Genomic DNA, 72,089 nt, shown 5'->3' with positions numbered 1-72,089 from the left:
GACCTACGTACCTCAGGTTCCACAGGTGTAGATTCTACGACTCTTCGTAAATCTAATTGATCATCTTCCTGAGAGGATGAAACATTTCCTGTGTTTCTCGAACTTCTTCGAGTTGTACTTTACTCCCACTGTTCTTCTTAGAAAGAAACTCTCTCTCAAGAAAAACGCCACTACGAGCAACAAACACTTTGTTCTCAGTGGAGTTGTAAAAGTAATAACCTTTGGTTTCTTTGGGATAACCAACGAATAAGCATTTATAAGATTTTGGTCCAAGCTTATCTGTAAACATACGTTTGACATAAGCATCAGAACCCCAAATTTTCAGAAAAGACAAATTTGGAACCTTTCCAGTCCACATCTCATATGGAGTCTTTTCAAGTGATTTTGATGGACATCTATTCAGCGTAAACGCAGACGTTTCTAGAGCGTATCCCCAAAAGGATGGTGGAAGATCTGCATGACTCATCATAGATCGAACCATATCTAATAAAGTTCGATTTCTCCTTTCAGACACACCATTCCATTGTGGTGTTCCTGGAGGAGTGAGTTGTGAAACAATTCCACATTCTCTCAGATGATCATTAAACGCTTGACTCAAATATTCTCCACCTCGATCAGATCGAAGAGCTTTTATTTTCTTGTCAAGCTGATTTTGTACTTCATTCTGAAATTCTTTGAACTTTTCAAAAGATTCAGACTTATGTTTCATTAGATAAACATAACCATATCTACTGAAGTCGTCAGTAAATGTAATGAAGTACTGATAGTTTCCTCTAGCATGTATACTCATTGGTCCACATACATCAGTATGTATAAGTTCCAACAAGTCTTTGGCTCTTTCACCGTGTCCAGTAAAAGGAGCCTTAGCCATTTTACCCAATAAACAAGATTCACATTTTTCATATGATTCATAATCAAATGAGCTCAAAAGTCCATCACTATGAAGCTTTTGAATGCATTTCTCATTTATGTGGCCCAAACGACAATGCCAAAGAAAAGTCTGATTCGTGTCGTTGGACTTGAATCTTTTGGTACTGATATTATAGACAGGCACGCTTTGGTCTAGAATATAAAGTCCATTCTCTAATGTACCGCTACCATAAAAGATATCATTACGATCAAAGGAACAACACTTGTTTTTGATCGAAAACTGAAATCCTTCCAAATCCAAACAAGGAATGGAAATAATATTCCTACTTATAGCAGGTACATAGTAGCAATTCTTAAGTTCTAAAACCAAGCCTGAAGGTAAAGACAAATGAAATGTTCCCACGGCTAATGCAACAACTCTTGCTCCATTTCCCACACGTAGGTCCACTTGACCGTTCTCCAAAATTCTACTGTTTCTTAGGCCATTCATATTCGTACAAATATGAGCACCGCAGCCGGTATCCAATACCCAAGAAGTAGAACCAGAAGTAGTAACATTTACTTCTATAACATAAATACCCTTAGACGATGTTTCAAAAGTCTTTTTCCTTTTCAGATCTTCCAAGTAGGGTGTAAACTCTTGTTTGAGAACAATTCTCGGGTTTCGATACCATTGGAGCAAATTTGATCCATTCAATTTGTCCTTCTTAAGGGCATATTGGAATGAAAATGGGTTGTGAGGAGTTAACATTGCTGGAATAGAGGAATAACGAATATTAATATGATGTTCAGGAATTAGAGAAATCGTAACAATTAAGAAAACTCATATTATATTCAAAACATTTTCCTCAAACTGAATATAATATCCAAGATCCATATTTCACTAAAATCCGAGTGAACTTTGGCTCATCGCCCGAATGTATAGCTATTTAGGTAAACAACACTTTACTAATTATATCCAATATAATTCTTGGTTGTCAGATGACATCTTATATATTATCCAACCTATGTCTCTAAGCCCAAAACCGTTTTGATAGCCTAGTCAAGTAAACCAATCTTAATTCATATGGTAACCGTTACCATCCACCTCACTCATGTAACTGTAGACACCTTGCTTTGGCAAGCCCATCTTACAACGAAACGAGCCTTGATGGTTGATAAGATTGGGTAGACATCAAAAATACTTGAAATTTATTGAGGAATAAATTTTAATCCAATTTACTTTTATATTTAAAATTTATATCTGATATAAAATATAAATATAACTAATACATATCTTATATGTACTTTAATTGGATTACAAATTATTAAAAATAATTTTAATCTAATTAAAATAAATTAATTATTTATATATTTGATTTTAGAATTTAATCTAATTAAAATCTTATCAAACGACCAAACCAATTGAACCAAACTAATCATATTAAACCAATGGAACCAAACACTTTGATTCAATTGATTTCATTAGTCACGAATACGCTATTTCTAAATATTTAAAACATGCAGTCAAACATTACGATAATGCGCGATGCCTTGTTATTAAATATATCATACGATAAGCAAGTAAACTATATTGTAAACTATATATTAGTTGCATAATAATCGGACGATTATAGTTATCTCATACATGTGTAATATTGACTTTCCCAAAGTTAAATATTCCTTCACACGTAAATCAATAAGTCAGATTTCATGTATTCATCTTCTAAAACATATGAACGAAACGTAACTTCAAATCATAATCCAATTTTCATACAGATTTTAGCAATCACATATATCTAACATATACTTATTTATTCAATTTCAGTATTAAACAAGTAGGCTCTAATACCACTGTTGGAAATTCATATCTATTTATAACAGTTTATAAATCAAGCTATGAATTCAGTTGCCTAGAATTTCATGTAAATACTGAAATAAATCTAGATCTTACGGTTTTGAATATACCTGGTTACTCGCAGCGGAAAGATGAATAAACCAAGTCGAGATTTCAAGCACTCCAAACGTCATGCCTCTACCGGTATCCACACGCACACAAACTGGATCGATACGGGATGCTAGTGCCGTCGAGATCAAATCTCAAAGAACTTGACAAACTCTTTTGTCTCTTTTGCTATTAGGGTTTCACGTGAGATGTGTTGATTCTCAAAACATCACGGCACATGTTTATATAATGAACAAGTGATTAACCTAATTCATTAAAGGGTCAGGCCCATGCATGCACGTGATGGTCAAATGATAATTAATTATCATTATCATGTATATACATCTTTATGTATATCTTATAATATATATCATATATATATTATTCCTAAAACCCAATATATGACATTGATCCAGTTTACTTAGGTGTGTGACCCTATAGGATCATATAATATTAGTAATAGATTCTCAATCTATAGATTATAAGCGGTTTCTAGCAAAACATTATAACCACCTAATTTTATACGATTGTCGAACCTCGACTTACGACTTTAACAAGAGTAAGTACAAATGATTTTAGGACATTCCCAGCAAATTAATGGATCGGTCTGTAATATCATAAAAGTAGCAATGGCTTGTGCATATGAAAGTTTTGTATATTTTCCGACGATGGTCAAGTGGTGACTGAGCTTAAGGAGAGTGTACACGGAGCAAAGAGCTGGTAGTGGTGTTCATGCGACATTAGTCATGTAGAGTGAACGACCATGCATGGTGAAGTGATATGATGTGTGCAGATCCGTTCCTGAGTAGAGGCTAATGAAGCATCTGCTTCAGAGCCAAACTAAATTAATTTACTTTAGGGACCAACAAAAATGGATGACGATAGTCTTTAGTTCTACTGGTTACAACCGGTTTAAGGTAATATAAAGAGGTTGGGTTCGAATCCAAGCTGTTGCATTTTCAATAGTTTTTACACTTCTTGAAATAATGGCCAAATATTTTTTTTTTGCTTCTGTGTGTGTATCAGTGTATTTAATTAAGAAGAACTTAAATTTTGATATTTTATCAATTTTGAAAGAGATTGAACTATACAAGTACGAAATCGCTCCCAATGAAGAAAAAATATTGCTTAAAAACATTTGGGCCCAAAAAATAATTTGGAGCTTTTTAGCACTTTATTTTGTCAAGGAAATTGTACTCAAATTAAAACTAGAGAAAAAGACAAAAATAGCACTAAATCAAGTTTTTGTTCCCAAACTAGCACTCAAGATTAAAAGTCACAAAAATAGCACTTAATGTTTTATCAAAAGTCACAAACTTAAGGTTTAGAGTTAAAGGGTGGGGTTTAGGATTTAGGGTTTAGGGTTTAGGTTTTAGAGTTTAGGGTTTAGAGTTTAGGGTTTAGGGTTTAGGGTTTAGAGTTTAGGGTTTAGGGTTTAGGGTTTAGAGTTTAGGGTTTAGTGTTTAGGGTTTAGAGTTTAGGGTTTAGGGTTTAGAGTTGAGAAATGAGGTTTTGGGGATAAGATTTCAAATTTTGAAAAATAAAAAAATTAAAATTTTCAAAGGATAAACTTATAAAGGTGCTATTTTGGTCATTTTAGTTTTTGAGTGCTATTTTTGTTATATAAACTTAGAAATGTGCTATTTTGGAGATTTGCCCTTAAAACTATCCATAAATAGAGTTTACATTCAAATTTATCCAAGGCGCTTTGGCAAGAGCATCTGCTTGAACATTTGTAGTGTGAAAGATAAACTAAAAAAAATAAGGAGAAGAGGAGAGTAGTGAGGTTTCCATGTCATGTATGACATGCAATCTCATTCAACTTAAAACCTAAACGCAGAATAGAAACGAAGACACTTGAGTATGAGAAATTACATGAAACTCAACGAAGTCTAGAGGGAGGGCAGACATGAGCACTTGATGCCTGGCAAGCGCCTCCACTATTAGTATTGATCCTACAAAACTTTTGATGAAAGAACCTTTAGCATCTTTTGATCCATCTGCATTTTATGCATGCACATCACAAAACAAGTAACTGGAATACTTGAACGAAGTGGGGCATTGATCCGGTGAGCAGTAACAAGGGGTGCTTTTGAAGCAGAGACTGCCTCCTCCCAAGTTTACATCAATGATATACTATGGATTTCTCCGGTTTTTAGCCATATAAGTCCTATTTAGAGTATTTTTATTATGTTTCGAGACTATTTTAGAGTCTTTTAAAGACTAGGTATGTTTTGGAGCATTGTAGAGATGAAGCCATTTAGAACTTAAAGATGAAGAAACCCGTAGCTGTTCAAGAAAATAGAAGTCAGAGCCGAGGAACATGATGAATATTTATGCTTACATAATCATGTGAGGAAGTCTCAGTACTCCGCCCTCAACTCTTCGTAAAGGTAATAAAAGATAAGATTGTTGCAGGTAACATGAGTGTCTATGTAATTTGGATATGATTCCAAGATTGAAAGGTTCACATTCTCTTTCCAACCAAGGGCCTACCCTCCACTGAGACCAGCAGGCAGTACAGTGAAGTGATAAGAATAATCAAGAGACTAGTTTTAGAATTATAACATCAACATTATTCTTTGCGTCCACCGGGTACAAAATGCCCGGAAAGGATCTTTTCATCTTTTAGAGCCTATAAACTGTCAAATCACTTAACTACTTACTAGATTTTGATCCGCGCGCTCGCGCAGGTGTTTAATTTAATTTTTATAAATATATTTATACGATGTTAGTATCCATTCGTGTTTGGTTCGGGTCTATTTGGATTTTGAGTTTTTGAGTTTGAAGAATTTAACCTATTCATGTATTTATAAATTTTGGTCCAAGTTCGGTTCAGATCCTTTCGGGTTCGGTTCGGATTTATATAACCCGTTTAAATTATATTTAAACATTTAAGTTTAAATATACTTTAATTTTCTCAAAATATAAAAATAAAAATAATATATAACATATGAATTTGAATAACATATCAAAATACTTAAATTCAACATAAAAATTGGTTTGACTTGAATATTTAGATGGAGAATCAATATATATTTTAAGTATTTTTGGTGATTTGAGTATTTTTTTGCTATTTTAAATATTTATTTTTGACAATCTGTACATATTTTCAAGTATTTTGGACAATTTCAAAATATTTTATATATTTTTGGATATTAAATTTAAAATAATTAAAATATTTAAGTATATATAAATATGATTCAGATATATTCGGATACATGTAATATTACGGTTTGGACCAGGTTCAGTTCTATTTCTTTAGATACAAAAATTTGAATTCATGTGAATATTTAACCAGTTTTGGTTTGGACTTGATACTATTTTTTGGACCGAATTTAGTTTGGTTCTTTTGATTCGGGAATCCGAGTTTTATCTGAACCCTTTTGCATAATAATATTTTTGGATATCCAACTAAAAAAAAAGATTTAAAACAATATCATATGTAATTCACCTTTTTTATGATAGCATTTTTGGTTGTCTCTACAAATATTTGATTAATTTATAAGTCTGGTTTTTATTTTTCAATTACTATTTAAATATATCATATAGATTATGATGTTTATATAATGTAAATAGATAACAACATATACCTTATTCAATTTATTTTTATATGTAGTTTAATTTGTTATCAGTTGGTAGTATATACCGATAAAATTTCATAAAAAATTTCACACTAAATTTATTATGAAATAACAAAATCGAAAAACACCTTTAGAATATTATTATACGTTCAAGTATTTATACTCATACAAATTATTTTTATGAGTTTAAAAATTACAAAATGTTATTCTTAGTAATTTTATGTAATTTATTTGCTATTAGTAATTTTTATTATGTTAATTTGTAAAATCCTTAAATCTACCTATAAACTTAGAAAATTGAGCTTCTTAATGGATATTGAAAAATACAAAAAAACATATTCTAGACAAAAGGGTTGTTATACATTTTAACCCAACATACAATAGGCCATGTATTTATTTACCTGTGACTTTTATTTGATATGTGACTTAAAAAAAAAAAAATCAGTTTAGTCAAGCGAAAACAAAAACGACAACTTTACCTTCTCCCCTTCTCTTAACGACTGCATCTAGATGAAGAAATAAGAACAATCGATCGGAGGCTGATACAAATGGAACACATATCAGACGGAACTACAATGATCCCGATCCAACGGAAAAAGGGTATCAAAGTACGAACGGTTTGATAGGAGCATCTAAAGGTATGTCTTCGTTCTTATTTCTGAACTCTTTAAGTTTTGTTCAATCGATATATCTTCACATGCATGTCAAAATCCACTTCATAATACAACTATACTTAAATCATATGAACCGTACAGAAAACAAAAATGAAGCTGAAGCGGCGGTGGGAGATAATATTGGTAAGGTATTCCCTAAATTCTACTACGTCTGTTTCATATTAAGTGTGGTTGTAGGGAATTTTTTTCGTTACAAAATAAGTGTTGTTTTCGACTTTCGATGCAAAATTTATTAGTTTTATTTAGTAATTTATTTTTCTATTGGTTGAAATATGGTTAGATGTATTGGTAATTGTGTTTTTATATAGGAAATATACAAAATTAATTGTTTTCTTAATCTGTAAGCATAAACCCAAAATGACACTTAATATGAAACAAAAGGAGTATTCTTTATGGCCAGTTATAATGTTCTCAAGTGATTTTCACCAATTCATATATTTATTTAATCATGAGTCATTCTTTTTCTTGATTTGTAGTGTTGCTGGGAATCCATTGATCCGTAGAAGCAGCCCGCCTGAGATTTGTTCTGGATATCACCTGTCCAAGTCCTCTTTACGTTTCTTTGAGCTTCTCATCGGGTAAAACTCTCTTTCTTGCTTTGAATTTGTTATTGTCTGTCACAATAGAAAAATAATTACAATTGTAAAATGATGAAAGATATTAGGCACAGTCAATACAAAACCTTACAATACACATATAACTCTTGTACTAATACAGTATTGAGTTGTCTTATAAATGAGGAACTTGATTGTTCTTATGGAATTAATTTTAATGTTCTGTAGGAATAACAGGATACATCGTTGTTAGTGTCAACAGACAGCAAATTAAATTGAAAACATGTACTTACTTGATGTCTTCAAGAGTAAACTCAGGTTTCATCCTTGGTTTGCATGAACAATGAACTGTTTTTATCCCTCCCAAATTAATAACCTCGCCCATTAAGTCTGTAAAAAAAACAGAGTGGTCGAAAATGTTTTTTTTTTTTCAAATCAATATCGCAGGTAATAATTTGAAAACGTACCAGTGAGGAAACATGGTTTAAGTGATCCATGTAAAACACTTTGAAAATCTACCAAACTTAGAAACAGGTTATCATTCCTAAGTGTAGATTTTGTGATTGTTGTGTTTTTGCAAGAAGCCCATTTTGTAAGAATGGTCAGTTGATCTATACATTCTTGTTGCAGGGCTGAGGGTGAAAATCTGATTTTCAAAGAGGTTTCACCTACTCATAACTAAATCAGTTTTTCTTGGAATAGTAGTGATGTTTCCTACGATAGGTATGGTCTTATTTATAGGAGTAGATTCACCGATTTTGTATATAAAATGGACAATATATTCAAAAGAATAGAATCATTTAGTTTAGGAAGTCCCTATAGTTTTGGTGCTATAATATATGTTAAAAATCTCAGGGAATGGAAATCACAACTATATATGGTTTTAAGTTACTATAAATTATGGAAAACTCAAAAACCCAATTGATTTCCTTTTTTGTTATGTTGACTGCTTTGAAATATGAAAAAAAATTGGAATGTTATTGAGTTTAGGAATAATCGAATTTATTAGTTTTAAAGATTAGCTATACTTGATTTGCAAGTTTTGAAACAGGATCTCTCGATTGTGTTGTTGCTTGATATCGTTTTATTTATGATAATTGCGTGGAAGTAGGAAACATATTTGGCATATTATTGAGTTTAGGAAAATAATAAATTATTAGTTTTGATTTTGTGCACCAATAATATATAATGATACCAACTACAATATCTTATTATGATACTCAGTAACCTAACTAAGTATTTAAATAACATTTTATACGTGTTTGATAAATCATAATATATATGCTGTTACAAACCATAAGATTGATCATAACAAAAAACTGAGTAAACACAACAATACATGAAATTAATATTTTAGATGAGAAAATGTTCATTGATAGCACAACAATGTATATTTCGTAAGCATGATAGAGATTGGATCGAATTATATGGTTAAATATTTATACAATTGGTTTTGATTATGCAGACTAAACCAAGGCATGCTGGCGAGAATGACGTTATATAGATGGGATTATAAGAGTTAATTTTGGTCCATCCGGATGAGGTACAATTTAATTAAGGTTAAGTGCCGAGAATTTATTTAGGTGGTTTAGGAATCTTATGAAACGACAGTTTATTAAGCCAGTGGCGTAAGTATGTAATTTTTGAGGAAAACTCAGGGTTATTTTATTTTTGTACTCATGTTTTAATAGATTAGATGGCTACGGAATCGGGTTTCAAGGGACCTAAAAAATCACTCCACCCTTGAAGGAAGTAGAAACATCCATTAACGCTGGATTAGCCATCATTGTAGCGTTTTCTTTCCTCAGTCTTGCACCTTGAAATGGAATGTAATTGCCTCTAGTGATGCTGGTTCCTTTTATAGTTGGTTGGCAAGATAAAAGCCTTTAGAAATTTTTGTTTAAAACATTTTAGGTGAAAACTTTAACATTTGTCTTTTGTAAATTTAGTTTTATGAATATACGCAACTAAAATATTTAAGTAAATCTATTTCTAAGTTTTTGTTAGTCAATATTCTTTATTTTTAAATTATTTTTTAAGAATTGAAAATTTAGGTCTTGATATCATTGATTCTCGGGATGATCACACTATGTGTCCTCCTACTTATAACTTATAAGCGAGCTTGGGCTTTGATGTAAACTCTAGCCAGATACTGCAAAAAAAAAGGGTAAATCTTTCTCCAGAGAGAAATGCGAAAATCCTCGGTGACCACGCACCGTGTTTATCCGGATTGGCAGCGGATTCGAACTCGGATCTCTTATAGATCCATTGAACGCCTTGTGCCACCCGACCACAGGCGCATGATTAGCCAGATACTACTATTCAATAAAAACAAACAATTAACAACATATAATTTTGGTTAAGTACGTTCATTTCCTCACGTCCATAGAGCATATCACAAATTCAAGCTCTTTTTTCCTTTTACCAAATATAAAGTGTACATTCATAAAATATAAAAAATGGCCTTTTTCAAAATATCAAAAACTTAGAACACTAAACACACAATAAAAAGTTAATAAGAAAAAAAGACCCTGTGCATATGCAAATCTCCAGTAGAGAAAATCCAATTTTCTTTGTAAATTTTTGTAGTTGTTTTTCTTAGAACTAATTTAAAAAGTTATCCTAATAATTTAAATTATAAAATTCTATAAGATCATTGTAAGTTGACCAATAAGTAATTTATTTTCTGTGAATTTAGGGGATGGTATTCAATCCAGGAATTTTTGCAGTATTTTCAAAGATTTGATGAGATTTTAATGCATTTATCTAATTCTTATGCTTACTTCTATTATTGATTTTAAAAGAATATACATAAATTTGATAGAATACTAATTCCTCTAAATTCTATGAATTTTCGAATCCTCGTATATTTAAAAAGGTAACAAAAAATATTTTATTCTTAAAACTGAAAGAAAAATAGTAATTAGTACTATAGTTTATGGATTGTAGCAATTTTATTAAAATCATAATACTAATAAATAAAATATATAGATCATCTAAACCCATAGCATCTCTCCACGTATCTTCTAACTTCTGCCATAGTTTTTTTCCAAGTATTTGCATTTTCTTTATCTTGCTCTTGTGTTCGTAATGCGAAAGTACACAACCGAAAGTTTCAGAAGGCATTTTGATTTGGTTAACAGACACTGGGTTTCTTCAGCAACAAGGCAACATTGACTTTATATTTGTTAATTGTTGTTCTTTATATTTACCGGTAACTCATTAATTATCATCCACAAAGGTCTCTTCATTCTTCACGTACTTCTGGAAAAATGAGAAGTAGAGAAATGCTATTGTTTGTGTTTTCCTACGATTCATTACAAATCTCTGCATAAGAGCAAAGAATTGACCATTTACATTTATACATGACATTTTCTATTAAATTCTTATTAAATACCATTACTACAGAATCTATTTGAATAACAACAGAATTTAAAGTAATTAAAAGAATGATTCCAAATGCTTAATCCAATAACAAAATAATTTAAAAGAATTGATGAAATCCACGATTGAATAACAGTGGAATTTAATGGAAACTATAATTCCTTCTAATTCTATCAAATTTCTGAATCCAATACCCCCACCTAAGTTTCTTTTATAAAACATCAGAACATATTTGACATTTTTTCATATGAGGTTAACCTGCACTTTTGTAAAGATATTTTCTATTTAAATAAATGAATCAATGTTTTATTATTTATGATTACCTCTTCCATATTTTTATAGTGTGGTATAAAAAATAATTATATACCCATTAGTTGTTTTGCTAGCAAAATCATTTTCAACCCATTGTTATTTTTACCTCTAAATATTATATTGAGTAAAAAGTGCTACAACCTATCTATATTTATTTCTCTAAAGTAGGGATTACTATTTTTTATCTATATATAGAGGTAAAATAGCATTTTTTTTATTATAGAGCCATACTTTTCATTTTCAAAATAGTCTTTTAACTTTAAAACTTATATAGTTATAACCAAAACAACTTTTTAAAAGAAAAATACAGTTTTTATAAAAATAAATCAGACTTTTTATTTACATAATAAATTTTAAGAAAAAATTAATTTAAAAAAGTCATAATTGTATGAAATAGATTTTTTTGAGAATATTCTTTTTAAAAAACAAAATAGAAGAATATATTAGAGAGAAATCTATTTTAGAATTACTCATGAATTCAGTGAACACAGAAGTGACACTTATCCAAATATTGTATTGCTAGTGATGCATTGTTTTCTTATTTCATTTTTGTCGTGCTTTGGAGAGACTACACCAAAATAGTGTTTGAAAAAAAATATTAGAGCAGCTTTCTCGACATGGAACCAGAGTTTTGTAAACAAAAATCTATATAATAATAGTACAGTTTCCTCACTCCCGAGGGTGTCCATAACAGCGACTCCTTTATGTTTGTGGGTCCCACGTTCATGTCCGGTTTGGTTATCAGGTTTGGTTTGGTTATTAAATACATATGTTTATGATTTAATTTCATAAACAGAGTGATAGTTTTACGGATCGTTATGGTAGCTGGAAAGTTTCTGATTAATCTTCTTAAGAGCATCTCCAAAAGAAACTCTATAACTTTAAATATATAGGTTTTTGCTCTCCAAAAAGAAACTTCAAGTTTAGAGTTTTAAGGAGTGAAACTTCATATTTGGAAATTCACTACTCAAAACTCTAAATTTGAAGTTTCATCTTTTTATTTGCATTTTGGTCCTTATAATCAATTACACATCACATTTATGATTTTCAAGTATTTTCAAATTATCGTTTTATTCTGTAAAACTTTTGTATATCATAAATATTTAAAATTTATTTTAATAAATTCAAATTTGACACATAAAATTAAATAAAAAATTTTAAATAAGATTTATAATATTTAAAACTAGAGTCAGACAACAAGAATATTGCAAAAGAAACTTAATAAAAAAACTTTTAAAAAGATTCATGAAGACAAAATTATTACACAAATTTAAATATTACAACAACACTAATAGTCTAGTAAATTTTCTTCGGAACCTCTAAAATATTGTCTAAACAAATTGTGTGTAACTGAAGATGGACCATTACGGAATAATTTTATGGAATAATGTGTTATTTTGCTTGTAGTTTAATATTTAATTATGTATTTCTATTTATAATTTTATATTTTAGTATAATATTTTATTAATTAATATAATATTTATATATATATGTGCTAGTTATTTATAAAATTTTTATTGATTTATATTAATTATGGCAAATATAAGGACAATAGTATAAATTACAAATAATTTTGAAGTTAAATTTGAAGTTTCACTTTTGGAGAAGAACACCTTGAAACTTCAAACATAGAGTTTTGCAAACTCTAAAATAGAGAGTTCTTTTGGAGATGCTCTAAGGAACCCCTTCTTCTCATTTACATAAAGTTACTCCGATATTTTCGATTTCGTGAGATATGGTTGAGACGAGACGTAGCTCTTCCACTTCCAAGCGTTTCTGTTCTTCTTCTTCATCCCCTGAACAGTCTTCATCATCTCCACGCCCTACCAAGCGATCTAAGGTTAACATCGATGCCGCTATTGAATCTGTACATTAGTTCTTGTCAGAATCTGAGTTTCTTTTTTTCGACTCTGATTTTGATTTTTTATAGCTTAGGTGACGGCGGCGGAACTGGCGGGGTCTTCGTCGGTGAGTGAGGTTCCGGTTGAGAATCAAGGACCGGTTGAGAATCAAGGACCGGTTGAGAATCCTGGATCGGAATCTGGAGAGCTGGAGGTTGGATCCTCTGATCCCCAAGCTATGGATGCGGAGAAGCCTGTTTTAACTGATGTGCCTGTGATGGAGATCTCTCTTGAAGCTGACACAAAACCTGAAGCCGATGTCTTGACGACACCTAGAATAGCAGGTTTGGTGGTCTATCTCACGATTTTGTCTGATTAATTATCATTTCTAATGTTTGTGTGGATTTAAGTGAAGTGGTGACGGATGGTGAGAAGTCGAAGGCAGGGAAGAAGCGAGCTAAGGCTCCACGGGTGAAGCTACTTTCTCAGTATTCTCAGGTGGGTCAAGTTTCATCAGTGATTGTTTTTTTTTTTATTGGTTTGATCTAATAGTCTGTGAATTGCGCTTTTAGGGTTTAGCAATGTGCAGTTCGTGTAATCAATACTATTAAATTAGAAACATGCTTAGTTAATAATAGTTGAGTCCAACTTAAAATATAACTGCATCTAATTGATTATCTAAATATATCATATAACCCACCTTGATAAAATAATTTTGTAACTTTTACTTTTATTCCAAAATTTTCGGATCTAATTCTGTCATATACGTATGTTACTAATAAAATAATTTTGTAACTACTTCTAAGATGTATGCATATTTTGTAAAGTCACCCTTTAAATTCCAAAATATCAGTGATCCACTAATTTCAATATTACAAACTGTCGACTACCTTATGAAGTCCAATAAATAAAAAATTATGTCATTTGGAAACAGTAATATTGATACTATACTTTAATATATATTATTTTCACCACACAAATTAATGGGAATGAACTAAGGTTTAATTAATGTTTTAAACACGGTCTAGATGTTGAATCTAATTATTTTTTCGGTCATTGAGTTATTAGATTGACTGTGGATAACTATGTCATTTCTTAATTTATTTTAACATATAATTATGAATATATCAATATTAAAAATAAAAGAAAACCCCATGTTTAAAAACATAGTAAAATTTTAAAATTCAAATTATTTATTTTTCATTTCACATAAAAATATAATTTAAACAATTTTTATAACAAGTTAGAGTTACGACATATAATAAACTGTACAATAATATCAAAATTAATAATTATTTAAATATTTAATCCAAACGTTGAAATTAAATTTTAAATTTTTTAAAAAAATAATTTAAACAAAATTGGATTATATACCAATCACCCATAAGTTCAACATGCAGCCTGTTTTAGCGGTTTTTGCGGGTTATCAAGTTTTTAATTGATGGATATTTTTTCAAACACAAACCGGATTACATATTGAATCACTGGGTTTATAGGTTCACTGATTTAAATACAAAAATATTTTAAATAAACCCACCTTAAATGTGAATCTGGGCCGCCACTGGTCCCAATGCTTTTTTAGGTAATTTCAGAACCCACACCGTATCATTAGGGGCCATGTATTCAATGTTAGAGATCGAGGATGTGATTTATCTATCAAAACCAATCTGTGCCCAGCACCCTGTGTGAAATCAAGCAGTCTGATGTAAGGACATCTTATTTGCCCCTTTTTTTATCTCAGTTTCTTTAAGGACAAAAGCCTTTTTCTCACGTAATTATTGTGCAGCACGGAGGTCCATCGGTTGCAACTCTGGAGATATAGGTATGTCTCACCACCTTCTCTTCTCTGTTAAATAAAACTATATATGATAAGATTGTCCGAAACATTTAGCCACCCAAACTTATTATAGGTTTAGAAGAAGACGATGAGATTCATGTAGAAATCCTTACCTCCGTCACAACCAACCACCAAGGTCAGCAATTCATAACAATAAAACTAGCACCTTCCTCAATTGAAAAATTCCTAGCCAGACAAATCACATTTTGAAACAGGAAGGGCGCGTTGATCACAAATTCTCAGACGGACAGCTCAAAGCTCAAAGAGAAGAAAGCTTTTATATTTACTTCATTAACGAACACGGAACATGGCCCAATTTATTAGTACATTTTCAGTCTATCTAATTTTATAACATCAGTTTTTTTCTTTAAAATATAAATTTAGTAAAAAACTAAAAATATAGTTCACCATATACAAAAGGTTAAAAATATATAAAGAAAATTCATAAATGCAAACAAAAAATCATGATTTTAGTTTTTCATACCACATAAAAACCAACAAAAATAGAAAATAATAAACTGAATTTTATAAAATAAAAATGTGGCTTATCAAATTAAAAACTAATGGAAATGATAAATAATCAGATCAAATTAAAAACTCAGTTGACGACCAAGCGCAGGGGTTCTGCCTCTAGTTAGATCAATATTACATTTATCTAATTACATTTTAATTTCTTTTTACCAATTGAATATATTTGAGGTTCTAGATATTATGATGAAATGTTCTTAAATTAGAACTCTTCGACACTCTCTCTCATGTCTTTCACTATCTTTTTTAAATACTAGAAACTCATTGAGAAAAGCAATGGATGTGCTCTTAATTGCATAAATTACTCCCACCAATCTGCTCCGTAGAAAATTAAATTAGACACTTTCCCAAAAAATTTGTAGCCTGCCTAAATTTTCTCATTGCCGCTTCCATCAAATAGTCTAAAAAACGATTGGTCAGAGTCTAGTCCATAACTGTATAAATCGAAACATTATCCTCATCAATCTCACAACAATAACAATTCAAATTCACACACGATTAACAGCAACAAAATGTCTACAAAATCTATCCTTCTACCTTTTCTTCTCCTAATCATGTTTGTCACTTCATCTCAAGCAAGTCGTCAACTCTGGGATAGTGAATTCCACGATTTTTTCTCCAAATCCGGGTTCCATGGGATTAATAAGGTTCACGGGATTCAAGGGTTTCATCATGGGACTCATGGGATTCCTAAGTTTCCCGGAACTGGAAATTTTATGAGTGGGGTACATACATGCAGCATGCAAGGACCTTGTAAAGGTAAGAAGTTGAAGTGTCCTGAGACGTGCTACAAATCAACCAACGTTAACAAGGAAGGTTATAAAAGCACTAGCAAGAGCGGAGGATGTTCATTTGACTGTACGACCAAGTGTAGCGCCACTTGTTCATCATAACTGAAACATATACATGTTCTAGCTTATGTTATGTTATCTTATAGTCTATATATATAAATCTGTGTTCATTTGACTGTACGACCAAGTGTATATGAATCTGTTTAAAACGGCATTTGTATTGGAGAGTTTGTTTCTCCTTTGTATGTATTACTTTTGATTAGTATCTTTCTATCATTCTCTATGTACATAATATGGTTATGAGTTATGAATAAAACAAAATTTTGCGTTTCTTAAGTTGTGTGTAGAGATCCTCTAAGTCTTAGAGCATCTCCAACCCAACCTCGTATCATCAAATTTTGAGGTTGTGAATTATTTGAGGTTTCACTATTCACAACCTCAAAACTATCTTTTATTTTCTTTTTGGTCTTTAAAGTTATTTCTTTCATAAATATTAGTAACTTTTGTTAATATCAAGGATGATAATGCAAATAAATAAATTTTTAAAGATTTTTTTTGAGGATTCATGGTTGGAGTAACCAACACTCAAATCCTGATTTTGAAGTTTTACTCCCCTTAAAATAAGGTCTTGGGTTGGAGATGCTGTTACTATGACCAAATTCAACGGGAAATAGGTGAACTGATTTGGCACTTTAATTCATAGGAGTTCACTTCCTAAGTTTATATATTGAAAGATGAACAAAACATCAGCATCAGCATCATGGCTCTAATACTTTAAATTACAACATATTTTAATTTGTGTCGTCTATCAATATCATTTATCTGATTTTAAGCAGAGTATAACGTCAAATAAAAAGCAAAAAGTCTCATAAACGTTAAGAATCAAAATAACTAAAATGAAGAAGACACCTTCATATTTTTTGGTTCCATGCATGATGCATGTACTTATATTTATAATTTTTTTTACCAGTTATACATGTTCATTTTGGAGATGGAAAAAATTACATCTCAAAAAATATAAACCAATTATATTATTTATTTCACATTTCAGATTATTGTTTATCTTGATAAGTTTTATTTATTTATTTTATTTACCAGAAATCGTTGAATTTGAATCCAAATTTAGATGAAAATACAAATTCAATGGTGGGTTACTTGAAAAACGTTTACCAGGGAAATCTAAATTGGTTACAAGAAAAATAATAATAAAATTGACCCAAGGCGATTAACTCTTCAAGAAAAAAGTTTAAGACAATGAGTTTATATACCCTAATTCTCTGTCAACTTCTTGTATATGTGAATGTTCTCCTTAAACAACTTCCTCTTTTTTTTAATAAGATGAAGTCGACAAAGTATTTTCTTTTTCCTTTGCTGGCTTAGTTTTCTCCAACCCCTTTTTCTTATGGATAGGTCGACTTTGCTTACTTAACAGACTTTGACGAGAGACATAATCCATCTATAATAGAAATGAGAGAATCCTCATGATGCATATAAGTTATGTTTTAGTTTATGCTATAAATAATATTTATCTTTGATTATCAATTCTTTCTATGTTTCCTTATGATTTTTAATTTGTTTGATTTTTGTTGATCTTTGTAGTTTTTTCCGTATGTCATCTCCTATGGTTGATGTTTTTGAATCAAATTTGAGTTTGTTTTTTTTGTCAGCAACATAAACAGAATCAAATTTGAGTTCTATTTTTTGGTTTTTACTGATTTTCAAATGAGAATTAAATAGTTTTGAATTAAATGATTAATACTTGGACATATATTAATTTTATATTTATTCAAAAATTATGATTTGTCAGTGTGAACTCTTCCTCATTCACTGCCATTTTTGAATTATTTGGGTTGTTATATTTTTTTTGCTACTAGAATATATCATCTGAATATGAAAACATCCCTTTCTCACCAGCTCTTAAAAAGTGTTGGGAAAATTACCCAATATCGATGAGATGAAGATGGTATTAGACAACTAGAAAATTTAAGAAGAAGACTCTTAATATTTAGGAAAGGGTTTACTACAAAGATTTTGTTTTTGGAAACTCTCTCTTACAAATATTTTCTCTCTTTGTTTTTCTTGATTCTTGGATGATTACAAATGGTGCTAAGCACCCCTATTTATACAAGTGAAGGAGCACACTCCAACAAGTTCTAGATTTCTCTAAATTATTATTTATTTCAAAATATCTAACTCCATAACTTTCTCTCTTCTTCTACACAATTCTTCTTCTATACTTCTCCACTTTTCTCTAGATGTTTCTTCTTCTTGGACTAAGGCTTGATTATGATTTGATTAGTTTTGGGCTTAAGGAGGGAAATCCAACAAATCTCCCCCTTCCCGATTTAGCCCGAAACAGTCGCCATGCCTGTGCCTTTGCAGCAATCTTCAAACTTCTTGATCGGTAATACTTTGGTCATAAAGTCTGACCAATTTTCGTCGGTGTGTACCTTTGTGAGATGTATGAGCTTCTCTTCCAGAACTTCTCGGATCCAGTGATGTCGGATATCAATGTGCTTTGAGCGAGAGTGAAACGTTGGATTCTTTGCTAAGTGAATAGCACTTTGGTTGTCACATAGCATGTTGTACTTGTCTTGCTTTACTCTCAACTCAAGCAAGAAGTTCTTCATCCATAGCATCTCCTTGCATGCTTCCGTTGCTGCGATGTACTCCGCTTCCGTTGTGGATAAGGCAACACACTTTTGTAATTTCGATTGCCAGGAAACAGCTCCCCCTGCAAAGGTAGTCACAAATCCTGATGTTGATTTCCTTGAATCTTTATCACCAGCCCAATCTGCATCGGTGTAACCGTTCAGCTCCAATTTTCCATTGCCAAAACATAGACACTTCTTCGTTGTGCCTCGTAGATAGCGTAGGATCCACTTAACTGCTTTCCAATGCTCCTTTCCTGGATTCGCTAGAAAGCGACTCACAACTCCTACTGCATAGGCAATGTCCGGTCTGGTGCACACCATAGCATACATGAGACTGCCTACTGCTGATGCATATGGGGTAGTCTTCATTTCTTCTTTCTCTTTCTCACTTGTTGGACTTTGCTCCGAACATAACTTGAAATGTCCACCAAGTGGAGTGTTCACTGGCTTTGCCTTATTCATGTTGAATCTCTCCAACACCCTTTCAACATATCGTTCTTGGGATAACCACAAAAGCTTCTTTGGTCTATCCCGAGTGATTTTCATTCCAAGAATCTGTCTCGCTTGCCCCAAATCTTTCATTGCAAAGGACTCTCCTAGGTCATTCTTCAATGCGGCTATTTTGTTGCGATCTTGGCCCACAATCAACATATCGTCAACATAGAGTAATAATATGAGAAAGTCGCCGCTTTCGTACCTCTTTATAAAAACGCAATGATCGTTCTTGGTTTTCTTGAAGTTGTGATCCACCATGAAGGAGTCAAACTTCTTATACCATTGTCTTGGGGCTTGCTTGAGACCGTAAAGACTCTTCTTTAATCGGCACACCAAGTCTTCTTTTCCTGGAACCTTGAATCCTTCAGGTTGCTCCATATAGATCTCCTCCTCGAGTTCACCATGTAGAAAGGCCGTCTTGACATCGAGTTGTTCAATCTCCAAGTCTAGAACTGCTGCTAGACCAAGAACCACTCGGATAGAGGACATCTTCACCACTGGAGAGAATATTTCTTCAAAATCTATGCCTTTCTTTTGGTTGAATCCTTTCACAACCAATCGAGCTTTGTATCTTGGATTTGAGCTTCTATCTTCATACTTCAACCTATACACCCACTTGTTCTTCAAGGCTCTCTTTCCTTTTGGTAGCTTCATCAGCTCATAAGTGTGATTATCATGCAAGGATTGCATTTCATCTTGCATAGCTTCAACCCACTTATCTTTATGGGTGTCTCCTATGGCCTCCTCATAGCTTTGAGGCTCCCCCTCATCTGTAAGATTAACGTACTCATCTCGATAATATCTTACAGATGGTCTTGTCTCTCTTCCAGACCTTCTTGGCTCATGTTCTTCCTCTGGCTCCACTTGAACTTCTTCTTCACCTTCATCACCATTCGGATCCATGATTGGATCCCCTTCGCCATCATCTCCAATCACTTGTTCATGATCTTGAGGCTTATGAGAATCTTCATTCCTTACAACCCTTAGCTTTGGTTTCTTTGATTTGTTGATGTCTTCGATTGTTTGATCTTCGAAGAAAACAACATCTCTGCTCCGGATAACTTTTCTGTTAACCGGATCCCAAAGCCGATAGCCGAATTCGTCTTTTGGTGATCCAAGATAAATGCACTCTTTAGTCTTAGAGTCTAGCTTGGCTCGTTCATCCTTAGGTATATGGACAAACGTTCTGCAACCGAACACCTTCAAATGGTTGTAAGAGACCTTCTTACCCGACCAAACTTCCTCCGGGACATCGCCTTCCAAAGGAACTGATGGTGTAAGATTTATGACGTCCACTGCAGTCTTTATGGCTTCTCCCCAAAATGGTTTGGGTAGTTTAGCGTGAGAGAGCATGCACCGAACTCTTTCTGTGATCGTTCGATTCATTCTTTCAGCTAGCCCGTTCAGTTGTGGCGTCTTTGGTGGTGTCTTCTCCATCCTGATTCCATGAGCTTTGCAAAACGCTTCAAAGGGACCTCGGTACTCTCCACCATTGTCAGATCGAACACACTTGAGTTTTTGACCCGTACTTCGCTCTGCTTGGGCTACAAACTCCTTGAAAGCATCAAGAACTTGATCTTTTGACTTCAAAAGGTATACCCATACCTTCCTTGAATGGTCATCAATAAAGGTGACGAAATATGATGCCCCTCCATTGGATTTCTCGGACATGGAGCATACGTCAGTATGCACAAGATCAAGAATATGCTTTCTTCTCATAGGCGTAGATGATCTTCGGAAAGCGACCCTATGTTGTTTTCCGGCTAAGCAATCATGACATGGTGAGAGAGAAATACCTTTCATATCAGGAAGAAGTTTCTTGCTAGAAAGTATACTTAAACCTTTCTCACTCATATGCCCGAGTCTTCGGTGCCATATATCGATGTCATCACTTGCAACGTTTACTTCTTCCTTGCAAAGCTTGGCTTGAGTCACGTATAATGAGCCTTCTTTTCTTCCTCGAGCCATGATCAAACTTCCTTTGGTTAACTTCCATTTGCCACCACCAAAATGACTGTCCAAGCCGACATCATCGAGCTTTCCGGTTGATATGAGATTGAGTCGCATGTCGGGAACATGTCTCACATCCTTGAGAACTATCTTACATCCAGTGTTTGATGTAAGAATAACATCCCCCTTTCCAATGATCTTGCTTCTTCCTTGATTTCCCATTTGAACATTACCAAAGTCACCACTTTGATAGGTTGTGAAGAAGCTTCCATGAGGGGTGACGTGAAAAGAAGCACCAGAATCAACGATCCATGAGCTATCATCAGAGCTAAGATTACATTCTCCAACGAGATATAATTCTTCGCTCTGGTCTTCCACAATGGTGGTAGTCTTTTCTTCATGCTTCTTTGTAGGATTGAACCGGTCTGGTTTGATATTACCGGCTTGTTTGTCTTTCTTGAAAAACCGACATTCCGACTTCATGTGACCCTGTTTGCCACAGTAATAGCAAGTAACTCTCGGACGTGACTTGGATCTTCCTCGAGATTGGTCTCGTCCTCTGCTTCGGTTTTGACCACGAGTCTCTTCTCTACCTCGTCTATCAACAATGTTAGCTTCTGAATATGAACTCGAACCTCGTTCCTTCCTGCGAACTTCTTCGTTTAGAAGGCTATCAGTGACGGTGTCCATGGTAAGCTTTCCCTCCGGTGCTGAATTGCTTAGAGTGACAACTAGTGTGTCCCAACTCTCCGGCAGTGAACTGAGGAGTAAAAGGGCTTGCATTTCGTCTTCAACCTTCATATCAACTTTGTTAAGCTGATTTACAATCCCCTTGAAATTGTTCAAGTGCTCCATCATGCTCTGGCCATCCTTGTACTCCAACTTTACCAACCGTCGAACAAGAAGAGCTTTGTTTCGAGGTGTTTTCTTTTGAATCATGGATTCAAGTTTTGTCCATAATTCAAAAGCATTTGTGTAGGTAGAGACATGTTCAAAAAGAGATCGGTCGACATACTTACGGATTACGGCAACCGCCTTTCTATTAAGAATCTCCCATGCTTTATCATCCTTTCCTTCCGGCTTATCCTTCATGATGATGGGCTCATGCAAATCCTTACAATAAAGGTGATCTTCCATCATCGGTTTCCAATAAGAGAAGTTGTCCGTCGTGAGCTTGAACATGTCACCTTCAAAGGTAACGGTGGCCTCCATCTTGAATCTCACGGGTCTTGATGTTATGTTTGAACCTGGCTCTGATACCAGCTGTTGGGAAAATTACCCAATATCGATGAGATGAAGATGGTATTAGACAACTAGAAAATTTAAGAAGAAGACTCTTAATATTTAGGAAAGGGTTTACTACAAAGATTTTGTTTTTGGAAACTCTCTCTTACAAATATTTTCTCTCTTTGTTTTTCTTGATTCTTGGATGATTACAAATGGTGCTAAGCACCCCTATTTATACAAGTGAAGGAGCACACTCCAACAAGTTCTAGATTTCTCTAAATTATTATTTATTTCAAAATATCTAACTCCATAACTTTCTCTCTTCTTCTACACAATTCTTCTTCTATACTTCTCCACTTTTCTCTAGATGTTTCTTCTTCTTGGACTAAGGCTTGATTATGATTTGATTAGTTTTGGGCTTAAGGAGGGAAATCCAACAAATCTCCCCCTTCCCGATTTAGCCCGAAACAGTCGCCATGCCTGTGCCTTTGCAGCAATCTTCAAACTTCTTGATCGGTAATACTTTGGTCATAAAGTCTGACCAATTTTCGTCGGTGTGTACCTTTGTGAGATGTATGGGCTTCTCTTCCAGAACTTCTCGGATCCAGTGATGTCGGATATCAATGTGCTTTGAGCGAGAGTGAAACGTTGGATTCTTTGCTAAGTGAATAGCACTTTGGTTGTCACATAGCATGTTGTACTTGTCTTGCTTTACTCTCAACTCAAGCAAGAAGTTCTTCATCCATAGCATCTCCTTGCATGCTTCCGTTGCTGCGATGTACTCCGCTTCCGTTGTGGATAAGGCAACACACTTTTGTAATTTCGATTGCCAGGAAACAGCTCCCCCTGCAAAGGTTGTCACAAATCCTGATGTTGATTTCCTTGAATCTTTATCACCAGCCCAATCTGCATCGGTGTAACCGTTCAGCTCAAAAATTATGATTTGTCAGTGTGAACTCTTCCTCATTCACTGCCATTTTTGAATTATTTGGGTTGTTATATTTTTTTTGCTACTAGAATATATCATCTGAATATGAAAACATCCCTTTCTCACCAGCTCTTAAAAAGAATCATCTGAATTAATTATTTAATTTTTATACTGAAAGCTACTGCATTTTTAATTTACCTCATCATCAGTTAGTGATTTATTAAGTATGTACATTATTATACATTTAAAATATTTGATATATGTATTAAATTTTGCGTAACATATATAGGAGTACTATGCTAATGATATGGACAACAATAGTTACAAAAACACATTATTAGTAGCATTAGCATAATCCATTATCAACAATAACCACATTGACTAAATCGAAAGACTCTCCCTAATTTTTGTTGTATTTTTCCCTTGTTTTACTCATTACCTCAATATTGTTCATAGACTCAGTTTCACATGTAAAGTTCAACTTCGGGTTTCACTTATATAAACTATATATAGATAGACTGGTCGTATTTTTCTCTTCAACAAATAATTCTCCTTTTCAGTTCTGTGATTTGATATTTCAAAAATATGGTTGAAGAAGTATTATCTAAGGTATTTTGGGTTGTTGCTGCTACCGTGTTTGCAGCTGCAACGGTGGGTTACACGCAACAAGTGCCATGTTACTTCATCTTTGGAGATTCAGTTTTTGATAGTGGCAACAACAATAACTTGCAAACTAAGGCAAAAGTTAACTTTTTACCTTATGGTATTGACTTTGCCAAAGGCCCGACTGGCCGGTTCACCAATGGCCGCACTATCACAGATTTTATCGGTTAGTCTATATATGATCTTAGATTGCGTAACTCAGCATTTGTATTCTTCAACATATTTTTTGATAGTTTAGAAAAAGAAATCATGAACAAATGAATAAATAACGTTTTTGGTTAGTTAATAATTACTTTTTAAACTAACATTTATTTGGCAAACCATTTACACTAATATCACTAGAAATGGCTTCCTTTTGTCTTTTTGTTGTTGTTGTCGTCATCATCATCTAGTAACTATAATTGTATCCTCTTTTTCTTTATACATGCTTATATCTATGCCTAGTTACCTTCTTTGTGATATATATATATATATATATATATATATACATATTTGTTTGTATATGTAAACATGATCTTCTTTTTTTATTAAAAGGTGAACTCTCGGGTTTCAAGGATTTCATTCCGCCATTCGCCGGAGCATCACTAGAACGAGCTCACATCGGGATGAACTATGCTTCTGGTGCAGGCGGACTCCGTGAAGAAACTAGTGAACATTTGGTACGAAGTAAGAACTTGATAATGATAAATTTATATATAAATGAAAATGACAATCCCATATATAAATGAAAAATAAAAATTATGGTAACCAGATCTCACATTAATATTCATTATTATACTTTTCAATCAAAATTATATGATCTGTTGATACTTTAGTTAATTACTATATGACATCAACAACAATAACAACAACAACAAAAAACAAGAACCCTTTTCTAAATGAAAAACCAGCATAACTTTAAATAAAAATGATGTCATGGATATATAATATTAATCTCTTACGGTGTTAGGGTGGTCGAATAAGTCTAAGAAACCAAATACTAAACCACAAGAAGGTGATAAAGAAAGTGAATGTGCCATTACATAGACTGGAACAATGCCTCTATGCAATCAGCATCGGAAGCAACGATTACGTCAACAACTACTTCATGTCAAAACCATACAACACGAGTCGCCGGTTTAAGCCCAATCAATATGCACATTCTCTCATCTTACTCTATCATACTCATTTGAAGGTGGAGTGGAACACTTTATAAATAAATTTGCATTTATCCTAGCTATATGGTAAGTATCCGTTACATTTCAGCTATGTAAATTTGTGAATATATGTAATTTTTGTAGAGTTTGCACCACTTAGGAGCGCGGAAAGTGGCACTTTTTTCAATCAGTAAGATTGGTTGCACACCAAAGATGATTAGGTCCCATGGTGGCGGAAAAGGTTGTGCGAGAGAGGTGAACACTGCAGTGGCAATCTTCAATAAGAACCTAGAGGACCTTGTAAAAGATTTCAATAAGAACTTCCATGGTGCTAAGTTCACCTATGTTGATATTTTCTCTGGTGGAGATCCCTTAGCTTTCAAAGTTTTAGGTAAACTATATTGAACTCCAGCCTTATTACATTTTCTATCCGATATATATATATATATGAATAACATTGCCTAAGATTTAGAGAATATAGGATTCTTATCAAACTGGAGGTTTTATAAACAATACAAGTGCATTCTTAGTGTCACACGCTGATTAAATCTCTGGTTTAGTTAGTGTTGTGTAAATCATAGCCAAAAAAAAAAGTTTTCAATCATAAAGGAAATTTTTTAGATACCAAAAAAACAACAAATTATTATTTTTTATGTAAAATTAAAAGTTGGATTTACTTTGATCTCGTAATATTGTAGGATTTAGGATTAGACACAAGGCTTGTTGTACATTATCTCTAGGGGAAGAACTTTGCGCACCAAACAAACCAATTTGTGGAAACCGGAGTGAATATGTCTTTTGGGATGATATTCATAGCTCCGAAGCCACTAATATGATGATGGCTAGAAGCTCATTTGATGGACCTCTAGGTAGTCCGTACAGCATTGCCAGCCTTTTGAAGCAATAAGAATCGTAGCACTACTTTTGTAGTTGGCTAAATGATGTGTTACTATATAAATGTAACGAATTTTAGATTATATTGTAATTTTCTCTTTGAAATGGTTTTAACAATTTACAGAAATCTTCAGCATCTGCTGCATTCTTCATCTGAATAACAAAATATAGAATGAAAAAAGAACTCAACAAAACATCTAAGAAAACCCTTTTTAACATCCTTAAATAAGTTCAGACAAGTGGATGTTCTGTCATCTTTGTATATATAGAGTTATACACTTTTCTTAATTTTCACGACAAATAAAAACAAAATGAAGAGATATCAAATATATATATCTGAAAGCGGAGAGATGAAGACCTCGATCGGGGAAATCCCTTGCTATTTTTAAGTTCAAAGTTTGATCAACGGATCAAAGTACGAGCAGACCAAGAAGCAAGAACTTACGAGTTGTTTAGTAATAACCTGAAAGCTCTAAACTGGTCATAATTGCGATGTAGAGTAGAACAACTTCTACCAGAACAATACCAGAGATAGAGGAAATGACATTAATAGTAATTAGTAAGATTGGAAAACCTGTGAAATATAATCTTCTTAACTATTAAAACTGAAGTACATTTTGTACTCAACCATGACTTTTCTTAAATAATTACTTTGCATGCCACTGACTTATGATTTCAGTTTTCCCCATTGACCTACACCTATTTTAATTTACATTGACCTAGACCTATTTTAATTTTTAAATATCTCTCTCCCTTGAGCCGATAACCACATGTTTTTTTTTCAAATTCTCAAAGACTATAAATCCCTAATTCCCCGATTAATTTGTACGACCTGATTTCTTCATCTACTTCAATCTTTCTTTTGATATTTCATCTAGTAAAATTCCGATTCTTCTTTTGCTAATTGTTCATCTGATTCATATCCGTTGATTCGTCTGATTGAATTCAATTCGTTTTCACTTTTCGATTGAGAATCTATGTCTAATTTGGGTTTAGATTACTAGACTATGTAGATCTAGCTTGTTGAGATGAGTTTCCGTCAGATCTTTGATTTGCATATATAAGGCTTGAATTTTATATATTTATATATATATATATATATGTGCCATGAATTTAGTGCTTGATTTGTTAATTTTGATTGTATTTTCCAGATTTAATAGCTGAAGATGGCGGACTCTTTGAATATGTCTCTTGATGATATGGTTAAGAGGAGAAAGGCCGCTAAAAGTCTGGTGGTAAAGGAATTTCCCGCAGTGGAGCAAAAGGTGTAACACTACTAGAAAACACGCTACATTCTGACGGACATTCCGACAGACAATATTTTCGTCGGTTTTCTTTGACGAAATTCCGACGAAACATATAATTTCATGAACGTAAGGTCGTCGGAAATATCCGACAAAATTCCGATAGAATATTATAATTTTGGGGTTTCGATAGGGATTTGAAGTTCGTCGGAATCCCATCGAAATATTCCGACGGAATTCCGACGGGGTTTTGACTTTCGTCGGAATGTCGTCGGAATATCCCAACGGATTTCCGACGAAACAGATTTTAGATTTGCAAAGTTATTATAAATGTATAATTGGATACTTAAAATATCCAAATAACACATATATAAATTTATAATATGAAATTAGTTCACACCGTTAAATTTTTTCATATAAAAAAATTATTTACGTAAACATATCAACGTATTCGTAACATCTTCCAATAACACTTATATACTTATACAAACATATTACAGTAATATGAGACTAGATTTTGATTTTGTATAATATCGAGTGAAACAAGTAATTATTTTAGTTAAACCTCTTATAAATCATTTACATACTATCAAATATTTATATGTGATCATTAGATTGTTGTTTTGAAACCCCAAATTCTTATTTCTCCGAATTCCATCGGAAATCCATCGAAAATTCCGACGAAATTCTGACGGAAAATACCGACGAAATTCCGACGGACTTTAACCCCGGCAAATAAAAAGACATGCAGAAACTCATAGTTTCTCGAGGCTTCCTTTGTCGATATTTTCGAAACATTCTGACGGAATTCCGACGAAATTAATGTGACAGACAGGATTCGTCGGAATTTTTCACTTTACACGGAATTTTTCACTTTACCCGGGAAAAAAATTCGCGAAATTTATTTGGTTAACCGGTTAAAATAGAACCGACTGAATTCCGATGGAAACTGTCTGTCGGTTTATTTTTAATACATAAGCCGACCCTTCTGCTTCTTCCTCATTTTTTTTCTCTTCTTCTCTGCAATCTCCGCCGTCGTACTCCTCTCTCTCTCACAAATCTGCGATTCCGACCCCAAATCCTCCAAATCTCTTCCTCAATCATGTAAGTCATCTAAACCCCTCTTTAGATTACATTTTTTTTAGGTTTCGAATGTTAGATTTGTGGACTTTAGGTTTTGAATCTGAAGATTTAGGATAGAATTGATAGTTTAGGAGTTATATGCTATTAGATTTTGTTTTAGGTTGTTGTTTTGTATGTAGATTGAAACTTTTAGACGTTAGATGTTAGATTTGTAGATTTTAGAAATTATATGTTAAATATTTTTATAAAAACTTTTTGGTGTATTATAATTATTGAAAAGTTTTATTTAAAAAAAAAAATATATATATATATATATAATGTTTTCAAGTTTTTATTATCTTTTATTGTTTCAAAACGTTTTTATAATTTTATATAAAGTTTTAAGCTTATTATAAAACATTTTAAGTTTATATAATTACTTTTTTAAGTTTGTTATAATTTTTAAAACGTTTTCTGGTTTCTAAAATATATTAAAACCTTTTTCACCTTTTTAAAAACCTTTTCAATCTATAAAATGTTTTTGTGTTTTTTTTAGATTTAATTAAAACATTTTTCAGTTATTAGAAAAAGGTTTCAATTACAAAAAGTTTTAAAAAATTTAAAAACGTTTTCTCTTTGTTTTAAAATATTTTCAATTTATAAACCGTTTTATGTTTTTAAAAATTTATAAAAACATTTATTATAAAGGATTTTAAAAACAATTATACTACAAAAACATTTTTGTAATTTTAATTATATATATATAAAGAATTAAAAATATTTATTATAAATGATTTAAAAGAAAAATTATATTACAAAAACGTGTTTCTAATTTTAAAATTTTATATATATTTAATGAATTAAAAATATTTATGATAAAATATTAAAATAAAATCTGTTTTATTTAAAAAAAAAATAGTTTATAAAGTCTGTCGGAATTTCATCGGAAATAAATCCGTCGAAATTTCGTCGGTAATAAATTCTTCGAAATTTTGTCGGAAAACTGTTTGTCGTAATTTCGTCCGAAATCTGTCCGTTGGAATTTTTTGATAGTTTAGAAAAAGAAATCATGAACAAATGAATAATTAACGTTTTTGGTTAGTTAATAATTACTTTTTAAACTAACATTTATTTGGCAAACCATTTACACTAATGTAGAAATGGCTTCCTTTTGTCTTTTTGTTGTTGTTGTTTTTTTATGGAATTTTAAATTTATTGATCATCTTTGGGAAAATTTATATGTACAAAGAATGAGTTCGTATGAATCTACTACTAAGCTTTTTATGGAAAAAGATTAAGAATGAGCCTGAAACCATCTCTTCATTAGTCCATGCAGTCTTGGCTTCAAGTAGTACCTCGTGGAGGAGATTCTGTTCTTCATTGATTTCTTGATAAATCGAGCAAGCTGATCCCCAGACTTCACAGTCCCATTATGTCGTCGATCATTCATTCCCTCCATATGAAGTAGATCGTGGTCTGCCACACCAGCCTCAAAAGTATGTAGGTAAGGTGCTCATAAGTGCCCCCAAGCATTCTCTGTAACGTGATTTCCCAGTCAGGATCCCGGTCTGGACCAAACAGATTGCCAACTACATTTAACCACAGTGTGAAAGTGTATGGGCAAGCAAAGAACAGGTGGTCCCTTGTCTCATCTGGCTCCCCACAATAGACACAACACTGCATCTGGCCCCACTGTCGAGTGCGGTGGCCTGTCGCGAGCCTACCCCTTATGGCCAACCAAGGAATGAAGCCATACCGAGGCACGCCTTGTGGAAACCAAACAAGCTTGCTCCATCGGACCTCTTCCTTACGCCCACGGAGTAGATGCCAAGTATCAGATGAGATAAACTTTTCCTTATACTCATCTTCCCCACACTTCCAAAGCACGCCATCAGGCTCCAATACAGTTAATGTTAAAGGGAAAGAGGACACGACCTGGATCACTTCTCTGATACGCTGATCTCTGCAGTTTCGGAATCTCCACACACCATCACGCAGAACTTCACTGATCTTTGCCTCTCTTGCGATTCCAAGCTTCTGCGTACCAATCTCTCCAGTGAGCTCAATGATACGACCCTGCGGATGCCACACATCTGTCCAGAACTATAATTGTTGTTGTTGTTGTTGTTGTTGTCATCATATAGTAACTATAATTGTATCCTCTTTTTCTTTATACATGCTTATACCTATGCCTAGTTACCTTCTTTGTGATACATTTATATATACATATATACATATTTGTTTGTATATGTAAACATGATCTTCTTTTTTTATTAAAAGGTGAACTCTCAGGTTTTAAGGTAGAGTGGAACACTTTATACATAAATTTGCATTTATCCTAGCTATATGGTAAGTATCCGTTACATTTCACCTATGTAAATTTTTGAATATATATAATTTTTGTAGAGTTTGCACCGCTTAGGAGCGCGGAAAGTGGCACATTTTTCAATCAGTATGATTGGTTACACACCAAAGATGATTAGGTCCCATGGTGGCGGAAAAGTTTGTGCGAAAGAGGTGAACACTGCAGGGCAATCTTCAATAAGAACCTAGAGGACCTTGTAAAAGATTTCAATAAGAACGTCCATGGTGCTAAGTTCACCTATGTTGATATTTTCTCTGGTGGAGATCCCTTAGCTTTCAAAGTTTTAGGTAAACTATATTGAACTCCAGCCTTATTACATTTTCTATCCGATATATATATATATGAATAACATTGCCTAAGATTTAGAGAATATAGGATTCTTATCAAACTGGAGGTTTTATAAACAATACAAGTGCATTCTTAGTGTCACACGCTGATTAAATCTCCGGTTTAGTTAGTGTTGTGTAAATCATAGCCAAAAAAAAAAGTTTTCAATCATAAAGGAAATTTTTTAGATACCAAAAAAACAACAAATTATTATTTTTTATGTAAAATTAAAAGTTGGATTTACTTTGATCTCGTAATATTGTAGGATTTAGGATTAGACACAAGGCTTGTTGTACATTATCTTTAGGGGAAGAACTTTGCGCACCAAACAAACCAATTTGTGGAAACCGGAGTGAATATGTCTTTTGGGATGATATTCATAGCTCCGAAGCCACTAATATGATGATGGCTAGAAGCTCATTTGATGGACCTCTAGGTAGTCCGTACATCATTGCCAGCCTTTTGAAGCAATAAGAATCGTAGCACTACTTTTGTAGTTGGCTAAATGATGTGTTACTATATAATTGTAACGAATTTTAGATTATATTGTAATTTTCACTTTGAAATGGTTGTAACAATTTACAGAAATCTTCAGCATCTGCTGCATTCTTCATCTGCTGCATTCTTCATCTGAATATCAAAATATAGAATGAAAAAAGAACTCAACAAAACATCTAAGAAAACCCTTTTTAACATCCTTAAATAACTTCAGACAAGTGGATGTTCTGACATCTTTGTATATATAGAGTTATACACTTTTCTTTATTTTCACGACAAATAAAAACGAAATAAAGAGATATCGAATATATATATCTGAAAGCGGAGAGATGAAGATCTCGATCGGGGAAAGCCCTTGCTATTTTTATGTTCAAAGTTTGATCAAAGGATCAAAGTACGAGCAGACCAAGAAGCAAGAACTTACGAGTTGTTTAGTAATAACCTGAAAGTGCTAAACTGGTCATATTGCGATGTAGAGTAGAACTAGGGGTGTTCAATCCAGATATTGGTTCGGTTTAGGTTTGGTTTTTTCGGTATTTCGGTTAGTAAAATATAACTACCATTCTAAATCCATATTTACTTCGGTTCGGTTCGGTTTATATACCGTCGGTTTTCGGTTTATTCTGTTTTATACCAAAAAAAAATATTTAGTTTGAGATCATATAAAATGAATTTTAGAGTCATATTGTCAACACAGACATTTATTAAAAATATATTACATGTTCAAATAAATGAACAAAAACGTAAAAATGCTTCTACCATCAAATAAAATCATCAAATCTATAATTAAAATCAGAGCCTGAAATTTTGAAAATAAAAATATGAAACAAAACAGAAAGATGAAAGAAAAGTTTTTCCACTCTTCCATATTTAGTGTTCATTAAAGTCATGCTTTTTCGATTAAACACGAAACTCTGTTTGTTTATAGATAAGAAAAAAGTTGTGAAAATTTTCCATTAATTATTTTCCATCAAATTTATCATCTTCATATTAATTTAGTGAATACTAAAATAAAGCAAAAAGATAAAAAAAAAGACTTAGAAAATAAGATGTCTGAATTGCGATGTATTCAAGTGTTTTACAAATTATATAAGGTTCTTTATTACTATAACATTATGGTAATAGTTATTAACACAAATTTAACTTATATAACAAATAGATTTTCATGTATTGTTATAAAATAGATACATATTTACATGTTTCTACTTTTAATCGGTTTTGTTCGGTTTATTCGGTTTAATCGGTTATATACCAAACCATATCCAAATTCTACGGTTTTTATAAAATTATATCCATTCGGTTTATATGGTATATACCAAAACCAAACCATATTGTCTATTTCGGTTCGGTTCGGTACGGTTCGGTTTTACCATATTGAACAGCCCTAAGTAGAACAACTTCTACCAGAACAATACCAGAGATAGAGGAACATTTATAGTAATTAGTAAGATTGGAAAACATGTAAAATATAATCTTCTAAACTATTAAAACTGAAGTACATTTTGTACTCAACCCTGACTTTTCTTAAATAATTATTTTGCATGCCACTGACTTATGATTTCAGTTTTCCCCATTGACCTACACCTATTTTAATTTCCATTGACCTATACCTATTTTAATTTTTAAATACCTCTCTCCCTTGAGACGACAACCACATGTTTTTTCCTAAATTCTCAAAGACTATAAATCCCTAATTCCCAGATTGATTTGTACGAGCTGATTTATTCATCTACTTCGATCTGTCTTTTGATATTTCATCTGGTAAAATTCCGATTCTTCTTTTGCTGATTTTTCATCTGGTTCATATCCGTTGATTCGTCTGATTGAATTCAATTCTTTTTCAATTTTCGATTGAGAATCTATGTCTGTTTTGGGTTTAGATTACTAGACTATGTAGATCTAGCTCGTTGAGATGAGTTTCCGTCAATTTCCGTCAGATCTTTGATTTGTATATATGAGGCTTGAATTACATATATATATATATATATATATATATGTGTGTGTGTGCGCCATGAATTTAGTGCTTGATTTGTTAATTTTGATTGTATTTTCCAGATTTAATAGCTGAAGATGGCGGACTCTTTGAATATGTCTCTTGATGATATGGTTAAGAGGAGAAAGGCCGCTAATAGTCTGGTGGTAAAGGAATTTCCCGCGGTGGAACAAAAGTTGTAACACTACAAGAAAACACGCTACATTCTGACGGACATTTCGACAGACAATATTTTCGTCGGTTTTCTTTGACGAAATTCCGACGAAACATATAATTTCATGAAGATAAGGTCGTCGGAAATATCAGACAAAATTTCGACAGAATATTATAATTTTGGGGTTTCGATAGGGATTTGAAGTTCGTCGGAAACCCATCGAAATATTCCGACGGAATTCCGACGGGGTTTTGACTTTCGTCGGAATGTCGTCGGAATATTCCAACGGATTTCCGACGAAACAGATTTTAGATTTGCAAAGTTATTATAAATGTATAATTGGATACTTAAAATATCCAAATAACACATATATAAATTTATAATATGAAATTAGTTCACACGGTTAATCATTTACATGCTATCAAAGATTTGCATGTGATCATTAGATTGTTTTTTTGAAACCTCAAATTCTTATTTCTCTGAATTCCGTCGGAAATCCGTCGAAAATTCCGACGAAATTCCGACGGAAAATACCGACGAAATTCCGACGGAAAATATCGACGAAATTCCGACGGACTCTAACCCCGACCAATCAAAAGACTTGCAGAAACTCATAGTTTCTCGAGGCTTCGTTTGTCGATATTCTTGAAACATTCTGACGGAATTCAGACGAGATTAATGTGACGGACAAGTTTCGTCGGAATTACGTCGGAATTTTTCACTTTACCCAGGAAGAAAATTTGCGAAATTTATTTGGTTAACCGCTTATAATAGAACCGACCGAATTCCAATGGAAACTGTCCGCCGGTTTATTTTTAATACATAAGGAGACCCTTCTTCTTCTTCCACATTTTTTTTCTCTTCTTCTCTGCAATCTCCGCGGTGTTACTCCTCTCTCTCTCACAAATCTGCGATTCCGACCCCAAATCCTCCAAATCTCTTCTCCAATCATGTAAGTCATCTAAACCCCTCTTTAGATTACATTTTTTTAGGTTTCGAATGTTAGATTTGTGGACTTTAGGTTTTGAATCTGAAGATTTAGGATAGAACTGATAGTTTTAGGAGTTATATGTTGTTTGATTTTGTTTTAGGTTGTTGTTTTGTATGTAGATTGAAACTTTTAGATGTTAGATGTTTGATTTGTAGATTTTAGAAATTATATGTTAAATATTTTTATAAAACCTTTTCGGTGTATTTATAATTATTGAAAAGTTTTATTTAAAAAAATTATATATATATAATGTTTTCCAGTTTTTATTATCTTTTATTGTTTCAAAACGTTTTAATAATTTTATAGAACGTTTAAAGCTTTTTATAAAACATTTTAAGTTTATATAATTATTTTTTTAAGTTTGTTATAATTTTTAAGATGTTTTCTAGTTTCTAAAACTTATTAAAACCTTTTTCACCTTTTGAAAAACCTTTTCAATCTACAAAAGGGTTTTCGTGTTTTTTTAGATTTAATTAAAACGTTTTTCAGTTATTAGAAAAAGGTTTCAATTACAAAAAGTTTTATAAAATTTAAAAAAATCTCTTTGTTTTAAAATATTTTCAATTTATAAACCGTTTTATGTTTTTAAAAATTTATTAAAACATTTATTATAAAGGATTTTAAAAACAATTTTACTACAAAAACATTTTTGTTATTTTAAAAGATTTAAAAGAATAATTATATTACAAAATCGTGTTTCTAATTTTAAAATTTTATATATATTTAATGAATTAAAAATATTTATCATAAAATATTTAAATGAATATCTGTTTTATTTTTGTTTTTTTTTAAATTATAAAGTCCGTCGGAATTTCGTCGGAAATAAATCCGTCGAAATTTCTTCGGTAATAAATTCATCGGAATTTCGTCGCAAAACTGTTTGTCGTAATTTCGTCTGAAATCTGTCCGTCGGATTTTTTTTATAGTTTAGTAGAAGAAATCATGAACAAATGAATAAATAACGTTTTTGGTTAGTTAATAATTAGTTTTTAAACTAACATTTATTTGGCAAACCATTTACACTAATATCACTAGAAATGACTTCCTTTTGTCTTTTTGTTGTTGTTGTTGTCGTCATCATCTAGTAACTATAATTGTATCCACTTTTTCTTTATACATGCTTATACCTATGCCTAGTTCCCTTCTTTGTGATATATATATGTATATATATATAGATATATACATATTTGTTTATATATGTAAACATGATTTTCTTTTTTTATTAAAATGTGAACTCTCAGGTTTTAAGGATTTCATTCCGCCGTTCACCGGAGCATCACTAGAACGGCTCACATCGGGATGAACTATGCTTCTCGTGCAGGCAGACTCCGTGAAGAAACTAGTGAACATTTGGTACGAAGTAAGAACTTGATAATGATAAATTTATATATAAATGAAAATGACAATCCCATATATAAATGAAAACTAAAAATTATGGTAACCAGATCTCACATTAATATTCATTATTATACTTTTCAATCAAAATTATATGATCTGTTGATACTTTAGTTAATTACTATATGACATCAACAACAATAACAACAACAACAAAAAACAAGAACCCTATTCTAAATGAAAAACCAGCATAACTTTGAATAAAAATGATGTCATGGATATATAATATTAATCTCTCACGGTGTTAGGGTGGTCGAATAAGTCTAAGAAACCAAATACTAAACCACAAGAAGGTGATAAAGAAAGTGAATGTGCCATTACATAGACTGGAACAATGCCTCTATGCAATCAGCATCGGAAGCAACGATTACGTCAACAACTACTTCATGTCAAAACCATACAACACGAGTCGCCGTTTTAAGCCTAATCAATATGCACATTCTCTCATCTTACTCTATCATACTCATTTGAAGGTATAGTGGAACACTATAAATAAATTTGCATTTATCCTAGCTATATGGTAAGTATCCGTTACATTTCAGCTATGTAAATTTGTGAATATATATAATTTTTGTAGAGTTTGCACCACTTAGGAGCGCGGAAAGTGGCACTTTTTTCAATCAGTAAGATTGGTTGCACACCAAAGATGATTTGGTCCCATGGTGGCGGAAAAGGTTGTGCGAGAGAGGTGAACACTGCAGTGGCAATCTTCAACAAGAACCTAGAGGACCTTGTCAAAGATTTCAATAAGAACGTCCATGGTGCTAAGTTCACCTATGGTGATATTTTCTCTGGTGGAGATCCCTTAGCTTTCAAAGTTTTAGGTAAACTATATTGAACTCCAGCCTTATTACATTTTCTATCCGGTATATATATATATGAATAACATTGCCTAAGATTTAGAGAATATAGGATTCTTATCAAACTGGAGGTTTTATAAACAATACAAGTGCATTCTTAGTGTCACACGCTGATTAAATCTCCGGTTTAGTTAGTGTTGTGTAAATCATAGCCAAAAAAAAAAGTTTTCAATCATAAAGGAAATTTTTTAGATACCAAAAAACAACAAATTATTATTTTTTATGTAAAATTAAAAGTTGGATTTACTTTGATCTCGTAATGTTGTAGGATTTAAGATTAGACACAAGACTTGTTGTACATTATCTCCAGGGGAAGAACTTTGCGCACCAAACAAACCAGTTTGTGGAAACCTGAGTGAATATGTCTTTTGGGATGATATTCATAGCTCCGAAGCCACTAATATGATGATGGCTAGAAGCTCGTTTGATGGACCTCTAGGTAGTCCCTACAGCATTGCCAGCCTTTTGAAGCAATAAGAATCGTAGCACTACTTTTGTAGTTGGCTAAATGATGTGTTACTATAAAAATGTAACGAATTTTAGATTATATTGTAATTTTCACTTTGAAATGGTTGTAACAATTTACAGAAATCTTCAGCATCTGCTGCATTCTTCATCTGAATATCAAAATATAGAATGAAAAAAGAACTCAACAAAACATCTAAGAAAACCCTTTTTAACATCCTTAAATAACTTCAGACAAGTGGATGTTCTGACATCTTTGTATATATAGAGTTATACACTTTTCTTAATTTTCACGACAAATAAAAACGAAATGAAGAGATATCGAATATATATATCTGAAAGCGGAGAGATGAAGACTTCGATCGGGGAAAGCCCTTGCCATTTTTAAGTTCAAAGTTTGATCAAAGGATCAAAGTATGAGCAGACCAAGAAGCAAGAACTTACGAGTTGTTTAGTAATAACCTGAAAAGTTACAAAAAAAAAAAAAAAAAAAAAAAAAAAAAAAAAAAACCTGAAAGCGCTAAACTGGTCATATTGCGATGTAGAGTAGAACAACTTCTACCAGAACAATACCAGAGATAGAGGAAATGACATTAATAGTAATTAGTAAGATTGGAAAACCTGTGAAATATAATCTTCTAAACTATTAAAACTAAAGTACATTTTGTACTCAACCCTAACTTATTTTAAATAATTACTTTGCATGCCACTGACTTATGATTTCAGTTTTCCTCATTGACCTACACCTATTTTAATTTCCATTGACCCTGACCTATTTTAATTTTTAAATACCTCTCTCCCTTGAGACGATAACCACATGGTTTTTCCCAAATTCTCAAAGACTATAAATCCCTAATTCCCCGATAGATTTGTACGAGCTGATTTCTTCATCTACTTCGATCTGTCTTTTGATATTTCATCTGGTAAAATTCCGATTCTTCTTTTGCTAATTGTTCATCTGGTTCATATCCGTTGATTCGTCTGATTGAATTCAATTCGTTTTCAATTTTCGATTGAGAATCTATGTCTGTTTTGGGTTTAGATTTTGACGGATTATATATATATATATATATATATATATATATATATATATGTGTGCCATGAATTTAGTGCTTGATTTGTTAATTTGATTGTATTTTCCAGATTTAATAGCTGAAGATGGTGGACTCTTTGAATATGTCTCTTGATGATAAGGTTAAGAGGAGAAAGGCCGCTAAAAGTCTGGTGGTAAAGGAATTTCCCGCGGTGGAGCAAAAGGTGTAACACTACAAGAAAACACGCTACATTCTGATGGACATGATTTCGACAGACAATATTTTCGTCGGTTTTCTTTGACAAAATTCCGACGAAACATATAATTTCATGAAGATAAGGTCGTCGGAAACATCCGACAAAATTTCGACAGAATATTATAATTTTGGGGTTTCGATAGGGATTTGAAGTTCGTCGGAAACCCATCGAAATATTCCGACGGAATTCCGACGGGGTTTTGACTTTCGTCGGAATGTCGTCGGAATATTCCAACGGATTTCCGACGAAACAGATTTTAGATTTGCAAAGCTATTATAAATGTATATTTGGATACTTAAAATATCCAAATAACACATATATAAATTTATAATATGAAATTAGTTCACACTGTTAAAGTTTTTCATATAAAAAAATTATTTACGTATACATATCAACGTATTCGTAACATCCTCCAATAACACTTATATACTTATACAAACATATTACGGTAATATGAGACTAGATTTTGATTTTGTATAATATCGAGTGAAACAAGTAATTATTTTAGTTAAACCTCTTATAAACCATTTACATATTATCAAAGATTTGTAAGTGATCATTAGATTGTTGTTTTGAAACCCCAAATTCTTATTTCTCCAAATTCCGTCGGAAATCCGTCGATCAAAAGACATGCAGAAACTCATAGTTTCTCGAGGCTTCCTTTGTTGATATTCTCGAAACATTCTGACGGAATTCCGACGTAATTAATGTGACGGACAGGTTTCGTCGGAATTTTTCACTTTACCCGGGAAGAAAATTCGTGAAATTTATTTGGTTAACCGCTTAAAATAGAACCGACCGAATTCCAATGGAAACTGTCTGTCGGTTTATTTTTAATACATAAGCCGACCCTTCTTCTTCCTCATTTTTTTTCTCTTCTTCTCTGCAATCTCCGCGGTCTTACTCCTCTCTCTCTCTCTCTCTCAAAAATCTGCGATTCCGACCTCAAATCCTCCAAATCTCTTCCCCAATCATGTAAGTCATCTAAACCCCTCTTTAGATTACTTTTTTTTAGGTTGGAATGTTAGATTTGTGGACTTTAGGTTTTGAATCTGAAGATTTAGGATAGAATTGATAGTTTTAGGAGTTATATGTTGTTAGATTGTGTTTTAGGTTGTTGTTTTGTATGTAGATTGAAACTTTTAGATGTTAGATGTTAGATTTGCAGATTTTAGAAATTATATGTTAAATATTTTTATAAAAACTTTTTGGTGTATTTATAATTATTGAAAATTTTTATTTACGAAAAAAATATATATATATATATATATATAATGTTTTCAATTTTTTATTATCTTTTATTGTTTCAAAACGTTTTCATAATTTTATATAGCATTTTAATCTTTTTATAAATCATTTTAAGTTTATATAATTATTTTTTAAGTTTGTTATAATTTTTAAAACGTTTTCTGGTTTCTAAAATTTATTAAAACATTTTTCACCTTTTTAAAAACCTTTTCAATCTATAAAATGTTTTTTTTTTGTTTTTTTTAGATTTAATTAAAACGTTTTTCAGTTATTAGAAAAAGGTTTCAATTACAAAAAGTTTTAAAAATTTAAAAAAAAACATTTTCTCTTTGTTTTAAAATATTTTCAATTTATAAACCGTTTTATGTTTTTAAAAATTTATAAAAAACATTTATTATAAAGGATTTTAAAAAAAATTATACTACAAAAACATTTTCTAATTTTAATTATATATATCTATAAAGAATTAAAAATATTTATTATAAATGATTTAAAAGAATAATTATATTACAAAAACGTGTTTCTAATTTTAAAATTTTATATATATTTAATGAATTAAAAATATTTATTATAAAATATTTAAATAAAATATGTATTATTTAAAAATAATAATAATTTATAAAGTCGTTGGAATTTCGTCGGATATAAATCCGTCGAAATTTCGTCGGTAATAAATTCGTCGGAAAACTGTTTGTCGTAATTTCGTCGGAAATCTGTCTGTCGGAATTTCGTCGAAATTCTGTCCGTCGGAATTTCGTCAGAATTATGTCCGTCGGAATTTTGTCAGAAATATGTTCGTCGGATTTCGTCGGAAATTCGTCAGATATTTCGACGAAATTCCGACGAAATTTTTATTTCCGACGAAATAAAACCGACGACTGTTTTCGTCGGAACTTTGTCGGAAATAGCTTATGCCGACGGATTTCCGACGAAATCGTCCGTAGCTGGAAGAGGAGCTGCGATGGCGATGGAAACGGCTCCGAATCCATCTCAGTGACTGTGAGTAACTACTGCTTCCACCTGATATAGGATGTAGTCTGCTTGTGGTAATGACTTCTGCAATTGCTCTTAACCGCATTATTTGGTCTTATGCGCCTTTAACTTGTGTGCTAACCATTTAAGATCGTAGTAAAAGCTTTATTGTAGGAAGATTAGCCTTGCTGATACCAATATACAACCCATGAACCACTTGAATAGACAGACACCTTACTAATAATCACTTTTTTGCTGATTAATGTGGCTTCAAGATTCTATACACCCTTTTGGCTGACTTTATCTCTTCCACTTAACAGCTTAACCGCATGAAGAAGAACTTGCCATGGCAGAATGGTTTGTTTGAAGAGAGCGACAGAGTAACTGGGATAGATTTCTTGATTGATCTTGGGAAATCACTATAAGAAATTATATTTTGTTAAGAAAAGAGGCATTAATACATCATGTTGCCAGACAATGTAACAATAAACACAGCTCACTGTAGAAAGTTATCACAAGTAATCAACTAACATAGCCAAATGGCCAATGCATCCACTTTGCAATCTAATCTTTTTAATTCTGCTAAGATGTGATATGTTTGTACAAAGATTGAGTATAAAACACCAGGAAGAGTATCTGTTATTTTGTTTAAACTATATTCGAGTTGAAGCCTATATATATACTCAATGAATAATAGTTGCTAGCAAAGCCTAAAAAGAACGTTTACAGTTAAAGAAACTTTAAATCTCACTAAATCTTTAAATTTCTTTCAATATTCCTACTTGGCTTTTGCAAAAAAAAAAAAAAAGGGTCAATAAAATATTGAATTAACACTTGCGTCTAAGAGAACTCAAATTATTCAACACAACTGACTGTTGTGAAACTAGAGAATATAATCTATGTTTTTTGTATTATTCATAAACATAAGGAGCCCTTTATATATAGTGAATTACGCCGTCATAGAATAATGGAAAGAATAAAGAAATGAAATACAAATATGGAAACAGTACAAATCATAATCTAATAAGGAAAAGGCAAGATGCCGATTCTCTCTCTCTCTCTCTCCTCACGGTCGACTCTCTCTCTCTCTAGCATTGGGCCGGTTATGAATCGGGCCGGTTATGGACATCCACAATATGATTTATAACATTCCCCCTTGGATGCCATAACCATAGAGAGATTGTAATACGCTTTAGATGTTGCCTCATTAAAACCTTACCAGGAAAACCCAGTGGGTCAAAACCATGGTGAAGGAAAAAGAGTACAACACGTATTACTCCCCCTGTTCTGAACAACTCGCGGCTGGCCTCATGAACAGCCAAGATCTCCTAATGGTTTGAAGATGTGGCCGCGATCGTCTGCTTCATGGAACGCCATGATATGGCTGTTCCACCATGCGTGAAAACATAGTCTGTCTGTGATCGAGCATTGTGTGGATCCGAAAGATAACCTGCATCAGCAAAATCAACTAAACCTTCTTTGTTTTGGTTAGTATAAAATAAACCCAAGTCTTTCGTTCCTTGCAGGTAACGAAGAACATGTTTAATCCCGTTCCAATGCCTTTGGGTTGGACAAGAGCTTAATCTAGACAATAGATTCACGGCAAAACATATATATGGTCGTGTGACTAGCCAGATACATCAAAGCTCCTATGGCACTGAGATATGGCATTTCGGGACCAAGGACATCTTTATCGTCCATCTTAGGACGGAACGGATCAGTGTCCATGCCGAGGGACCTCACGACCATGGGGCTAGATAATGGGTGAGACTCGGCCATATTAAATCTCTTGAGTACCTTTTCTGTATATGCCATTTGATGCACAAGGATTCCATCTTTAATGTACTCAAGTTGTAATCCCAAACAGAATTTTGTTTTTCCTAGATCTTTCATCTCGAATTCTTTCTTAAGATATTCAACTGTTTGGGAGATTTCTCCAGAGGTTCCTAGGATATTTAAATCATCAACATACACTGCTATAATCACAAAGCCCTGGCCGAATTTCTTTATAAAGATACAAGGGCTGATCGGATCATTCTTGTATCCTTCTCTCTCTAGGTACTCACTTAACCTATTGTACCACATTCGGCCTGATTGTTTCAATCCATAAAGTGACTTATTCAACTTTATACAGTGTTGTTCTCGAGTACTCGATTTATTTTTCAACTCTATACCCTCTGGTACTTTCATATAAATCTCATTATCCAGTGGCCCATATAAGTATGCAGTTACAACATCCATTAACCGCAAGTCTAATTTCTCTCTTATAGCTAGACTTATCAGGAATCTAAAAGTAGTAGCATCCACCACAGGGGAGTATGTCTCCTCATAATCGATTCCTGGTCTCTGTGAGAATCCTTGCGCAACAAGCCGTGCTTTATATCTCACGACCTTGCCGTATTCATTTTTTTTCCTCACAAAGACCCACTTATAGCCGACTGGTTTAACATCATATGGTGTACGGACTATTGGTCCAAAGACATCTCTCTTCTTTAAAGAGTTTAACTCCACGTTTATAGCTTCTTTCCATTTGATCCAATCTGATCGTTGAGTGCACTCATAAATAGACGTGGGTTCATGATCCTCATTCAAATCCATAAGTTCAAGTGCTACCTTGTATGCAAATATATCATCAATGTCGACATTCTTTCTGTTCCATTGTATCCCAGACAAGACATAGTTTATTGAGATCTCATTATTATCAGGACCTTCAGTACCTTGAATCATGGTGTCCCAAGAATCAGTATTAGATACATCAGGGCCGGCCGCATTTAAGCATTCATGATCGGCCGCGATCGCTATTAGGGTTTTGGGATTGGCCGCGGTTAAGTCCCGGGATTTAGGAACGGCCGCGGTCGTGTCTAGGGTTTCAACAACCTCGGTTTCATTCTCTGCACCTTTCTTAGTTTTCCGAGGGTTCTTATCTTTGGAACCTATTAGTCTACCACATTTCAAACGTTGTCTAGACTCTGTAGCAACTTTATTGTGTCCCTCTTGAACATTAATTCTGATTGGTGCATTAGCACCTGGTATATATGACTTAGTAACTCTTTTCGGGTCAGCAAAGGAATCTGGCAATTGATTAGCTAGCTTTTGTAAATGTATTATCTTTTGAACTTCTAAATCACATTCCTGAGTTCGAGGATCTTGCCAAGATAAGGATGTTTGATTCCATGTAATTTCTTTTACCAGCTTATTGTTCTCTCCCCCTAATGTTGGATGTTCGGATTCATCAAAGTGACAATCCGCGTAACTGGCCTTAAATAAATCACCCGTAGTTGGCTCAAGGTACTTAATAATTGTGGGAGAATCATATCCAACATATATCTCCATCCTCCTTTGAGGTTCCATCTTTGTTCTCTGTGGTGGTGCAATTGGTACATAGACGGCACAGCCAAATGTCTTAAAATGGGATATGTCTGGCTCATGACCCGTAAGCAATTGTAATGGGGAATATCTATGTTCACTAGACGGCCTAATGCGTATGAGTTCAGCCGCATGCATGACTGCATGTCCCCAAGCTGAGACCGGAAGTTTTGACCTCATAAGCAATGGTCTAGCTATTAGATGTATTCGTTTAATGAATGATTCGGCTAAGCCGTTCTGCGTATGTACATGTGCCACGGAGTGTTCAACAGTTACCCCCATGGACATACAGTAATCATTAAACGTTTGGGACGTGAACTCACCAGCATTATCAAGACGTATAGTTATGATGCTTTAGAGACTTTTATATCAAAAACTTTCATTCATTAAGTTATAATAAGAAAACAAGTTCAAAGCAATATCAAAACATAGAAAACATAAAGCAAAGAACACAAAAACATAGATGGCCGAAATCAACTTTGCTCTTTTTAAACAATCAGAAGTTTCATAATCCATGATATCATCTTTTTCATGATTGAAATCTTCTTCACCATCTTGATATGTCATATGCGCTTAAGGATTCTTCCCTTTCAAACTCTCTTGGTAGAGGTCAACGAGATGTTTGGGAGTCCTACATGTCTTAGCCCAATGATTATACATACCACATCTATGGCACATGGATTTGGTCGAGTTATGTGGCTTGAAAGATGTACCACGGCCTCGGCCATGTCCACGGCCTCCATAGGAGCCACGGCCATATGAGTTGCCTCGGCCTCGACCAAACGAGTTTTGGCCTCGACCATCACGTCCATGCCATTTTCCACGACCACGGCCGTGTTGGCTATCACTCTGGACATGGTTCGACTCTTTCTTAGCCTCTACGGTCGCATGTGCCTCAGGTAATGGGTTTGATCCAGGAGGTCTCAATTCACTGTTCCTCATCAACAGCTCATTGTTTTTCTCCGCAAGCAATAAACAAGAGATCAGATTAGCATAAGTAGAGAAGCCCTTCTCACGGTACTGTTGTTGTAACAACACATTGCTTGTGTGGAAGGTGGAAAAGGTTTTCTCAAGCATATCCTTATCCGTTATATCCTCACCACACAGTTTCAATTTCGATACTATTTTAAACAAGGCTGAGTTATACTCGTCCACGGACTTAAAGTCCTGGATTCTAAGATTCTTCTAATCATATGTAGCCTTTGGTAATAACACCGTTCTCTGGTGATCATATCTCATTTTCAACTCTGTCCAAAGGTATAGAGGATTCTCAATAGTCAAATACTGATCTTTGAGACTCTCAATAAGATGATGGTGTATAATTAATATCGCACTGTATCTATCTTTCTCACTTGCATTATTGTCCTCGGTGATACACTCACCGAGTCCCTTGGATTTCAAGATGATCTAAGTATCAAGTGCCCATTGCAAGTAATTATCTCCAGAGAGATTTAGGGCAGCAAAATCCAAGTTGTTGATTTTCGACATCTGAAATCATATATTTCATCTTTAAGATTATAGTGTTCAATCGAATGCAATCAATATTTTCAAGCAATTAGGTTTCTAAGTTCAAACAAGCCTTGCGGCCATGACAAGCCTCACGTCTAAGAACAAGCCTCACGGCCAAGCAAGAGATGATCATGCAATATTTATTCGTTTACAATCCTAGCATACGATTTCTATATGCAATCAGTTCATACGTGATATGCATGCATGATACAAAACAAGCCACACGGCTATAAGGTATGTCCAAGCAATTCAAATTCTATATGTACATATGGTTATAATGCAAGCCTATCATACGGTTTCTATATGTTCATACGAATTCTAAGTTATATAATTGCAATCAAATAATTAAGCAATGCATCAAGAAGTTAATTTTCTATCAACCTAACGGATCATGTTCAATTTATCAATGCAATTAGGGTTTTCATATAAGCAAGGCCGGTTAGGGTTTAATCAAGACTATCATGCGATTCCAAATTCATTCAATCGGTTTTAATTCAAAACAACCAAATTCGAGGATGAGTTTATCAATCCTAGCAAAACGATTTATATGTGATCAATCTAACAATACGATCTCATTCAATATCAAAACAAGCATTCGGTTTAATTAATCAAACAAGCTATCATACAATTTTAGTTTCAAAACAATCAATCGATTTTAATTTAGAACATATATAATACGATTATGGTTTATATAAAATCGATCATGTCTTTAGCTTTTAGGGTTTGGATCGATTTCTTGCATAACATGTAATATACATGTATGCGGCTAAGGTATCAGGAATTGGGGTATCGAACTTATGATTATGAGTTTCGATTTACTCATTGGGGTTTTGATCTATTACCCTATGGTTTCGATTAGTGTTTAAGATTTTATGGTTTCAATTCATATCAAGCAATCAACATTCGATTATGGGTTCTTTTTAAGGTTTCGAATTACCTTAACCTCAAGTAGGGTTGAATGGACCTCCAATGAGAAGAAGAACCGCGAGCTGAACGTTGAGATTGATACGCGAACGAGCTGAGGTCGTCTAGAGCTGGAACGGATCGCGAGCTGTCCTAGCTGGTATCGGGAATGCCAGCTGAAACTGAGATCGTCTGATCACGAACAGAAACAAGCTGTTGTCGCGAGCGGTATCGAGTCGTCTATCGCGAGCTGGCTGAAATCGTGTCTCGGGATCGAGCTGAGACGGTCTGAGGTCGCGAGCTGGGATCGTGTCACGAACGGGAACAAGATGAGAATTAGGTTTAGGGTTCGTGATCGGGAGTTCTCAACGGTTAGGGTTTATCGTCGAGGGGATTATGGATTCGTCGGCTAGGGTTTGTGTAGCTTAGGGTTTAGAGCGTGATCGTGCTGATAACGTGTTGTGAAACTAGAGAATAGAATCTATGTTTTTTGTATTATTCATAAACATAAGGAGCCCTTTATATATAGGGAATTACACCGTCATAGAATAATGGAAATACTAAAGAAAGGAAATACAAATATGGAAAGAGTACAAATCATAATCTAATAAGGAAAAGGCAAGATGCCGATTCTCTCTCTCTTTCTTTTCTCACGGTCGACTCTCTCTCTCTCTAGCATTGGGCCGGTTATGAACCGGGCCGATTATGAACCGGGCCGATTATGAACCGGGCCGATTATGGACATCCACGATATGATTTATAACAATAACAAAAGTAAGGTATGGATGGTTCTAGTTATCTCGTTATTGGGTATTCCATGGGCCATGAAAGCCCAAAGTAGATGATACGATAATAAACCCTAGTTTTAAAGCTGGACCCGAACCCGTACCCGACTGGATCTTCTCGTCTCTCGCCCAGTCTTCTTCTTTTTCTTCTCTTCTATTACACGACCAATCCCTTAAAACCGCGACAATGGAAGGCGATCAAGACACATCGGGTTTCACTTTAGTCACGAGGAAGCCTTGCTTCGGTCTCCCAACAGCTTGCCCTAACTGCCTCCCCGCTTACATATACCTGAAACTAGCCCAGCTTCCTTTTCAACTCGCCTTCAATTCCACCTTCCCTGATTCAGGTTTGATCTCAATGTGTTTCTTGTTGCTTCATTGATTCTTAGAATAAGGATTCGTTGTGTAATAAAGAGTCTTAATTAGTGGAACTCTTTACAATAATGATTTGTTACTCAATTTTAATTAGGGTTCTTAGGCTATTGTAATGTAATTGCTTGTAATAAGAGTCTTAATTAGGGTTTGAGGTTTGAAAGATTCGTTTTTGAGAGAACTCAATGTGTTTCTTGATGCTTGATTGATTCTTACAGTAGTGATTTGTTGCTTAATTTTAATTAGAGTTTTTGGTTATTTTAATTGCTTGTAATGAGAGTCTTAATTAGGGTTTGAAGTTTGAAAGATTAGTTTTATTTTTGAGGAAAGTTATGTTCTTTAACGTGTATAGATGAGCTGCCTTACTTTGAAACTGGGACATATGTTGCATACAACAATGACGACGGAGGTGTGATTGAGAAGCTGAAGAAAGATGGGGTTGTCAATCTTGACTCTCAGCTTCAGTCTCTTCCTGATTATCTCTCCTTGAAGGCTCTTATCTTATCCTGGCTTGAAGAAGCGCTTGCTTATGAAACGTGGGTTGGTACCGAGGGAGTATCTGCGTGGAAGATCTACTACTCAGATCTTCCTTGGGTCATCAGCAAGGTCCTGTTTTATAAGCAGACTTACATGGCCAAGACCCGTTTAGGGATCATCAAAGAAAACTCAGAGGAAAGAGAGAAACAGGTACACTTTCTTAAGCTTTGTCTGTGGTTCTATCATCTATGAATGTATAAGTTTAAGGGTCTTTGAATGAACAGATATACAAGAGGGCTAGTGATGCATATGAAGCTTTGTCGACTAGGCTTGGCGAGCAGAAGTTTCTTTTTGAAGACAGGTACTGCCATCACATTCACCAAACTTACTATGTAATAAGACTTTTATGAAAGATCCTTAATTGTTTACCAACAGACCATCGAGTTTGGATGCTTTCTTTCTCTCACATATACTTTTTACAATCCAAGTGCTACCGGTAAGCTGCTTTACACACAATTCGACCAATTTTTCAGCTTATTTGGGTAGAATCTAGGCCTCCTTGAAACAACTTAAGATTAAGTAGTTTCGTTATGGTGGTGTATGATCAGGAAACATCAGTGCTTCGTACCAAACTTCTGGAACATGGTAATCTTGTCAGATATGCTGAGAAACTCAAGTTGGAGTTCCTTGAAGCTCCTTCTTCATCTTCGTCGCCTCCACTTCACTCATTCCCTTCCTCATTTTCAAGAAAGGGTAAGACACATCCAACCCTTACTACGACTTCCATAGCTTATGAATGTCTTACCATGCATCTGGAGCAAATTGGATATGTCTAACCCTGTGAAGCAAATGAATCTCATCAGGTTCAAAGCCAAAGAGCAAATCAAAGACAGAAAAGACTGAAGAAGAGAAAAAATTCAAGAAAAGAGCAAAGTTCTTCCTAGCTGCTCAGTTTCTAGCAGTGGTTATTTACTTATCAGTGATGGGAGGAGTCAGTAACGATGAACTGGAGTATGAAGATGATGATTAGTGAAATTAAAGCTCTCAGGCAACCTCTTTGCTCTCTTCTTCATTGACACAATAATCTCTCTGCTTTTTCTTGAATTTTTAGTTAGAGAGAGGCTAATGATGTGTGTGGTTAGTCACACATTACAATCATTCTCGTTCTGAAGGATATTCTGTTGGCTTTTATAAAATTTTCATTGGTTCATACAATGTGTTGGGAAGTGAATCTTATACCAAAATCTTATAAGATACAAATGTGTTGAAAGTCTCTTTGTTGTTCATCCTCAAAATCAACTGAACTAACTCTGTTTTGTCTTTTACTAATAATACAAATCTCATCCATCTAAAAACTATCTTCTGATAGCAAAAGATGATAGCCAAGTAACCTAACCTATTCTCTAAAAACCAAAATAACAATTAGGAATTGGAATTTACATCCGGCTTGGCGTCAGCAGCTTCCTCTGGTTGGTTAACAAGCTTTGAGTGTTCATCAGCTGAGTTGATAGCAAACTCAGCGAGTGAGCTCACTGCAACAGACATCCCATGGCAGAGAACTTTAACAGCAACCTCTGCAAGTTTCTCAGCAGTCATCACAACATCTTCTTCTCCCACTCTATCAGCCAACACAAGGTCCAAGCTCTCTGACCCGGAATATCTTCTTGACCCGCCTCCACTCCAGTTCGGATCTTCCCTAACCTGTCTTGCATAGACTGAACCCATCCCGGAGGCAAAGAACTCGAGTTTGTCCAGAACCGGCTTCTCGTTCAAGCTGTTGAGCAGCCTCGACCACTGGATGCAGACTCGGTATATCGGGTGAGGACATGAGGATAGTCTAACTTTCTCAGGGTCAGGATCACATCTGAGACATCTAAGAAGCCAACCGGATAATGCTGTCATGTAGGATCTTTGAGACGTGATCCAGAACTCGAAACAGGATCTCCAGTTTCGAAGCTGAGCTTCAAGATTCAGTGCAGATTGAGCTAATCTTTGTGAGTTGATGGTCTCTGGCATTATTGAAGGCTGTTGTTGTTGTCTCTTCTTGTGACGCTTTGAGACTGGTGTGCCTGCAAGTAACATTTTAGCTTCGTCCAGTGTTCGTTTCTGTATTTGATGACTCTCTGCCATCACTTGCCACATCCTTGTCAATCTGTTATGATCATGAGGAGTGTTATATAAAGAGAAACCAAAGAGGAAGCAGAAGGTGTTGTTGGTGTTTTTACCCTTGAACAAGCTCGAGAAGCTGAGGCAACAGTTCTTGGTCGCGTAGAGTCTCAATCCTTTTGGAGATAGATTCAATGGAGTGTATAGAGACCTTTATCTGCGTGTCTAGGTCTCTGATGGTAGCTCTTGTTTTATCAACTGCAAAAGGATCATCTCCTTTAACATCTTGATTCCTCAGCTGCATGCATTTCTTCTCGTATGCTCTTCTAACACGCTCTCCAGACTGTTACAAAGACCAGAAAGGCTTAGAACATAGTCACTACTTGCTTAGAGAACTCTTTGTTACTTACCTTAACTTCATCGTAGAGCTTCTTCTCCCACGCGAAAAGCTTGTCCAATGTTGTCTGGTGGCTACCTGAAACCATGCAAGACTCATCTGAACCATCGCTTCTGCTCTCAGAGCCACTCTCCTTTGAACCACCAGAAGAAGAAGTGAGCAAGAATCTTGAAGAGGAAGATCTTGATGAACCGGAGCGGAACAAAGCTACTGGATTCAGCTTTTTCATTGCTACAAACACACAAAAGAAGTCAACATTCAGAATCTAAGTCACTCACAAACTTAGAAAGATTGAAAACTTACCACTATGATCACTAGAGGAGGATGGTGCGTATTGAGCTCTGCTAGCTTCCAATAGCCCCGAGACTTCTTTAGCCGCGTCGCATATAGTTGTGAACTGATCTTCAAGATCTTTGATTACCTCAGCCATGCTCGTCGGTCTCCTGTTCACGTAGACTGTGAAGCCTGGCGTCTCTCTTTTAGCAACGTTAACTACATTCTTCACCTCTTCAACAGCAACACTCCCTGTAGTTTCAACTCTAGGCACCTCAACTGTTCGCTGTTCTTGCTTTCCAACGCATTTCTCATCTCCCTCGTTCTCACTTTCTTCACAGCCACTATCAGTAAACTCATCATCATCTTCATCATCATCATTGCCATCAACATCTTCAACTTTAACTTCCTCCTTGCAACAACTCTTACTTTCTTCTACTACTACTTTAGGAGTATGAAACCTCACAGGCTGAGGAGGTTGAGGTTCATCATCTTCTTCCAAATCTGGAATCCCTTCTTCCTCACGAACACGTCTCAGTCCTCTAACCTCATCATCCTTAGTACCACTCCTATTATTATCAACACTTCCTCTATCATAACTATTATTATATCCATAATACTCCAAAGAAGAGAAGGGATTCCAGAAGAAGTCCCACTGAGAGTTCTGCGGTGAAGGAGGTGGGATGTTATGAGTACTCAACCTCTGTTGCTCAGGAGAGCTCAAAGGATTCCAAAACGAAGAAGAAGAAGCTGCAGAAGTGTTCATGTTCATATTCATATTCATCCCAAAGAAACCATCTGCTTCTCCATATTGTTGACTTGGAGGTGAGAACGACTCAACACGAAACGTTTCAGGAGACCTCTCTTCAACACGAACCGGTCTGGTTCTGTTAGCCATCAAGTAACTCGCTCTCACCTTCGTTCTTGGCTTATCTTGAATCATTTTCTGAGGCATAGAAGATGGTGAAATCGTTATGAATTCACCTCCACCGCCGCCGCTCCTGTTGCTGCTACTAAGGCGGCGGCTTCTGCTCGGCGGTAGTCTCTTAACAGGAGTCACGAATGAGTCCTGAAGAAAGTCGTGAGGAGGCTTGTAGTTGTCTCCTTCGATGAAGTCATGGAGAGCGTCAGAGACTTTTCTAAGGGACTGTATATAAGCAATGTGACTAGAAGCGAACTTGGTTCTGTGTTCTATCGCTTGTTTGATGAAACGTTTTCTGTCTTTACAGATCTGAACTGATTCCTCGTCGTCTAGCTTCGAATGAGAACATCCCATTTCTCTCTCTCTCTTTAAGCTTCAAAATCCACACAGATCAAGAAGATAGCATAGAAAAAAACATTGTTTTTTTAACTTAATGTCTCTGAAGAAAGATTCTTTGCTTAGCTTACAAGACTCTTCTTAAACCCTCTTCAAGAAATAACTAAAACCCATGCACAGTGGAAAATCTTGGATTGGTTCTGGTGAAATGTTAAAGAAAAAGCAAAGAAGAAACCCAGAAAAAAGAGAGATAAGACAAAAGAGAGGAACCTAATACGGTTGTGTGTAATGGTCAAAAGAAGCTGTGGAGGAGCGTGAGGAGAAGAGACGTTGGAGAAAGCAACGGTCAAAATTACTGTCGGGGTTCGAAGGAGAGAGGAGAGAAGTCAAGAAGGGGAAGAAGACAAGGCAAGAAAAGAAAAGGACATAACACGATAACTTTGATTAGTGTTGTTAGCAATAGGCCTGGGACGGATCGGATATCCGGACAATTTTAAGGTATCCGGATCCGGATCCTTATCCGGCGGATTCATAATTTTATTATTCTTATCCGGATCCGGAGTTCTCGGATATCCGGGTGTCGGATATCCGGGTGTCGGATATCCTTCTAAAAATTGTAATATCCGGCGGATATCCGGATCCGGATTTGGACCCTTAAAATAAATAAAATAATAATAATAATAATATATAAAATATTAAACATAATTTAAAAATAAAAAATATATAATGTTTTTAATTATTTCTATGTATAATATTACAAAATTTACATAAAATTTACATATACTATTATAAAAATGAAAATATATTAAATAAAGTTAGTTTTTATATATAGTATATTACTATTTTGAAATAATTATTAATAAAACTTACGGATCCGGATATCCGTACTAAAAAATTAAGATATCCGGATCCGGATCCGGCTTTGACGGATCCAACATTTTATTATCCGGATCCGGATTCGGCCCCTCCGGATATCCGAATTTTCGGATCGGATCCGGATCGAATCTCGGATCGAATCCGGATCTCGGATAAAAGTCTCGGGCCTAGTTAGCAAGCGTACTTTCGTAATTTTATCAGTATTCTGCAGTTGGAAAATACGTTGGAAGAAATTAGGAAAAGCGATAAAAAAGTAAGGACCGGCCTGTAAAGTAAAAGGTAAATTCTGGACCCACATGATGAAAAGATACTATCTCATCAAGTGTCTCGATGATTGAGATTTCTCTTCTTGCCCCTGGTTGTTTCATTTAATCACGAAAACGCCCATTAGGTTTAGCAAAGTAGTTTAGTAGTCCCGGTCTCCTTTTTATTGGGCTCACGTTTTTGATAAATATTTCACCCAATAGGCTTTTTTGTCATGACTTGGATGACAATAGATTTAGCACAGAGCACTGTTGTTTTTAACTTGAAATCCATGGAGCTTAATTCAGTCCCAACTGGGATGTATATGGCCCTGGTCTAATGCAACAAATAAATTGAAAAATATTTAAATATCAAACCAATATGCTACTCTTAAGATCACATCTAGAGCTGACTAAGCTGCCATTAGAAAAATGTATGTGAACCGCTGGTTCCTTTATGCATTTTCCTTTTCCTTGCCCACCAGGATCTTGCGCATGGTGAATTCATATGCAAATTATTTAAGAAATAAAATAATCTACTAATCATTTATATGGCAGCTGGCCATAGCTCAGTCTTAGCTCAGTTCGAATATGACAGCTTGATTAGCTGGTCTACGAGTTCATTCAGCTAGAGCAACTGGACCAATGAGCTAACAAGCTCCGTGGATGTGGATAAGGTATGATCTAGTAACTTTTGCTTAATTCTAGATAGAATGGATTAGGGGAATGGAAACTCGGATTTGTATGTCTTGATTTGGGTTCAGGATCGACCTTGGAGCTAATTGGTAGTTGGGTAGACTTACCACAGCTGAGGTGATTCGACCGGATGAGTATTAGATTGGATTTAGTCCAATGGTTAAGTAGAGAATATCCGCTGCGTATGAGTTGAAATGATCTAAGCCAGAAAATGACTAAGGTAGTCTTAAGCTAAGATCTAAGTTAGCCCTCGCCTATGGGTGATAATATAGATAAAGGGCGAAAAATTTAGAGATTCGGCCAGTATGTGGTCCGAGCAACGTGAGCTATCGACCGCGGCTTAGGCAGCCTAAGCCCCCGACCCGGCTGCCTAAGCTCTTCTACTTTGACATCAACATCATAAAAGGCTTGATATGGAGAAACAAACTAAACTTCTTCCATACATGAAATCTATCGCTCTACTTGGGATCCAACCAAAACTCTCAAAAATACTCAAAATAAAAATAATAAATTATGTTCATGTAACCATCATGTACTATAAAAACATATTGTATGTTTTATACAAGTCTACTTCCTAAATTTTTGGTATTCGGACAACATAATTTCTTTACAACAAAACTTCATAACCAATTATTCTATCTATTAAAATGAACTAGATCTCTACCTTCTCCCCTCAAACTTTATAGATTCCTTAAGAGAAAATTATCAAATGATATCATATATTTATACTAAATTTAAAACGAAAATTATATAACGCGCGGACACAGACCTAGTATATGTAATTCCAATATTTCTAGTGTTTTAAGCATTTTCTACTATTTTAAAATATTTACTTACGAATACTTTTAGTATATTTTGAATATTTTATAAATATTAAATCTAAAATAATTAGTAAATTGAAAAATATAATGTGATTCGAGAATTTGGAATATCAAAATATTTCGATTTATACCGGATTTGTATATTGAGATTTTGGATCCATTTAGTTATTTAATGTGTTTTGGTTCAGGCCCGGATCTGGACATTTTGCTTAGTCCTATAACAAAACTTTAACTTAAACTCTTTTTGTACACTAATCATTTATCAAGTAAGTAAAATTTCCAAATTTTCAGAAAATATATAAGGGTTTTAATTCAAATCAAAGTGGTTTTGCGAGGTATAGGAACTTCACAACCGAGTAAGCAAAACGACAAAGTTTTGCCAAGATTCACTAGAGAACAAAAGGGCAAGGCCATCTTGACCCAAACCAATGACGAGGCCCAAGTTCAGCACAAGCCTATCAAGGCTCTGTCTACTAACGGTCAACAAACACCACAACGGTCGGCGACTCTCCAAACAGTAGTACACAAGCCAGCTGCGAACCGTACGTCTGGAGGAGCGTGCCCGATTGATCTGTCCAATCCATTCTCAACCTTAGATCAATTGTCTTGCACCTGATGATGACACATGTGTGTGTTCTAGGGTTTTACACTTTCAGTATAAACAGACCTTCTCTGTAAACAAACATTCTAAGTAAGAAATAACAGTTTATCAAAAGCAAAACTTGATCTTCTTCATTTACCTTTATGGTATCAGAGCTCCAGGTATAAGCTCCTTGGACGCTATGGCTATGGAGGTGATTAACACACCTTCTCTCAGAATCTCTAACTGTGTTACAGTTACTCTCACTGACCGAAACTACATCCTATGGAAGTCACAGTTCGAAGCTTTCCTAAATGGACAAGGCCTCCTTGGTTTTGTTACCGATCAGACACCTCAACCACCACCCACCATTCAAGTTCTGCATATCAATGGCAACAACCATGAAGCTCCGCATCCAGAGTACAGCCGTTGGTTTCAAACAGACCAAGTAGTCAAATCTTGGCTTCTTGGTTCCTTCTCTGAAGACATCCTCACGGTTGTAGTTGACTGCTCGACGTCTCATGAAGTCTGGGCCGCCCTTGCTCGTTATTACAACTGCTCCTCCTCCTCTCGTCTATTTGAGCTCCAGAGAAAGCTTCAAACCATGTCGAAGGGCGAGAAGACTATGGATGCGTACCTGAAGGAGATCAAGGCTGTCTGCTCCCAGCTCTCCTCCATTGAAAGTCTTGTTCCAGAACATATGAAGGTGTTTGCTGCACTTCACGGGCTTAACAAAGACTATGAGCCCATCAAGACCACCATGAAAAGCTCTATGGGCTCTTTTTTGACTCCCACCTTTGAAGAAATAGTCCCGCGTCTCACTAGCTACGATGACCGACTACAAAGCTACACAAACGAAAGCTCTGTTACTCCACATCTAGCTTTCTACTCAAATAGAGGATGCGGTAACTATTACAGAGGAAACTCATACCGTGGAAGAGGCCGAGACAGAGGGAACTACTCCACCAGAGGACGAGGCTTTCAACAACACTTGTCTCCCTCCTCCAACTCCTCTGCCTCCTTCGTCATCTCCGATACTGACTCTCGTCCTGTATGCCAAATCTGCGGAAGAGTTGGACATCAGGCTCTCAAGTGCTGGCACCGCTTTGATAACAGCTATCAGATGGAAGATATGCACAACGCGCTAGCTGCTTTACGCATCACTGATGTTACAAACTCTCCCGGCCATGAGTGGTTCCCTGATTCCGGTGCAACCTCTCACGTCACGAGCTCTCCTCACAATCTTCAGTACTCTCAGGCCTACACTGGTTCTGACTCGGTGATGGTAGGTAATGGTGAGTTTCTACCCATCACGCACACAGGCTCCACCTTTATTGCGACTAGTTCAGGTACACTCCCTCTAACTGATGTACTAGTATGTCCCAATATTGCAAAATCTCTTATGTCAGTCTCAAAGGCTACTGTGGACTCTCCTTGTGCTTTTGTCTTTGATTGTGATGATGTACGTGTGTTTGATAAGGAAACCAAACAGCTTCTTCTTCGGGGAAGCAACAATAAAGATCTCTATAAGCTGCCTCAGTCTCCTCCGCAGGTGTTCTTCTCGTCAAGACAAGCAACTGCTTCTGATGAGATTTGGCACCAGCGGTTAGGACACCCCAATCCTCAAGTTCTCCAGCAACTTTCTACAAACAAGTCTATCTTTATCAAAAAACGTACCAAGAGTCTCTGTGAGGCATGTTAACTTGGGAAAAGTGCTCGTTTACCTTTTGAAGCATCATCCTTTGTAGCAACAAGACCACTTGAGCGCATCCACAGCGATCTTTGGGGACCCTCACCGGTATTGTCTGTTCAAGGATTTAGATATTATGTCATCTTTATAAGACCATTTTACTAGATTCTGTTGGTTTTTCCCACTAAAGACTAAGTCAGATTTTTATCATACCTTTGTAAAGTTCCAAACTTTGGTTCAAGATCAATTTAAGACCACTATTGGAACTTTTCAATGCGATGGTGGAGGTGAATTCATCAGTAACACCTTCCTCAATCTTCTTCAGAAAAGCGGAATCCAACAGCACATATCCTGTCCCCACACGCCACAACAAAATGGATTAGTTGAGCGTAAACACATGCACATAACTAAGCTTGGTCTATCTCTGATGTTTCATAGTAAATTACCTCAGAAGTATTGGGTAGAGGCTTTCTTCACCGCCAACTTCCTAAGCAACCTCCTACTCCATTCAGCTTTGGAAAGTACTCATAGTCCTTATGAGCGCCTGCACAAGAGAAAACCAGACTATAGATCACTTCACGTATTTGGATGTGCCTGCTATCCAATGCTACGTGACTACACTCACCACAAGCTTGATCCAAAGTCTCTCCAGTCCGTTTTCCTCGGCTACAATGAAAAGTACAAAGGTTATAGATGCCTCCTACCAACAACTAGAAGAGTTTACATATCTCGTCATGTAATCTTTGATGAGAATCACTTCCCTTTCGGTGCTGAGTACTCTAAGCTGCATCCTCACCCGAAAACCCCTCTCGCAGAGGCCTGGCAAAAGAGTGACTTACCCACTCAACCTCCTGCTCCTAAGCCAACTAAACTGGTCAATGCACCTATCTTCTTTATTCCTCAGCAAGTGCCTGCACAAGCGCCTCTATTTACAGCTGCTGATTTTCCACCTTTGCCTTCAAGAACCTCACCTCCAAACCCACCACCGTCGGTAGCTTCTTCCTCTGGTTCTACTCCTTGTTTAGGGAAAAGTACTGGGTGTACGTCAGGCTCTGATCCTGTTTCTATAGGCAACATCTTTGCACCTACACCAGGCAGGACAGCACCAGTTGAGCATACTACTCCTCAAGCTACTCATCCTATGATCACTCGTGCGAAGGATGGAATAACCAAGCCAAACCCTCGTTACGTTCTACTTACTCAGAAGGCTTCCTACTCAGAACCTCGAACGCTGGCTGAGGCATTGAAGCATCCAGGCTGGAACAACTCTATCCATAAAGGGATTGGCAACTCCAAAGAAACGGAAACCTGGTCCCTAGTTCCCTACAAAGAAGGAATGAATGTGTTAGGGAATCGATGGGTTCACCGTGTAAAACTTAATGCTGATGGCACGGTCAAATCACTACGCTCAAGACTAGTAGCCAAAGGATACAACCAGTCAGAAGGGGTCGATTACCTTGAGACATACAGTCATGTTTTTCGCTCTGCTACCGTTCGCATGATCTTGCGTACAACCATCGTCATGAAATGGAACATCAAGCAGATGGACGTTAAAAATGCCTTTCTTCATGGAGACTTGACCGAGACAGTCTACATGAAGCAACCAGCAGGCTTCATTGACAAAGATAAACCAAACCATGTGTGTCTTCTCCATAAAGTCCTTTACGGTTTGAAGCAATCACCCCGTGCCTGGTTCGACAAATTCAGCAGCTACATCATTGAATTCGGGTTTGTCTGTAGCTACAAAGATCCTTCTTTATTTGTATACTCTCGTGGAAAGAACGTCATCATGCTTCTTCTCTACGTAGACGACATGCTGATTACTGGAAACAGCTCCGCAGTAATGGACAAGTTCCTAGACGCCCTCAACAAACAATTCAAGATGAAGGACTTGGGGCAAATGCATTACTTCCTCGGCATTCAAGCGACCTTCCACTCCAATGGTCTCTTCCTCAATCAACAGCAGTATGCAGAAAACATACTCTTTGTGGCTTCAATGTCTGACTGTAACCCAGTCGCTACTCCACTACCAACTTAGCTAAATTAGATTCCACAAAGGAAGGAGCTGTTCTCAAACCCAACTTACTATCGAACTTTGGCAGGTAAGCTACAATACTTAACGCTGACACGTCCTGATATCCAGTACTCTGTCAACTACATCTGTCAAAAAATACACTCTCCCACCGTCTCTGGCTTCGATCTGCTCAAACGAATCCTCAGATACGTCAGGGGAACGACAGATATGGGTATAAACTTCAAAAAAGAAACAGATTGTGTTGTTCGAGCTTACAGCGATAGTGATTGGGGCGGTTGTCCCTCCACTCATCGCTCCACCAGAGGTTTCTGCACCTTCCTCGGCTCCAGTCTTATATCTTGGTCATCTCTGAAGCAACCTTCTGTCTCTCGCAGCTCAACTGAGGCGGAATATCGATCACTCTCCCAAACCGCAACAAAACTTCACTGGATTGGCTCTGTGATGCGCGAGCTTGGAATTCCTATGCAGACAACGCCAAAATTGTACTGCGACAATCTCTCCTCCGTGCACCTCACCGTCAATCCATCTTTTCACAAACGATCGAAGCATTTTGAGCTCAATTATCATTATATTCGTGAAAGAGTCGCTCTTAAAGCTCTGGTGGTTCTTTATATCCCAGCTCAACAACAGATCGCATATATCTTCACCAAATCCCTTCCTGCGGCGGCGTTTCAGAGTCTCTGGTCCAAACTTGGCGTCGTCGTTCCTCCGTCGCTAAGTTTGCGGGGGGCTATAGGAACTTCACAACCGAGTAAGCAAAACGACACAGTTTTACCAAGATTCACTAGAGAACAAAAGGGCAAGGCCATCTTGACCCAAACCAATGACGAGGCCCAAGTTCAGCACAAGCCTATCAAGGCTCTGTCTACTAAAGGTCAACAAACACCACAACGGTCGGCGACTCTCCAAACAGTAGTACACAAGCCATCTGCGAACCGTACGTCTGGAGGAGCGTGCCCGATTGATCTGTCCAATCCATTCTCATCCTTAGATTAATTGTCTTGCACCTGATGATGACACATGTGTGTGTTCTAGGGTTTTACACTTTCAGTATAAATAGACCTTCTCTCTAAACAGACATTCTAAGTAAGAAATAACATTTTATCAAAAGCAAAACTTGATCTTCTTCATTTACCTTTACGAGGGACTGGGAGTGACAATCATTGGCAAAAGAAAAGAGAGAGAGAGAGAGAGAGAGAGAGAGAGAGAGAGAGAGAGAGAGAGAGAGAGAGAGAGAGAGAGAGAGAGAGAGAGAGAGAGAGAGAGAGAGAGAGAGAGAGAGAGAGAGAGAGAGAGAGAGAGAGAGAGAGAGAGAGAGAGAGGCGATGGGCGAGAAAGCTCGAGTGATAGTGAGAATGCTACAAGGCTGCAACAGCATGACCAAACTCCGTAAGATCCATTCTCACGTCATCACCAACGGTCTCCAGCACCACCCTTCAATCTTCGACAACCTCCTCCGCTTCTGTGCCGTCTCTGTCACCGGATATTTATCTCACGCTCTGCTCCTCTTCCAACACTTCGATTCCGATCCACCAACGATGGCTTGGAACTACCTCCTCTGCGGCTTCTCTGTATCGTCAACTCCTCTCTCTTCCCTTCTCTTCTACAACCAAATGCTCCTCTCCTCCTCTTCACGCCCCGACGTCTACACTTTCAGTTTCGCCCTAAAGGCCTGCGAGAAGCTCCGGTCGGTTCCAAAATGTCGGGAGATTCACGGCTCGGTAATCCGGTCTGGTCTCGGACATATTATTTTAATCGGTTTTTCTATTTTGGGTTATTGTTCATGTTGTTTCTCTGCAGCAGGAAAAGCTGATGATATTTGCAACGCAGATAATACTTGAACATTGTAAAATTGGTATATTTAGTTTATGTTTTGGTGTAGCAATGGTTTGGATAGTTTTTTGATTCAAACTTTAAAATCTTGTGTTCTTGTATGTAGTAGTTAGGAGTGTCTGTAGTTAGTTGTGTGTGTTGTGGTTAAGGTCTTCTTTCTATGTGGAAAAGTCTGGTGGATATTTGTGGTTTTTTATTAGGTAAAGTTTTTTTTTTTGAATAATTTATTAGGTAAAGTTGTGTGAGTATTAACTTGTTTGTCAAGCAATTCTGTTTTTTTTTTGCATTTGATTATACAGCAATCTGGAATTTGTTAATAAGAAAATTTTGAACATAATTGATTCATTTTTTTAATATCAAAACGAAGTTATAGTTTTAAATCGATTGTGATAAGCATCCCCTAGACTATATTTGCGAAGTGATTTTGCCACATGTTCTTTCTACAATCAATTTTACAAAACAAATATGACATGGCTACTGAAATTGATGACATGTCTTATAGCTTAATATGACATGGACAATTGCATTTACTGTTAATTTATATTTTTGGTAAACTTTTTAAAATATGGTAAACTCATATATTACATTTAATGTCAATTTATATTTTTGGAAATTTTTTTAGAATATAGGAATAACTCATAAATCATCATTAAAATAAATATATTCAAATATGGCATTATAAATTTTGAAATATAATTTAATTATATATTTTTAAAATATACAATTTTATTACTAAAATTTTCAAAAATGTATACAATTTTTTTAGAAAATTATAAAAATTTAATCGTAAAATCATTATTTTCTTATATATCTACAAATTTTATAAATATTGTTTAATTTTAATTTTTGGTAATTATACAACTTTTACTAATTTATTTAATATATTTAAATAAAATAAATAGATAGAAAATCTATCTAAGATTATAATTTCAAATATATACATGCATATTCTTAAATATAATTTTTATGTTTAATTAAATTAAATTTATATTAAAATATTGATCAAAAAAAGAAAATTTAAAATTTTAATAAAAAAATTATTTTAAAATATAATTTATATTTATCTATTAAAAAAATATTTTAAATTTTTTTACTGCACATGGTGCAGGAAAACACCTAGTTCATATTTAATGTTGATGTTAAAAACACATCAAACTCTTAATAAAGGAAAAAAATCTTCGGATGTGTATATGATGTAATCTATCATAAATATGTTTATGATGTATATATTATGAGTATGTAAGGAACAATATTGGGTTTGATTTTTGTTTGTGTAAATGTCACACTCACGAGTTCAACATCGTGATCGTGATAGAAGAACTTGTACCCTTGTTCGTCTATCATAGTTATAATATGATCTCGTCTCTTATTGTACAAATACAGGGAAGTTCTTACGTCATAGAAAGATCATAGCGAATGGTGTGTCGTCAGCTCGAGATCTCGTTGGGATGTGTTTTAATTGTTTCTCTTGAGCATTGAGAACTCCTCTTCGCCGAAAGGTGAGAGGCGGGTGCTTGTAGTCGGGGATCTCCAGCTTCTGAGCTCTTGTTCGTGGGGTTTGAGTAGATAGTAACCTTAGTTCATGTCTCATATGACTTAATTTATAATCATCTCGAGTGAGACATCGATATCGTTGGTCTTGAACGAGATGTCGAGTTCGTCGATTCGTGTCTCAAACAGGAAATTGGGTGTGCAGGTTACGAGTAAATAACGAATCCAAGACCTTGAGATGTCTATATTTGATCATGCTTCTTTCCACTTCTGTCGTTTCCTGTCCTCTTTTCATAATGATGAGATATCTGGTGTTTATGGATTCTAAGATCTCGAGCCCTTCTTTTCGTGGAGTCTTTGCGCTTCCAGTCTTGAAACATTCGGTTTTGGATATGGTAAAATCGGGAACACCTAGAACTGTGTTCGAGACATGAGGCTGTGGCCGAAGGGAGAGTAAATCTTTTAGTTTTCGAGCTTGGCGAGCTCCGCTTCTTCCCTTCCACCAAACGGTGGTCAAGATATTTATGGTTCCTTTGTTGGTGTATTTAGTCATTGTGCACAGTCCAAACACGCTCGTGATATTGTGATATGGTCTCATCAAGATTCTTCCTCACTTCTGACCATTTATTAATCAAGGATTCATGCTCGACGCGTAGCGAAGTCGTTTTCTTTGTCTTATTCTGAGCCGTCCAAGACAATACCGATAATTTCTTGCTTTTGCGTTCTGTTAATCAGGACATTTTACATTCTTCTGCCTCGGCATAGGTATTCGTTTGAGTGCATTAGCTCGGTTACCAAACTTTTCTCGTGTTGGACGATCATTTGACCGGACCCGAACTCGGGAGGTCGGGCTATCAGAACTCGTCGCCGGTCTGCTATGGTTTGAGAAGGTTATTGGTGAAACTTGGCGAGATGAATTATTTTTATCAGCAACGAAGATTCAATTTAGCTGAGGTCGGGATCGATTCTCATGTTCCGTTTCTTGTTTATGATCCATTGAGATCGATGTCATCGTGGTGTGATGGTTCGTTTATTGTGGTATTGGACACCATATGAGATGAATCTATTTCCGTGCTTACAAGCCTTAGATCGGGTTCCTATCAAGGATGTTTTTCGTTTTTCTTCTCCACAGTCGGCGCCAAAATGTAGATCCTAAAATCTACACTAAGTATTTTGTAGTGATTAAGAGTTAAATCTGGGGAAGAAGATAACATGGACAACGATATCCTCAAAACACAACGATGTAATCAGGTCCGAGTCGGCGAAAATACCAGAGGACATACCCAGAGGAACTAAGAATAAAAAGCCCACATATTTAATCACATCGGCGCAAATATGTATTACAAAACACGAGAAGCAACATTAGTAAGCTGTTCATATTCTGCCAGGTGACACAAAAAGCCTTTGCCTCCCTGATGACGTGGACGCAAGAGAAGAGACGCAAGTCAACTTTATTTATAAAGATATCGTATGGAAAAAATAAAATTTATATTCTTGGTCGAATTAATATTTTTGGCCTTTAAACAATTTTTTTTAAAAAATTGTTAATTACATAATTTTTTTACTGCTGAGCTGATCCCATTTTTAAAAATATTTTAGGTCAAAAAATTACTTATCGTATAAGAACCTAACGGTTACGCCGAAGAATCTCAGTCATACTATTTAGTTACAATGAAACTATGCCAGCTCGGTTTTATGATTTAGCAATTTAAAGTTAATTATGGTTGTAGAAAGTTTACGTTCACGTGAATATCCTATCTATCTTCAATATTTTTCTCATTTTTGTGTCCTTTTTTTATTTTGGTTATTGCTCGATATAAATATCGATTTATGAGTTTATTCTCATTTTGTTATTTTGTTTTGTCCTGAGATTTTGAAAATATTTAAGATACACACTTAGACTAAGACCACGCCTTATACAGAATAAATATTTTATATTTACTACTTATTTTATTTTTTAGTGCATATTATGAAATGATAAAATAGTAATTATATATTAAATAACTAAGAAATCAGTTACTATTATGTAATAAATTGGCGTGCGCATATAAATCAAACGACCGCTCTTGTTTATTAGCAATCATTTTAGGGTAAATAAATCAAAACAATCAATATTATCTATCGTATATGATATATAATTAAATTTAAATGATATTAACATAGATATATAGTATACTTTTAATATGTATATTTATTAAATGAGGTTTCTACTCATATGATTTTATGATTATTTACATTGTAACAAAATTCTACACCAACGATTTTTTTAATGTGGAATGTTTAGTGGTTTCAATAATTTATAATCATTTTAAAAAAAAATGAAGATTTCAAAATTAAAATATTAATGTTTCAATATATGTTCAACGCAGATATAAAAATATAAATATGTACTTTCATATGATGTATAGTTTAATTTAAACCATATGAAATATATATATATTAACATATACACCTATTAAAATAAAATTATTTATTCATACGATTTTATAATCATTGTATCTTATTATAAAAAAAACTTAAACTTTGATCACAAAAGTTTATGTAAGACTTTTAACAGTTTTAGTAATTTATATTTGTTTTGAAAAATTCAAAACACAACATATACAAAAAAATCTAAATTTTTATTATATGATTAATGTAATTGTGTAATTTATTTTTGATAATAAATAATTAAACAAAAATGATAGAAAGTATACAGATTGTTAGCAAATTTTTATTATTTAAAATCATTAATTGTCATATATATCTTAATTACATTAGGTAATTCCGTAGGTTTTATTTAAGGAAAGAATATATACTAATTTCAATTTGATAAATGAATGGTACATAATGGACATACTATATAAGATAACATTTCCTATCAATTTAATTTTGGAGTAACAAAATTCTCAATTGATTCTCAAGCCGCCACGTAAGCAAAATTGGCATTCCAATTACGTGACAACTCATAAGAGTACTTTTTTAATTAGTACAAACTACATGTTATAACTTTTTAAATGTTTCTCTATTAATATATAGGAGATTCGATGAAATGAAACACATTAACATGAATTGTTTACTTCCAGTTTATTTGTAGTTGTCTTGGATTGTTTCCGTATCTCAAATGGTTCATTTATATAACAAAAATATTCATTTTTACTTCTTTTTAATTTATCCCGCTCAAATTATTTATATGTAGTAACAAACTGAAAATTAGGTAATATAAAATTACCGAAACAAATTATTATATAAGCATATATATGAACCACATATGCTTAAGATAACTAAAAAACAAGAGAATAATTAATGTTGTATGGCAACTTTACTAACAAATAAATCAACATATTTACATATCCTTGCTAAACATTGATCTTTTTGTGAAAGTTGTGCTTTTTGTCTGCTTTTTCATACACATTTTTGCTTGCACGTTACATCACAAAACATATTGTTTTTGTCAGAATAAATAAAAAGGCAATCCAAGTCCCACATCGGATATTAGACAGAATAAAGTCTAATATATATAATTGGTCCAATTCCACTTAGTATAAGGCATTTTGGAAGTAACGACCCAAAAATAAATTCGTGAGGGCTTAGGCCCAAAGCGGACAATATCATATTAAGCGAGAGATTGGACATCTGGTGATGGACATCTGGTGATGGACATCTGCTCTAGTTGAGCGTCTGGCCTCCAGCACGGGCATCCGGTCTGGCTCTAGTAGAGCATCTGGCCCAGGAGTGCATCTGGTCCGTTACAATAGATTGGTATTAGAGCCAAGGTTCTGTGGTCCTTGGTTTGAGGGGAGGATTGTCAGAATAAATAAAAAGGCAATTCAAGTCTCACATCGGATATTAGACAGAATAAAGTCTAATATATATAGCTGGTCCAATTCCACTTAGTATGAGGCATTTTGGGAGTAACGACCCAAAAACAAATCTGTGAGGGCTTAGGCCCAAAACGGACAATATCATATTAAGCGAGGGATTGGACATCTGGTGATGGACATCTGCTCTAGTTGAGCGTCTGGCCTCCAGCACGGGCATCCGGTCTGGCTCTAGTAGAGCATTTGACCCAGGAGTGCATCTGGTCCGTTACAACAGTTTTCGTAGCGCTTACAAAAACATATATATATATATATATATTTATATATATATATATATATAATGTTTTCATAGCAAATTTTAAAGAGTAGACAAGCTGATGCCAGTCCTCCAAGTATACCACACCACCATGCATAATGTGATCCAGACATAAGTCATATATTCTCTATATATTTTGGTTTTAGAACTGTAAGGGAAAGAAACTCTCTTTCAACAAGATACATGTGACCTAAATGGTAAGTCATATATTCTCTCTATATATCCACACACACACACACACAAGAATATTGCATAAAACAAGGAAACTACTCTAAACTTGTCTTTCGTGTCCAAACTTTATTATTTAGAAAAAGTGGTACGCAAGCGCATGCATGATGATCCTACAAAGAACTTTCGTCGAACAAGAATCCCATAAGTTTTCCTTTGAACATTCCTTATATCGTAATGGACCCTCATTGCTGATAATAAAACTTATAATACTTTCTAAGATATTTTCAAATGATGTTTATTTTCTTTTCTATGCTATAGACTTCTGATATTAAAATAAGGGATTGTTAAGTTGAAGAATCATATATGTAAAAGTATTGTATGAAAATATCTTTAGCCAGGTAAAATGGTTCAGCAATACTTCCAAACAGCTAAAAATGGGTAAATGTTTTTTATTACATGCATACAGGTATGAAGAAAAAATCCACCAAAGAATATATTTTGAAAAGGTCACCAATTCCACCAATAACACGCACAATTATCTCAGATAATGTAACTTTGCTTCATTTCCCTCCTAAATTAGTGGTTGATTGCACGAATTCCACTACAACTGCGCGCGCTGCCCATTTACGTCTCTGGTGACGTGTATGTATAAAAAAACTGTATCAATTAATGTTAGAATATTTATCTATATAGCATATGATAATGTTTAATCACATGCCCACTACATATCCTCATTGTGTTTTTCACCGTCTACATATCATTATAAGACACTTGTCTCTTGACTTTGTCCCCCCGTTTTAATTCCGGTGTGCAATACTATGCACTTATTGGGGATCTTTCTATATGTACATGTTTGTCTGTATATATATGATTTCCTTATAATAAAAATTGATAAAATTATATTCTCTCCGTTTCATAAAGCTACATGTTTTAGAAAAAAAAAATTCAAAAAAACATATTTTTGTGTATTTTCAGGGCATATTTTATGAACTAATAATGATTAATTGCGTCAAAAAAAAATAATGATTAATTGAAAATTTCAAAAAAAATAATTGCATTTATTGAATCTTATTGGGTTAGAATTATGGAAAAAGATAATCACAGAAAATTATGTTTTTATTACATGTTTTATTAATATGTGTGAAAAGTTTAAAAATACGTATCTTATTGAAAGAGAGAGAGAGAGTATGTTTTAACATGTTGGTTTTGTTGGCCTATATTATGAAATGATTGATTGGATAATAAATGTTTCTTGTGATGTGTAGCTTCAACATTGCTCCAAGCGACACTGAAAGCTTTGAAAAGCGCAGTTGCATGAAATACAAAATATCTCCGAACCGGATGTGAAGGTATACCCTCATGATTCATCCTTGGCAGGTTTGAAACCGGTATGAGTTTCTATATCAATTTTTTTTGTAGTAACCTTGTTAAGCGTATTATTGGATTTTTAACTCAAAAACAATTGATAATGAATGAATTAATAACTCGATTATGTATTAGTATTGGCCTATTTAAAATTGTGATATTTTTTAAACATATCCTTTCAAAATGGGATTTTATTGATGCATTTCGAATTCAAACCAATTTTAAAATTAATAATAAATCACTTTGAAACATTCTATTTGGATTAATAAATGAGAATGTGATTTTTTTTAAAAGGGTATTCAATTTAAAACACAAAGTTTATAGGATCATTTCCTGAGAGTGTTATATTCTCATTCATGATAATTCTGATGGAACATCGTCCATAACTTGTGGAGAAGTGTGAGCAGATGATGAACCTGCTAAATGAACCTGCTAGTGTAGATAATAGAGTAAACTTTGCATCCGGAGATGATTGAACGAAAATAGTAGAGCTTTCCTTGTGAGAAATAGCTACTTGAAGAGACAAAGAATCTGTAGTAGTTGAATTAATGTTCGTTGAAGACGCTCTTGGCTTCCCGAATTGGAAGGGAATATGTTGAGGTATAAGAACAGTTTTGTGAGGACCGAACTCCTTTCCCGAATTCGGATCTGCTGCTTGATAAGGCAGCTCACTCGTGATGTCATTAGCCTTGATACTCTCTCTTGGCACCTTAGAAGTGACACAATTCTGTTAGAGGCTAGAAGCATTATTATCCAACAAAGAGTCTATAACAACCACTGGAATATCCATATCCTTGTGTTCTAATATTTTTTTCATTTGTGAGAGGAATCTTGTCTTCCTTATGTAGACACATCTTTGCTTTGTGACCTAAACTCTCAAATTTTTCACAAGTTGATGGAATCCAAGAGTAGACCACATCAACTAAAAATATATTACCAAGCTTTTCATCCAATGCAATCTGTTTGGAGAAGTTTTTTGTCTAGCAGTATTTTCACCAAGATCTGAGTCTCTCCAATGTTGAAAGGATCCAGCCTTGGCTTATGTGTAAGCATGGGCTCACCTAGACCTGAAGAAATGTGAGAGATTCCAAGTCTAGAGTAGCAGCTGGTTGGGATATTTTGTAGGGTCACCCAAGTTGGTACAGTGGAGATTCCAGAGATTTTTAGAGAGCCTGCCGGATTCCAAAGAGCCACAAACATTAAGCAATCATATACATGCCAAACACATCTCTTAATAATCCACCGTCTTGTCTGTTTGTGTGAAACACGAAAAAATAGTAGAATTCACCTAATTTTTGACTGAATATTTTGCAACTTTTGCCCCAAAGACGATTAACCACATCATGCGTAAGACCACCACTAGGAACAGAACAGCAGTGAAATTACCCAATTACACACTCTCCCACATTTTTAGGACCAAGTTGAAGTACCTTAGTAGGGATGATGATCTCCGAAGTACCATCAAGTATGAAAGTTGGTCTAGAAGCACAATACAAATTCCTTGAATTCGGGTTTATCCTTTCAGCCCATCACTACAAGAAAACATAAGTTTAACGACGGCGGTATTCCTCGTGATTTCGTCGTAAAAGAGGGTTTACGAGGAATTAGCGAGGAAACACGTTTCGACGTTACTCGTTCGTCGTAACACATATTTCCTCGCCAATTCGTCGTAACTTAGCGAAGAAAACGTTTTGTCGTAAAGACGAAGTACCATATTTCGTCGTAAAGACAACGTAAATATTCCACGTACGAATGTCGCTATATTTCCTCATAAATACCTCGAAAGTAGTTCCTTGTAAACTACACGTATTTATCTCGAAAATATTTCCTCGTAAAGTAAGCGTAAATACCTCGAAAATAATACCTCGTAAAGTACTCGTTCAATCTTCCTCGTCATTTCCTCATACACTTCCACGCAAATAAGTCGTAAATTAGCTACGAATTCACTTCGTTTTATTATTTTACAGAATTTAAAAATATAATTAAAAATAATAATTAAAATTATTTAATTTATTAATAAAATTAAAATTTAAAAACAAAATCAATACGAAAATATTTTATATATAAATAAATTTTGAATTTATAAATACAACAACCAAAAAAAAAACTAAGAGTCGTTCATCGCCTGGTAGAATTCATCACTCCTCCTCTCTACATCCGCCTCGGCATGTGTGTCGGATGATGACTCGCCTGGAATGGGATTTTGTCGTCGCATGTTCCTCAACAAGGACTCCCATTCCGGATTTGTGGCGCTATAACGTCCAAGAAGCCCTCGACTCCACCCACACGAGCTGTGAACGCAGATCGCATCGAGTCCAACTCGTTACGCAGCTGAGCGGACTCTCTGCGCAGCTGAGTGACTTCATCTTCTCGTGTCTGACCATAAGACGATGTCGCTCTCGGAACATCGTTGACGGAACCAATCCCCAACGTACGTCTCTTTTTCTTAGGGACAACCTTAAAAACAAAAATAAATATTGTTAGTAAAAATTTAAAGTTAAATTAAATGAATAATAAAAAAAATTAAAAACTTCAAGTGTGGATAAGGTGACGGGTAATCCGTCGGTGGACTGCTGGGCCAGCTGGGTCTGGCGGTCGTAACCTTAGCAACCAAGTCGTTGAAGATTTGCTCGGATTTGCCATCTAGAAATTGGCCCGCCTTATTCTTGTGGGTCCTCTCGTAAAGTTGCATAAGAGACGGGAGTTGTCCCGTCTCTTTGGCCTAAAAAACATCTAAGAAAGTTAGAATATACATATATATATATATATATATATTAAAAATTAATTAAATAAAATATTTAATTACCATTTCCAAACGGACACCGGCGTGGGGTTTTTGGCCCGTAGAGTGAAGCATCGGCCTGTGGTCGTGCTCATCTACCGTGTTACGGGAGGCAGAGCAAGACTGGGAGATTCTAATGGACTCAGGATCCCGGCAATAACGGATGAGGCCATCCCACACATCCGTAGTGAGCTCAGCGGGTTTACAACGCTCATACCCCTTCACGATCCAGTCACCCTTACAGTTGGAGATCGTGTCCAACAAGCGAACTTTCGCCTTCGCGTAAAACGCTTTCCTCACCCTCTCATTGACCCACATGGACCAAAGATATTTTTGCTGTAAAAAAAAATTAAATTAATAATTAGTTTTATATATATATATATATAAATCATGAAAAAATTAAAGTATATATAATTAATGAATAGTACCTTACAGCGAAAATTTTGAACCACGTCTTTCTGACGTAGATCGGCGTCTTTTTCCAGTTCGGAAGTGCCATGGAGAAGTAACCTTTCATCGTGTCGGTTACGTCCGATGCAAGACATCCGTCAACCCCAAACCTGAAAAAAACAAATTTAAAGTATAATTTATTTATTAACGTTATAAAAGAATTTTACAAGAATAAAAAAAAATTAATGTAACATACCACAAAGTTCCGTCCGGTCGGTCGGGGTCTATGACTGGTAAACCTTCTCTGCCTGGCTGACTGAGAATGTCCTCGACAGTGTACTGCGAGTAAGGAGCACTCGGAGGCACCATCAAATCGGGATGAATCTCGGCGGGCATCGGAGGAGCCATCGGAGGAGGCACAGGAGGAGGCATCGTCGGAGGAGCC

At 34.8% G+C, this 72,089-nt stretch overlaps 5 protein-coding genes, 1 long non-coding RNA gene and 1 pseudogene across 6 annotated transcripts; 5 read left to right on the top strand and 2 right to left on the bottom strand.

Moving 5' to 3' along the window:
• Positions 1–15,965: 15,965 nt before the first annotated feature.
• Positions 15,966–16,631, top strand: LOC106395010. The gene has a single exon (XM_013835546.3). It carries the CDS (start codon positions 16,021–16,023, stop codon positions 16,399–16,401), a length of 381 nt encoding a protein of 126 aa, XP_013691000.1. The 5' UTR covers positions 15,966–16,020; the 3' UTR covers positions 16,402–16,631.
• Positions 16,632–22,123: 5,492 nt separating this feature from the next.
• Positions 22,124–28,774, top strand: LOC106395816 (GDSL esterase/lipase At2g19010-like). Its single transcript, XM_013836163.3, has 5 exons — positions 22,124–24,382; positions 24,751–24,875; positions 25,166–25,390; positions 25,497–25,743; positions 26,051–28,774. The coding sequence occupies exons 1-5, from the start codon at positions 24,139–24,141 to the stop codon at positions 26,257–26,259; spliced, it is 1,050 nt and encodes a 349-aa protein (XP_013691617.2). The 5' UTR covers positions 22,124–24,138; the 3' UTR covers positions 26,260–28,774.
• Positions 28,775–29,998: 1,224 nt separating this feature from the next.
• Positions 29,999–31,140, bottom strand: LOC125590357. The gene is made up of 2 exons (XM_048763907.1): positions 31,111–31,140; positions 29,999–30,628 (listed from the first exon to the last, which is right to left on the bottom strand). The coding sequence occupies exons 1-2, from the start codon at positions 31,138–31,140 to the stop codon at positions 29,999–30,001; spliced, it is 660 nt and encodes a 219-aa protein (XP_048619864.1).
• Positions 31,141–36,108: 4,968 nt separating this feature from the next.
• On the top strand, positions 36,109–37,588 carry LOC106393894 (annotated as a pseudogene).
• Positions 37,589–47,771: 10,183 nt separating this feature from the next.
• Positions 47,772–49,797, top strand: LOC106391071 (mitochondrial outer membrane import complex protein METAXIN). The gene is made up of 6 exons (XM_013831636.3): positions 47,772–48,020; positions 48,398–48,732; positions 48,807–48,883; positions 48,958–49,018; positions 49,131–49,275; positions 49,386–49,797. Exons 1-6 carry the CDS (start codon positions 47,861–47,863, stop codon positions 49,550–49,552), a joined length of 945 nt encoding a protein of 314 aa, XP_013687090.1. The 5' UTR covers positions 47,772–47,860; the 3' UTR covers positions 49,553–49,797.
• Positions 49,740–53,027, bottom strand: LOC106357627 (protein ALTERED PHOSPHATE STARVATION RESPONSE 1). Its single transcript, XM_013797300.3, has 4 exons — positions 51,329–53,027; positions 51,039–51,256; positions 50,748–50,971; positions 49,740–50,674 (listed from the first exon to the last, which is right to left on the bottom strand). The coding sequence occupies exons 1-4, from the start codon at positions 52,572–52,574 to the stop codon at positions 49,945–49,947; spliced, it is 2,418 nt and encodes an 805-aa protein (XP_013652754.2). The 5' UTR covers positions 52,575–53,027; the 3' UTR covers positions 49,740–49,944.
• A 12,889-nt stretch (positions 53,028–65,916) lies between these two features.
• Positions 65,917–68,007, top strand: LOC111208292. The gene is made up of 2 exons (XR_002660278.2): positions 65,917–67,133; positions 67,245–68,007. It is a non-coding gene; the product is annotated as an uncharacterized LOC111208292 (long non-coding RNA).
• Positions 68,008–72,089: the final 4,082 nt, after the last annotated feature.

Source organism: Brassica napus, chromosome C7, assembly GCF_020379485.1.
Source record: "Brassica napus cultivar Da-Ae chromosome C7, Da-Ae, whole genome shotgun sequence".
Classification (NCBI taxonomy): domain Eukaryota; kingdom Viridiplantae; phylum Streptophyta; class Magnoliopsida; order Brassicales; family Brassicaceae; genus Brassica; species Brassica napus.
The sequence above is the reverse complement of the archived record's forward strand: the minus strand, read 5'-3'. Positions and strand labels throughout refer to the sequence as shown.

Excerpts from the sequence above, each read along its gene's own strand:
- LOC106395010 (XM_013835546.3), top strand. The coding sequence starts at position 16,021 with ATGTCTACAAAATCTATCCTTCTACCTTTTCTTCTCCTAATCATGTTT.
- LOC106395816 (XM_013836163.3), top strand. The coding sequence starts at position 24,139 with ATGGTTGAAGAAGTATTATCTAAGGTATTTTGGGTTGTTGCTGCTACC. Across the intron at positions 25,391-25,496 it reads TCTATCATACTCATTTGAAG|AGTTTGCACCACTTAGGAGC; the intron begins GTGGAGTGGAAC and ends TAATTTTTGTAG. Across the intron at positions 25,744-26,050 it reads CTTAGCTTTCAAAGTTTTAG|GATTTAGGATTAGACACAAG; the intron begins GTAAACTATATT and ends GTAATATTGTAG.
- LOC125590357 (XM_048763907.1), bottom strand. The coding sequence starts at position 31,140 with ATGGACGTTCTTATTGAAATCTTTTACAAG. Across the intron at positions 30,629-31,110 it reads TTATTGAAATCTTTTACAAG|GGTCGTATCATTGAGCTCAC; the intron begins GTCCTCTAGGTT and ends TGGCATCCGCAG.
- LOC106391071 (XM_013831636.3), top strand. The coding sequence starts at position 47,861 with ATGGAAGGCGATCAAGACACATCGGGTTTCACTTTAGTCACGAGGAAG. Across the intron at positions 48,884-48,957 it reads AAGTTTCTTTTTGAAGACAG|ACCATCGAGTTTGGATGCTT; the intron begins GTACTGCCATCA and ends GTTTACCAACAG. Across the intron at positions 49,019-49,130 it reads TTACAATCCAAGTGCTACCG|GAAACATCAGTGCTTCGTAC; the intron begins GTAAGCTGCTTT and ends GTGTATGATCAG.
- LOC106357627 (XM_013797300.3), bottom strand. The coding sequence starts at position 52,574 with ATGGGATGTTCTCATTCGAAGCTAGACGACGAGGAATCAGTTCAGATC. Across the intron at positions 51,257-51,328 it reads CTCCTCTAGTGATCATAGTG|CAATGAAAAAGCTGAATCCA; the intron begins GTAAGTTTTCAA and ends GTGTGTTTGTAG. Across the intron at positions 50,972-51,038 it reads AGCTCTACGATGAAGTTAAG|TCTGGAGAGCGTGTTAGAAG; the intron begins GTAAGTAACAAA and ends TCTTTGTAACAG.